Below are 56,892 nucleotides of genomic sequence, written 5' to 3' on the forward strand. Positions count from 1 at the left end.
AAGAGATTTCTATTATTTGCTTTAATATATTTGGTTTGATTGAACCAAAACTCACAATATGATCCAAACCCACGTCTCTGACACTATCCATTTCCACAATAGTTAATTTATAAAATGCTGATTTTCGCAAGTCTACGAAATCGCAATAAGTAATATAGAATGAGAAGAGTATCGTATTTACGGGGATTATATACTAAGTACCAAAATTATATTAACCTATTATTATTTAAACGGCGATCTAGGGAAATTATTTTAAGAAACTAAATTCGACAAATAAAGATAATAAAAAGAAATCGAACAAGGGCAATTATTGATTAAAAGAATCAAGGATTTAAAACTATTAAGGATTTGTCTTAATTCTATCCAATTTATTTTATTAGTTCGTTAATCAATTTTAATTGTCAAAGTAGAGGAAACAACCCTAAAATTATTAACACGTTCTCCAGATGTATTGTTAGTTATTTTAACCCGGTCTAATTATCCATCTTCTAATAGCACAATCAAATATGAATTAAATCATTAAGTTTTATGGTTGCTTATGAATTCATAACCTAAGGTCGTTAACTTATGAAAACGCCCCATGAGTCAAACCTTAAAGCTTCCGCATCAAGTTATTATTCTAATGTAATTTATTACATTTTTCGTATCAAAAGCCCTTATCCCGATAGTGATTAATGAAATAAATCAATCCAGGAGTATTAAGTTTAATAATAAATTATACTTTGAATAAAGAAAAACAAATCTAATATTATAAATTGGAAAAAAAATTAAGCTATATCAAATCCCTAGTATGAGAGTTTAGTTGATTTTTTTTTGGGCGTGCTAGAGTCTGAGTGTCCACTTGATTTTTCTTGAATCCAGTACGGGCGTGCTGAGGTGCACGGGCATGGCGTGGTAGAGCCTGAGTGTTTTGATTTATTTTGCTCTTTTCTATGCCAAAACCTTATAAATTTCCTTAAGATCAAATGAATTATGATTCAGGGAAGCTTTGAACAAAAACATAAAGAAAACTAAATAAAAACTAATTAAAATAATTAAGAGCACTGAAAATCCTAATAAAAACCATATTAAAAATACTAAAGAAATAACACCTATCACTTCCATTGATTTTTTTATTTTCATAATTTAGAGAAAACTGTGGTTAACCTACAACGATGTAGAGAGGAAAACAATTAATCTATCATAACTTGTATCCACTAACTTCTTAGCTAAGATTGGATTAAGAATGTTAAATATATCTTCTGTGAGGCAACTTTGTTTGCTGAAGATAAGTCTCTTAATTCTAATGTTTTTGAGAGCATACTACTAGATTATGATAGAGGCTTAATCACCAAACAAAGCCTGAATCTTTGATTTTCTTTTTTTAATTTATTTTTTTTGAAATTTGGCAAATACTTTTAATTTTGTTGATCAATGCCCTATATTTATTTTCTATATATATTTTTCATTGTCAATTCTAGCATCCGAATAAAGTCCAATTGGATGCGATCGGCAGCTTCGGGAATGAAAGAACTCAGTTAGCGTACCTTGGATATGCCAATTATTATACCATGGATATGCGAATTGCCTACAGACACAGTCCATATTTTTATTTTTCAAATTTGGTAGTGTTAAAGGGTACTCTAGAAATGATATTCTTGAATACGCATATAAAATTATTGAAAAATATCTATTGCTGTAGCTATGATGAAGATTAATCAGTTAACAATAATCAAGTTAACAATTGTAGTTTAATCAAATTAAACTACAATCAAGTGTTAGATGTTCTGCAAAATAAGGCAAACAGAGAAATTGAGGAACAATGTGTACACCAGCTTTTTTCTATACTTCGCTTACAAATGGGAAGTAACGAAAGAAAAGTGATTCGGCTAATAAGTAAATATGGAAAAGACAGATGCTTCCCCCCAAGACCAAAACCAATGCAAGTTAACTGTTCGGTGAAGTTAGTTCTTACTGTGCATCTCCATACTGCAGCCTGATTCTTGATTCCCACAGTTATCATGTTGAATTTGTTTTTCCATCTTGGAATACATGGCCATGCCTGGAGTTGAAAAGGCCAGCAAGTCCTCGTCCTTTGACAAGTTTTTCCAGGTCTTCGAGTTTGCGTTTAAGAAGTTCAACTTCCTTCGCTAATTCTTCATCTCTTTGTTTCATCTCCTGCAACAGCAGTACATTTTGCTTAAGAACAGACTAGAGCATTAAGTGTATATTTCCAAATATTAATTGCAAGCAAAACATCTGAATCCCTGACTAATGAGTGAAGATATTTGTTTTTAACAGCTGATAACATAACCAAAACACATATAGAAAGGGCAAGAGCACCGGTAGGTCATAAACTAAAATTCTCCACAGCTCAAACAGAAGCATAAACCAAAGTGATAAAGGTTTGACAAGCACTTATAATTCCTAGTTGATGGTACCCAAACCACTATTACACATTTGAAGTTAACATTTGATAAGATAATTTAGATAGACACAAGTAGAGTAAATTGCACCACTTTCTGATGGATCCATTCCATGTGAGGAAATGGCATATTCAATAAATAAATAGACAATGCATCAACTTGATTTTCCATGATTAGAAATTTTACATTTTAGAATTCCAGGCAACCCATGCCTGCAGCCTACACAGATTATATAATTTTTTGAGACCAAGTGGATAATGCTTGAATTAAATACCTTATCATCTTTATCATATTCCATCCATCTGTCAACTCCCTTCCTTCCTCAATTGCAATAAAGAAAAAATACAACGAAAAATGGATAATGGGCAGAAACAAAGCTTCTCTATTAGAAAGGTGTATAAAAATGTCAATCAAAATATAATGTCAGGGCAACACAATGGGTCAAGGGATGATATAAAGTTAAGAACACATACTTGTAATTCCCGTATTCGCATCTCCTCCTTTCTTGCTTCTGATCTGGAACTCCTTTGGACTTCAAAAGTGACAGCAGCTGCAGCAACCTGAAAGAAATGGGAATTTCATCAGTTTACCCAATTCATGCAAAACCAGTTTAGAATTATTCCTGCTTGGAAAAAACAATGTATGAAATTTATATACCAGAAAACAAAAACATTTAGATGTTGATACACATTCAAGAACAGCAATGCAAAATTGCAAATGTATGCCTAAAAATCCAATCTTTTTTATATAATTTTAGACCAGTAACAGGAACCGGAAGAGAGAAATACCGTAAAAACAAAGAGTTCCCCAATAAGATCAGCTGCAGCTTGGACAGCCTTCTCCTCATCCAAAGGACGTATTGCAACATTAGTTGCATGACCGTAAATCCGCCTTTGCACTGTTGTTGTGAATCGATGGTTTGCCTAATAAAGGAAAATAAACTGAAATCGACAAAGTTATAGATAAAGACAGAATATTTACAGATCAAGAATTGACATAATTGCACAAGAAGGGAAACGAATAGAAGAGAAGAGAACCTGTGCAATGCTGATTATGAACTGACGGAACCTGGGGTGCAGCCCTGCTTCCTTCTTGAGCCTATTGGCTATGGGTTTGCAAACCGTTTTGAGAGCAAGCGTTCCTAGCTTTACCACTGGTAAAATCATATTACTTCTTTATACGTTTTCGACCACTTCACTTGTTTGGTTGCAGCGCACATAAGCCGTTCGACGTTGTTACTCAAAGAAATAAAAGATGAACTAGGAGACAAGCAGAGAACCACCATACAATCGCGCCTTCTCGACACAGAAGGTTTTTTCAGACGGCGCGCTTTAACCACGTGTCATAATTATAATATGCTTTGTCAGCTGACTGCGCTCTGCCAAAAACGACATCGTTTTTTTTAGATGAAATCTCGTTATAGTAATGCGTGTCATGAAATCTGTGACATATAGCTAACCTGTCGTTCACCGACTGCGACAAGCCCTACAAGGACTCCACTTGACAAACTGCAAAACTTCTTCATTTAGGCTTCTTTTATTTTTAGAAATAACTTATTTGAAAAGTATTTTTAGATTTTGATATTTGAATTGTAGAAGAAAATCAGTTAATGACAAATATTTTAGTTATTTGAAGTAATATTAATGATATTATTAATTATTTATTAAATTGTTGAGAAAAACTGAAAAACTTTTTAGATATTAAATTAAAAAAGATACTGAAAATTTTTTATTATTTAAAATATCAATGCTATTATTAATTATTTAGTTAGTTAAAGAACTATTTTTTCTATAAATTTTTTTATCGTTGTATATTATATTTATTAAGTTGTATTTAATATATTATTAAAAATCTGTTTTCCGCTTTATCAAATTATCATCTTATTTGTAAAATTATTAAATTATAGAAATTGTAGCGCCATTAATTTATTTTAAATAAGTATACAATTCAATTAAATGTTTAGGCTTTAGTTAAAGTTTATAATTTAAACGATTTATCTTATCATAGATAATTCCATACAAATAAAATTTTTCAATTCAAATGGATGATACATAGATGGATGTATTATTTATTGTATAATTAAATTATTTAACAGTAAAATATACTTTAATTATTTATTAATATTAAAGTTCCAGAAAGCAAGAATGCTTTTCCCTTTAGCAAAAAGATATAGTAAAATTCTTTTACGTCAAAATAACAGGAGATATTCAAAGCCTCCTATGAGTTGTGATTCTTAATTTCAACAACCTAATATTTCGTGGACTACCTTTCAAACGAATACCTAGATGAGACAAAAACCTTTCCAAAAAAAGCTAGTGAAGGCCAAGAAGATAAATGAAAAAACAAAACTAACAATTAATTTATTTGATAATTAATAATAAATAATACAGCAAATGAGAGAGTATCTTATAAGACAGCATTAATAAATTAGTCAATGGAAAAAGAACGCATATAAATTTTTTTAATTAAACCAATATTCATGTGAATTGCATTCAGATCAAGACGGAATAAAAGAAGCCCTCCATTTTGCTTTCTTTATGCTTTCGTTTCTTCGAAAAGTTTTGAAACAGAAATAATCAATTTATTAATTAGTAGAATATTCAAAAATTTGGGAATGTTTAGTAATTAATTACTTGATTGCATTATGTACATGGAATCAGTTGGCAAGACATCAATACAAAATTATTCCAATTCAAACAACATATTCACCGTCGCTTAACCGAATTAAAAGAAAAAAATATTTTTAAAAAGCTACATGCACTTCATATACAACTAAATAATTGCTCACTAAAGAAAAGATTTTTTATTCACATGTAAGTGGAAGATTGAGGAAGGTAGAGAGAGATATAGATCATTAGCAATCCAATCCAGTGCCATGAACGTTTTTTATGTTGTTAATTTTATTATTTATATATAGTAAGAGTTAAATCTGATAGCTAAGTTTTAACTAGACTTTGTAATTTAAATAATTTGTTCGTATAGATAATAATTCCATATGGACAAAGTGATCTTATAAAAATATTAAAATCCAATCAAATCATAATTTGTTAGTATAGATAATAATTCTATATGGATAAAGAGACCTTAAAAAATATTAAAACCCAATCCAATTATAATAAAATGAAAAAGAAAAGTAAAAAATCTATAAAAAAATGATAAATAAGAATGTTGAATAGAGAGAACGTGTTAGCTTATTTTTTACTTCAAGATTATATATAGATTAGGAAGGTAGATTTTCTAAACAAATATATTTTTTTGGTTAAATATAACAAATATTTTTAATTGTAACATTAACTAAGTACTCTTACGTGCGTGGGTTCATGACATTGTCAACTACTTGCAAAGCATGATAAGACGATTAAGCGTTGTAACTTTCACAATAGCTGGAGACAAAAGGCACCATATGCCATGCCGATCCCCATAAGTTAAAGGTAAAGGAATCCATCAGTAGTAGCTTTGATTGGTCTTGTCATTTATATGAGAAGTAAAAAATATCGTGTAACACTCGCCGCCCAATCCTGAAAGATCCGACGGTGGATGTCACATTCAGTGCCGGAGGCACCGTCCTAACCTACATATAAATCATACAACCATATTATGAATTAGAAGTGACTTAGTATTCACAAGTTTAGCAAGTAATAATATTTTGTTTTGAAAATGATTTGGGAGAGTCCTACAGAAAAACTGCAAGAGTTTCTCCTAAAAATAGAGGTTACCAAACATATGAATACAAAACACTCCCAAATTCAAACTCCAAACCCCATCAAACTCCAATAACAACACAATAACACTTCTATAATTTCATAACTACATAATTACTCAATAACATTTTAATATTCATCACTTAAATACATTCATTATATATATATATCAAGTCCTTATTTTCTTAATCATACCAACTATCTTAAACGAGAATAAACTATATGATCTCAGGATATGTTCATATAATCTCATCATGCTTTATGAGAATTTACTTTATGCAAATCTTTGAATGTGATATTTAAACTAAATTAATATCACCTTACTATATTTATATTTGTAGACCTTTGTTATTGAATTTAAGTGTATGGTGAAGAAAAAATAAGGAGAAGAAGAATAGGGAGTTGGCGTTAACACGGAGAAGAAGAAGAAAAGAAAAAGTGTTGCTCAATAATTGAGAAGTTGACTTATAAAGCAACTAAAGGGTAGTTTAGTCTTTTCCCACAATTGGATGGCTAAGATTAAGTCAAAAGTAATCTCATCTAATGGCTACAAATAATCTCCAATTAAATTCCTTCAAAATATTATTTATCTTCATAAAATTCTCAAACTTAATCCTTAAAAATTCCGCAAATTTCCTTACTTAATATAACACCATAATTCACTATTCACTAATTATCTAAATTCTCCAAAAATATTCTTTACTTATTTTCTACTCATAAAAATCATGTATGCATAATCCAAAAATATTAAATAAAATATGACACATAGATAGTAATTTTTTCGGACCAAAATAATACTTATTCCCGAACTGATGGTACTATTCACAGAGCGGTGGTACTATTTACAGACCGGTAAAACTATTATTTTAGACACAGAAAAATCAAGGCGTTACATATCGAGTTATTAGTTGGATATTTTAATTGGATTTTACAAAATTGGGATCCATTAATTTGTGATTCCTGTCCACTTCTAGTGCAAATCCATCAAAAGTTTTTTTTTTTTTCAGAAAATGTTGTTTTACTATATTGTTTTTGGTTTTCATGGGTTTATTAGGAAAATTTGGAGTTCTATTGTTAGATTATATATATATATATATTAAACTATAGGTATCCGGACTCTATTATTAAGGACCGTCTAATTCGACTCGGGACTTAATCACAGTTAAAGCTCTTCGTGTTTCCATGTAGGTGAGTTTAATGGACATCGAAATCAAGAGCTCTTGATTTTTTTTATATTTTAGATGTGGTTGTTGATGGGTTTTGCTAGTTTTGATATTAGAAATTGTGTTGCCATTGGATGAAATTGTTGGCATTAAGATTGAATCTTGCTGTGTGTTCAGATGTTGGATTGTATTTTTTTTTTCTTCTTATTTTTATCGGAGGTGGGAAAATAAAGGAAATGAATTTCTGTTTATTGTTTGGTTGGGATTGAAAATTTGACAATTCTATATATCGGTGGTCCATATACTGCCAAATGGTTTTATTGAAAAAAATTTCTTGAATATATCCGGGTGTTCCCATACACTAAGTCAATTAAAAAAATATTATTATTTTTATCTTTTTTTCTTAATGTATGATTAAAAATACTATCATTTAAAGTATAACATTATTTGTAATTGATTTAGTGTATAAGTGAGTTCATAAACTGGATATAGGTAAGTGTTTTCCTTTATTGAATTAATTTATTATATGGATGAAGCCATACACCAGATAAATAAATATATATAATTATCGTATCATAAACCAAATCAATTTTTTATTAGTTTTTATCAAGGGCATCATCTCACATCCCGTTTAACGGTTAAATGAGAAACTAATCCCTTTTATTATTAAATTAGAGATTTTATTGGTAAATGATTATCATTAAATCAGAAATTCTATTCATGAAAAAATACATGGGAAAGAAGATTGATTTTTTTTTTTTTTTTTTTTTTTTGTAAAAAAGGTGTGAGGATATTTTCTACTTTCTTATATATTATTATTCTTATATTAACTTCAGAATATTTGTGGCAACTACCACGCATCAATGTGAATAATGTGAAAAAAATAAAATAAAATATATACTAATGCATGGGGGAAAAATAAAATAATTAGCGTTTGAAAAAAAATAATAATAAAGAAAGAAAGGAAGAAATCCCCCACCACTCTCTCTATATATACTTAAAAGTATTTGATTGATTGTTCATCATATTTGTACTTCTACCATATCCTAATACTATTAGCCTCAAGCCCATAAAAATGGCTCATTTGGCTGAAGAAATTCTAAACCTAGATTCTGATCAGCAGCTTGAAGCTCAAGCTCATATATGGAACCATATTTTCAACTTCATAAATTCCATGTCCTTAAAATGTGCAATTCAATTAGGAATACCAGACGCCATTAACAAGCATGGCAAGCTCATGACTCTTTCTGACCTAATCAATGCCCTATCTATACACCCAACCAAAGCGCATTGCATTCCTCGCCTGATGCGCATTTTAGTCCATTCTGGCTTTTTTGCTGTAGCAAAAATAGAAGAAAATGGCCGAGAAATAAAAGGGTATGTTCTTACTAATGCATCGAAGCTTCTTGTTAAAGAAAATCCATCGAGTGTGGCACCGTTCTTGCTAGCCATGCTTGATCCAGTTTCAACAGGACCATGGCATTATTTAAGCACTTGGTTCTTGAATGATGATCCACAGACATTTTATACATTTCATGGAAAGACATTTTGGGAGTATGCTGGTCAAGATCCTAAGCTCAACAATTTTTTTAATGAAGCTATGGCAAGTGATGCTAGGTTGGTTATGAGTATTATGATAAAAGAATGCAAAGGAGTGTTTGATGGATTGAAGTCATTGGTTGATGTTGGAGGTGGAACAGGAACTGTGGCTACAATTTTAGCTAATGCATTTCCTCACTTGGTTTGCTTTGTCTTCGATCTCCCCCATGTCGTTGCTGGTCTTCAAGATGGTGAGAACTTGAAATTCGTTGGTGGTAACATGTTCGAGGAGATTCCTCCTGCAGCTGATGCAATTTTACTGAAGGCATGTACTGAAATTTATGCTCTCTCTTTTTTCTATCTTTTCCTTATTTTACTTGGTATTAGATGAAAGGTAATCTTGCTTTTGAATGTCTAACCTCCTGCATGCTGCGCTGATATTCTGCTAACAATTTTTTAATTTTATTTTCGATCATAAGCAGTGGATTTTGCATGATTGGAGTGATGAAGAATGCATAAAGATATTGAAGAAATGTAAAGAAGCAATTAAGGGCAGAAAAGGAGGAAAGCTGATTATTATAGATATGGTGATGGAGACCCACAAACAGAATAATGACTCCATTGAAACTCAGCTTTTCTTTGACATGTTGATGATGGTGTTGGTTAGTGGTAAAGAAAGAAACAAGAAAGAATGGGCTAAACTCTTTTTTGATGCTGGTTTTGGTGACTATAAGATAACCCATGTGTTGGGTTTAAGGTCTGTAATTGAAGTTTATCTTTAATTAGTATTATGTATTACTACCATATATGTGAAATAGGTAGAGTAATATGTGGGTTTGTTTCAATTTGTGAAAAGTGAGAGTAGGGGTCGAATTCTATTTAGAGGCTTTACTATAAATGTTATTAACGAGTTGGTGAATATTACTCAATGAGGAGGTTGTCTCTTGCTGTATTTACTCAATGAATGTTTTAAAATAATTGTTTAATATTACTAATTACAGTTTGAAATAATTGTTTTGAAGAGACAGATGAAATAATTATTTATATTAAAAAATTATTTTATTTTTTAGGTAAGACTTTTGTAGCCATCACATTCACAATTTCAAATTTACAAATTACAAAATTTTATAAATGTCATTATTTGAACATCTAATTAAACACAAATGGATTGTTTTATTGAGCATAATATATAATAATTTAATTATGTAGACGAAAATTTCATTAGATTTTATTAGCAAAATCGTATTACAAGTGAATTTTTATGCTATTAGATAGTATTTTTCTAAGAACACTGCACACACGAATGAAAAGGATAAGATTAAAATCCTTTAAGATTTTGTTTAGAAAAGAGAGAGAAGAAAATAATAAAACGTATATCACATTAAATGATGTAATTTTTTCAATTTAATAATAAAAATTAAATTTAAATCGAAGTTTTTGAATTTTTTAAAAATTAATATTAGAAATCCTTTCATTAAAAGAGGAGTATATAAACCAACCACCAATTGGTCCAGTATAATGAAGCGTTGGATCCTATAAGCAATGTCTAAGACTCGAACTCTAGATGCCAGACGATTTAAAAAAAAAAAAAAGAGGAGTACATAATATTCAATTTGAGTAAATCAAAAACTTAAACGCGCTAAAGTGGAAAAAAAGAAGATGAAATTTGAGTAAATCAAAAACTTAAACGTGCTAAATTGGAAAAAAAAGAAGATGAAAACCATTGATATTTTTTTTACAAATTTGCCAATTCAGTAATAAAGAAAATAATAAAGGACATAACTTGAGTATTTTTATAGGAATAAGAAATGATTTTAGCAGAAGAAATCAATTTTTCGGAAAAAAAAAATTCATTTTCAAATAGGATAATAAAAAATTATTCCAAATTTTATTCTTTTCGGATACTTGCAACATTGATATTCACAGAAGAGTTTCAAAATACCAAACTTTAAAAAAGAAAAAAGTCGTACTAGCAACCTCTATTCATACAAGAAATTTATCCAAACTTAGTCTAAAATATCCAACCATAAGAAATTCACAATTCATTCGTACATTGAACTGCCAACAACAATGAAATAAAAAAAAAGTCCACGTGTGATGAGGCGCTGGATTTCATAAGTAATGTCTAAGATTCGAACTCTAAATACCAGACGATTTAAAACAAAAAAAAAAAAAAGGAGTACACGATATTAAATTCAAGTAAATCAAAAACTTAAACGTGCTAAAGTGGAAAAAAAGAAGATGAAAACCATTGATATTTTTTTTTTCAAATTTGCCAATTCAGTAATAAAGAAAATAATAAAAGACATAACTTGAGTATTTTTATAGGAATAAGAAATGATTTTAGCAGAAGAAATCAATTTTTCGGATAAAAATTAATTCATTTTCAAATAGGATAATAAAAAATTATTTCAAATTTTATTCTTTTCGGATACATTGATATCCACATAAGAGTTTGAAAATACCAAATTTTAAAAAAGGAAAAAGTCATACTAGCAACCTCTATTGAGCAATCCTTGTCAAATCTAGCAACATTTTCACCCAATATTTATCACAATCTTGAGCAAAAGTGAGCCTTGTTGAAACAAAAGTGAAATTACACACATATATTATTTACAAAAAAAAATAATAATAATAATTGAGGTTCTAACCCAGTTTAATTAGGTGTGTACTAGGGCCGCACAGGACCCATGCGTTGACAGGCTTTTTCGCAAGTATATGAAATCACAAACAAGTAATAAAGAATGAGTAAAATATCGTCCCACGAAAATTGTATACCAAGTACGAAAATTGTGTTACCTACTATTATTTAAATGATAAAAAGGAAAATAGATTGAAAAATAAAATAAAACAATGAGTAAGAAATCAAACAAAAATATTTGATGAAAATAAATCAATGATTAAAAACTATTAGGAATTTTGACTTCACTTAATTCTATCCAATTTATTTATTAGTTTGATAATCAATTTTAATTGTTCAAGTAAGTGAAACAATTCTAAAATTACTAACAAGCTCTCCTGATGTATTGTTAGCTATTTTTAACCCAGTCTAATTACATATCTTCTAATAACGCAACTAAACATGAATTAAATAATTAAGTTTTATGGTTTGTTTAAAAATTTATAATTTAAATTCGTTAACTTATAAAGTACCGCACGGCAGATTCAAATTAACAGAGCTAAGAATACGAGAGAAAAAGCTTTGTTGTGGTGTTTATCGTTTTTTGGGAGAGAAAAACATTTCAATTTCATGCAAATGCATTCAGTAAGCTGTTAACTGCTAAGGAAGGCAGGTCGATATATAGGCTTGTTTAGAAACTTTCCCGGAAAATGAACAACGGTGTCGTGAGTCAACATGGAAGGAAATGACCATCATACCCCCCTAATTTTTTTTCTTCAATTTTTTATAAACAAATAAATAAATAAATTTCATTAGTATTGTTAGGGTCCCGGCAATAAAATTACGATAATAACACAGCGGAAAAATATAAATATGACACAGATATTTACGTGATTCACCCTTTAACTGTTAGGGCTACGTCCACGGGACAAAAACCGAATAATTCTTCCACTATTAAAAATAGTAGGCTTACAAAGAGAGTAATACAAAAATAGTGGCACTCGAAAGTGTTTCCCAAATTATCCTCACTATTTTCTCTACCCGAGTTTTAGAACCCAATTCTAAAACTGAAACTCTCTCAAAAACTCTCTTCGCTCGGTTGTGTGTATTGAGATGGCTGAGCCATCTCCTATTTATAGGAGAGGGTAGACGCATTAACTACGCGTCCACCGAAATACAGGTCACCTACCAAAGAAATCTCCCATTTCCTTCTTTCCTTTTTCAACTACGTGTGGGTCCTACCACGTTTTCCATTCTTCTCTCTTTTTTTTTTATTTGTATTTGTTTCAAATGTGGGTCCCATTGAGTGGGCACCGCACAACAAATCTCCCCCTGCACACTCAAGTGGGGACGTTAGCCATACCGGCTATCTTCTGCAAGTGACAAGTTTCTCCGTAGGTAAAGCTTTAGTCATCAAATCAGCGCCATTATCATCAGTGTGAATCTTTTCAATCTGAAATAACTTCATCTCCAGCGCATCGTGTATCCAATTATACCTCACATCAATGTGCTTTGACCTTGAATGAAAGGTCGAATTCTTGTTGAGATGTATCGCGCTTTGACTATCACATAGCAGAATGTACGTCTCTTGTTCTACACCCAATTCTTGTAGGAATTTCTTCATCCACAAGAGTTCTTTGCTAGCTTCTGTAATGGCGATATATTCTGCCTCAGTGGATGAGAGTGCAACACATTTTTGCAATTTTGATTGCCAAGAAACTGCTGCTCCTGCAAAAGTCATCAGATATCCAGAAGTTGATTTGCGCGAATCAACATCACCACCCATATCTGAATCTGTGTAACCATCTAACACAGGTGTATTATCACCAAAACATAAGCACATTTTGTAAGTGCCCTTAAGATACCTGAGAATCCACTTTACTGCATGCTAGTGTTCTTTACCTAGATTTGAAAGAAATCGGCTAACAACACCAACAGCATGAGCAATATCCGGTCTTGTGCATACCATGGCGTACATCAAGCTGCCAACGGCGGATGCATAAGGAATCTTCTTCAGTTCTTCTTTTTCTTTCTCACTTGAAGGACATTGACTGAGACTTAATTTGAAATGACCTGCAAGTGGAGTACTAATTGGTTTCGCATTGCTCATGTTGAATCTGTTGAGAACTTTCTCGATATACTTTTCTTGAGACAGCCACAACTTTCTCTTTTTCCTGTCTCTGGAGATCTTCATTCCGAGTATCTGTTTTGCCGATCCCAAATCCTTCATGGTAAAGGATTTTCCAAGTTCCTTTTTCAAGCTCTCAATTTTCTTAGCATCTTGGCCCACAATAAGCATATCATCCACATATAACAAGAGAATAATAAAGTCGCCTTCTGTGAACTTTTTCACAAATACACAATGATCAGAAGTAGTTTTCTCATACCCGTGATTCACCATGAAAGAGTCAAACTTTTTGTACCATTGTTTGGGAGCTTGTTTGAGGCCATACAAGCTCTTCTGCAATTTACACACCAAGTGTTCTTTGCCTTTGACTCTGAATCCTTCTGGTTGCTCCATATAAATTTCCTCCTCTAAGTCACCATGGAGGAAAGCAGTCTTTACGTCAAGTTGCTCGATCTCCAAATTCAGGCTAGCTGCTAATCCGAGCACAACTCTGATAGAAGACATCTTGACTACGGGTGAGAAAATTTCTTCAAAGTCAACTCCTTTCTTCTGACCGAATCCCTTCACAACCAGTCTCGCCTTGTACCTTGGTTGTGAGTTGTTCTGTTCAGCCTTCAACCTGAACACCCATTTGTTCTTCAGTGCCTTCTTACCTTGAGGCAGTTTCACCAACTCATAAGTCTGGTTCTCATGCAAGGACTCCATCTCATCTTGCATGGCTTTCAACCACTCATTCTTTTTACAATCTTCCATTGCCTCCTGGTAGTTCTCTGGTTCTCCCCCTTGAGTCAATAAGTCATACTCATTAGGAGAATATCTCTGGGAAGGTATCCTGCCTCTCGCAGATCTTCTCAATTGAGGCAGTTCTTCTATTGGAGCTGGTTCAGCATCATTCTGAACAGGTTCATCATTTTGTGGTTCTACACGAGGTTCTGCATCAAGACTAACAGGAAACTCATTGATAGACTTTGGCTTTTCATTTTTCTCAAAGTCTTCAATGGTTTGGTCTTCCAGGAATACGACATCTCTGCTTCTGATGAGCTTCTTTTCAACTGGATCCCATAATCTGTACCCAAAATCATCATTTCCATAACCCAAGAAGATACACTATTTTGACTTCGAATCAAGCTTGGATCTTTCATCTTTTGGAACATGAACAAAAGCCCTGCAGCCAAATATTCTAAGATGATCGTAAGAAATATTTTTCCCTGACCACACCTTTTCTGGTACATCTCCGTTGAGGGAGGTTGAAGGTGAAAGGTTGATCAAGTAAACTGCAGTATTCATTGCTTCAGCCCAAAAGGTTTTCGGAAGTTTAGCATGAGAGAGCATGCATCGAACCCTTTCAACAATGGTCCTGTTCATTCTCTCTACAACTCCATTCTGTTGTGGAGTTTTGGGAACTGTCTTCTGAAGTCTGATGCCGTGTTCTGAGCAATACTTTTCAAACGGTCCTCTGTACTCACCACCATTATTAGCTCTAACACATTTTAACTTTCTTCCCGTTTGTCTTTCAACACTGACATGAAAGACTTTAAACATATCCAGCACTTGGTCTTTTGACTTTATTGGAAAAGCCCACACCTTTCTAGAATGATCATCAATAAAAGCTAACATAATATGAGCAACCACTCAAGGATTTGTCACCCATTGAGCAAACATCAGTGTGTACCAATTCTAGAATACCAGGTTTTCTAGATGGAGAATGAGATCTTTGAAAGGAAACTCTATGTTGTTTACCAGACAAGCAATCAGAGCACATTTTAATAGGCAAACCTTTCAAAGACAGCATTTTCTTCTTGGTGAGAGTCTCCATTCCTTTCTCACTCAAATGCCCAAGTCGTTTGTGCCATAACTCAGCAGATGAATTTTCAACTGCATTCACTACTCCTGTGCAAACTTTAGCCTGGGTCTAGTAGAGGGTGTTGAACTTTCTTCCTCGACTGAACACCAAATTACCTTTGGAAAGCTTCCACGTCCTGTTAACAAATAGATTTGCATAGCCCAATTCATCAAGACAATGAACTGAGATCAGATTGAAGTTTGCTGTAGGAGTGTATCTCACATCTTCTAACTAGAGATCATGACCAGCATTGATTTTGATGTATATTGTTCCAATGCCGCAATTTTTCACATATGTGCCATTCAAAGTCTTGACATGGCCGTAATCTCCGAGGGTAAGGGATGAGAAATATTCCTTCTTTGAAGAAATATGATAAGAACATGCAGAGTCAATAATCCAAAGAGATTGTTGACTAGTGGAACACTCACTGAGACCAGCATGAGAAATCAGCGCACTACCATCACCAAGTGCGTCAGCATCAATAGCTACTGAAGCTACCTCCGTATCGTCTTTTTCCTCATCATTTTCTTTGGCTCGTTCCTTCTTCCACTTTCTGCAGTGCCTTTGGATGTGACCGGGCTTGCCACAATGATAGCAAGTGACTCCTTTTCTTGACTTGGATCTTCTCCGTGAATGGTCACGTTTGTCTGGATTTTGGGGGTATCTTGTTCTGCTTCTCCCCCTCCTTTCTGTAACTGTAACGAGTGCGTCTGAGTTGCTACTCGTAGCATTCTCCTTACGTCTGGTTTCCTCATTCAGAATGCTTTCCTTAACTGTGGTTAAGGTCAGATTCCCCTCCGACAAATTACTGAGCGTAACAGTCAATGTCTCCCAACTGTCCGGCAAGGAACTCAATAAGAATAGTGCCTGCACCTGGTCGTCAAACACTATCTTTGACGTTGTCAGTTGGTTCACTATTTCTTGAAGTTTGCCCAAGTGATCTGAAGCACTTTCGCCGTCTCTGTACTTTAGATTTACAAGCTTTTTAATTAAAAAGCTTTGTTTTGGGCATTCTTCCGCTCATACATATCCTCCAACTTCTTCCAGATTGAATAGGCATCTTTCTCATGAGCGATATGATTTATGACGCTCATTTCAACAAACTGCCTGATGGTTGCGACTGCTTTTCTGTTAATTGACTTCCAATCGCTTTCATTTATTGAAGTTGGTCTGACCCCTTTCAACTCAATCGTTTCAAAGAGATCTTTGCAGCATAGAAGATCTTCCATTAATATCTTCCATACTGCATAGTTTGATGAGTTGAGTCTAACCATTGTGCCTGTTGTTTTGTCGTCCATTTTTGACTTGTGCAGATATTAACACCAACAGAACCGTATACGTGAATAGTAGTATACGTGAATAGTGACCGTATGACTGAATAGTAATAGTATACGTAAACAGTACCTGTATTCGTGAATAGTAATTGTATACGTGAATAGTGCTGGGCTTACTTGAAACGGACTCAGCAACAGTAACGCAATAGTACTGTTCACTATCAACTTTGAGTTACTATTTTACTATTCATCACTAAGTAGATTCTGCAACGTCTTTCCGAACGGACTGCACCAATGGACTCGGCGTAATTTTCTCGTCGTCGTGGTATATTTATTTTCAAAATATATCCACGGATCCGGTAAACCTTCAGCTCTGATATCACTTGTTAGGGTCCCGGCAATAAAATTACGATAATAACACAGCGGAAAAATATAAATATGACACAGATATTTACGTGGTTCACCCTTTAACTGTTAGGGCTACGTCCACGGGACAAAACTGAATAATTCTTCCACTATTAAAAATAGTAGGCTTACAAAGAGAGTAATAAAAAATAGTGGCACTCGAAAGTGTTTCCCAAATTATCCTCACTATTTCTCTACCCGAGTTTTAGAACCCAATTCTAAAACTGAAACTCTCTCAAAAACTCTCTTCGCTCGGTTGTGTGTGTTGAGATGGCTGAGCCATCTCCTATTTATAGGAGAGGGTAGACGCGTTAAGTACGCGTCCACTGAAATACAGGTCACCTACCCAAGAAATCTCCCATTTCTTTCTTTCCTTTTTCAACTACGAGTGGGTCCTACCATATTTTCCATTCTTCTTTTTTTTATTTGTTTCAAATGTGGGTCCCATTAAGTGGCACCGCACAACAAGTATAACATTTACCTTGCCATTACGATAAGCAAAAGTTCATATTTTTAACGTTACTTTTTGCATTTGTTTTTTCTTCTTAGCTTGGGCCTACTTATTTGATCTTATCTCCTCTTTCTTTCTTCCAATTTATAGCTTTGTATATAGTTTTGTTTTTATTTAGAAGTTAAGTATTCAAGAGTTGTGCAAAGTTTCAAGGAAGCCATCCAAGTAATTTATCACTAGTTCTTATTTCTAAACTGTTAATTTTGTTTATTTCTTTCATTATTCTTATTGATTATGGAATATTTATCAAGTATTATTGAGTTTTATTTAAGTACTATGTGTAACTAAATTCTTATACTAGGAGTTTGATGTAGCTTAGTCTCTTTTCCAATTTATGCAATTAGATTTATTTTTCCTTATTCAAGTTATGATTTATTAATGAACCTAGTGCTTCTAGGTAGAATTTTCCCCTAGAAAGATTTATTTCAATTATCACTATCGGAAGAAGGATCTTTGATATGAAAAGGTTAATAAAACACATGAGAATAATAACTTGATGCGGAAGCTATATAGTTTGACTCATGGGGGGTTTTTATGATTTATCAAACTTAAATTGTAAATTCATAAACAACTACATAACTTAATGATTTAATTCACAGTTAATTGCGCTATTGGAAGATAGGTAATTAATGGAATTAAAATAGCTAGCAATACATCGGAAGAGCTTGTTAGTGAATTCAGAGTTGTTTCCCCTACTTGAATAATTAAATTGACTAATGAACTAATGAAATAAATTGGATGGAATTAAGTGAAATCAAAACCCCTAGTAGTTTCTATTCCTTGATTTCTTTAATCAATTTTTGTTTACTTAACTCTTGTTTATTTTACATTTATAAAACAATTCTTTCAATTATCGTTTAAATAATAACAAGATAACATAATTTTGGTACTTGGATTACAATCCTCGTGGGAACGATATCTTACTCATCATATATTACTTGTAGCGATTCGTACACTTGCGAAATAAGCTGTCAAGTTTTTGACTCCGTTGCCGGGGATTGGCAATACCAATATCAATACGAATTATCTTGTTATTAATTTAGACATTTTGTTTTATTCGTAATTGAAATATTTGTTTATATTATATGTATTTTTTTTTCTTTGTTTTTGTTGATTTTCTTTTTCATCATTTTTTTTGCAAGTATTTGAGATGTATTATCAACAAATAGTTGCAAATTTAATCAACAACACTTGGAGCCATTTTATGCAGCTTGGGCAAGATTTAATGAATTATTGGAAAAATGTCCTTATCATAATTTTATAAATAAATATCTCACTTACATATTCTATTGTGGATTAAATGAAGAAACTAGAAATTGGGTAGCTAATGGTATTCACCTTATAGAAAGCAGCTATGAAAATATACTTTACATGTTAAATGATATGGCAGATTTTGACTACCGTTGGCATTGGGATCAATCATTGCAGGGCTGGAATCACCAATATCCTCAAAATTTGAATATGAAGAAGAAAAACAAAAGAATTTAGAGGATTTGATTGCTGCCCTTACTAAATCTCACATTAATTTATGAATGAAACTCGTGAGACCTTTAAAATCCAACAAACAGCAATAGAAAATTTGGAGGTACAAGCAGCAGAATTGATAACCATGGCAATTAATGGATATCGAGATGAGGAGTGCAATTCTGAGGAAACTTCATGGGAAATTGCATATTTAGAAGAAGTAAAGCCTACATGTGAAAAATGCAACTCCTTTGAAGACGAATTAAATCTCAATTTCTTGTTTTCAGATATGATTATTAATGACCATAAAAAATGTGAGGTACAACTGGAGGGGACATTGGATGAGAGTTTAAATGAAAATAAGCAGAAAGCAATATTGGTGGATGAAGAAATAATTGAGACTATTGATTTGAGCTCATCAATGGTCTTTATATATACACCACCAGAAGATCCTTTCTTTCCAATAATACCACATTTAATAAATTGTGTTCTCCATGATCTAATACAGGTTTTTCCCCAAGTTCATCCTTCAAAGCAAGATGTTGTTGGTATGACGAGCATAAATTTTCTCAAACTAGCCAATCTTGAGGGTATTTTCAACCAAGACCCATGTGTGATACTACATGATACATACTATGGGCGAATGCCGTTATTTGATAAACTTCTCAAAAGTCGAGTTTAAAGACTTTAAACAAAACAGTAATGGAAGGCAACCCATCATTTTCTTTCTCTTCCTTTGCAAATTTTTATTTTATTTTATTTATTTTTACTTATATTTTTCATTTTGTTCTCCCATCTTTAAACCATTATTTTCTTTTATTTTGGTGTTTTATACTCATATTGCAGGTCAAAAAAAAAATTTGAAAAACTGATTGAAACTGCAAGAGTCAGGCTCTAGCACCCCCAGGCCGTGCTATCTAGCACCCCCGTGCTGTCTCCACAGAAAAGTACACTCATAGTCAGACTCTAGCACCCCAGGCCGTGCTATCTAGCACCCTCGTGCTACACAGCACCCCGTGCTACCTAGCACCCCCGTGCTACCTAGCACTCCCAATCAGCACGGTCAGCTTTACTTTACTTTTAATTATTATTATTTATTTTTTACTCTACCTACTTTTTCTTTCTTCCTTTTTTGTTTGTTTTACTCTAATTTTTTTTTACTTTCTTTCTTTTTATGGTCCTACTCTACCCACTTTTGCATTTTTTTTCTTCCTTTCTTTTTGACTTATCGTTCACATTTTTTTTCTTTCTTCTTCTTTAATCATTTGCTTTTAATGATTCAATTTTTTTTTTCTTTTCTTTCTTTAGAAAAAAAAGTAAAAAAAAATGACTTACGTTCATTTGTTTTTATTATTTGCTTTTAATTAGGATTTTTCTTTATTTTTATTTCAATTTTTTTTTCTTCTCAACAATTAGGTCTATATTATTGTTATTATTATTATTATTGTGTTATGTTATTCTTTCCCATTTTCAGCATTTAGCCATTAAAACCATACTCTTTGTTTCCTTGTCATTTGTTGTATTTGTCAATGTAATGGTGGTAAGATGTTTTCTACTTTATTTTATTTTCTTACCTTGCATTGATTATTTATGATAAGTTTGAGGAATTGATCTTATTTTTGCACACATTGGGGACAATGTGCTAGATTAAGTTGGGGAAGGAAAATTTTAGTTAAAATTTTAATTTTTTTTATTTTGTTTGTTTATTTCATTAGTTTAATATGGTTGGAATAATATGAGCAAGTTTAAAAAATTATCATAATTCATTAACTTGCAATGAATTTTGTTGTTCTTCGAAGCTAATTATTTTTTTCAGCTTAAATTTTAATTTTTGACTTAACACGATTCTTTGATTTAACTATTTGTTTCTAAGATTATAAACACTAATTTTTTGTGAAATCTATGATATATAGATGTGTTTAATCAAATTTATTTAACATTGGCGTTCCTAGAATAAATTAAAATTCTGTTCGAGATAAAAATTTTAAATGCTTACATTTATAAAGAGATGATTTAGGCATTCTTTGTTAAAACTTCATATTTAGCCTAGACCACCTAAGTTAAAGTATGACCCTTGCAACCAATTTGAAGCCTATATCAAAAATTTATTATTCACCCATATTTAAACCTAGCCATTAAACCAAAGTAATTTTCTACCTTAAGTGCAATAATGTGTAATTGAAGGATTTAATTTTTATTAAAACATAGCAATAAAGGGAGAAAATTTCATTAATACTAGCAAATGAGGAAAGAAGATTGATCTCTATTAATGAAAAAAATACATGGGAAAGAAGATTGATTTTTTTTTGTAAAAAAGGTATGAGGATATTTTCTACTTTCTAATATATTATTATTCTTATATTAACTTCAGAATATTTGTGGCAACTACCATGCATCAATGTGAATAATGTGAAAAAATAAAATAAATATATGCTAATGCATGGGGGAAAAATAAAATAATTAGCGTTTGAAAAAAAATAATAATAAAGAAAGAAAGGAAGAAATCCCCCACCACTCTCTCTATATATACTTAAAAGTATTTGATTGATTGTTCATCATATTTGTACTTCTACCATATCCTAATACTATTAGCCTCAGCCCATAAAAATGGCTCATTTGGCTGAAGAAATTCTAAACCTAGATTCTGATCAGCAGCTTGAAGCTCAAGCTCATATATGGAACCATATTTTCAACTTCATAAATTCCATGTCCTTAAAATGTGCAATTCAATTAGGAATACCAGACGCCATTAACAAGCATGGCAAGCTCATGACTCTTTCTGACCTAATCAATGCCCTATCTATACACCCAACCAAAGCGCATTGCATTCCTCGCCTGATGCGCATTTTAGTCCATTCTGGCTTTTTTGCTGTAGCAAAAATAGAAGAAAATGGCCGAGAAATAGAAGGGTATGTTCTTACTAATGCATCGAAGCTTCTTGTTAAAGAAAATCCATTGAGTGTGACACCGTTCTTGCTAGCCATGCTTGATCCTGCTTTAACAGGACCATGGCATTATTTAAGCACTTGGTTCTTGAAAGATGATAGAACCCCATTTCATATATTTCACGGAAACGAATTATGGGAATCTGCTGGTCAACATCCTAAGCTCAACAATTTTTTTAATGAAGCTATGGCAGTGATGCTAGGTTGGTTATGAGTATTATGATAAAAGAATGCAAAGAAGTGTTGATGGGTTGAAGTCATTGGTTGATGTTGGAGGTGGAACAGGAACTGTGGCTAAAACTTTAGCTAATGCATTTCCTCATTTGGATTGCTTTGTCTTCGATCTCCCTCATGTCGTTGCTGGTCTTCAAGATGGTGAGAACTTGAAATTCGTTTGGTGGTAACATGTTCGAGGAGATTCCTCCTGCAGCTGATGCAATTTTACTGAAGGCATGTACTGAAATTTATGCTCTCTCTTTTTTCTATCTTTTCTTTATTTTACTTGGTATTAGATGAAAGGTTGTCTTGCTTTTGAATGTCTAACCTTCTGCATGCTGCGCTGATATTCTGCTAACAATTTTTTAATTTTATTTTCGATCATAAATAGTGGATTTTGCATGATTGGAGTGATGAAGAATGCATAAAGATATTGAAGAAATGTAAAGAAGCAATTAAAGGCAGAAAAGGAGGAAAGCTGATTATTATAGATATGGTGATGGAGACCCACAAACAGAATAATGACTGCATTGAAACTCAGCTTTTCTTTGACATGTTGATGATGGTGTTGGTTAGTGGTAAAGAAAGAAACAAAAAGAATGGGCTAAACTCTTTTTTGATGCTGGTTTTAGTGACTATAAGATAACCCCTGTGTTGGGTTCAAGGTGTGTAATTGAAGTTTATCTTTAATTAATATTATATATCATTACCGTATATGTGAAATAGGTTGTCTCGTGCTGTATTTACTCTTAATTAAGCATTATTTTGACAATATCGTAAACTTATAGTTACATTTCCAAAATTTCTTTTTTCTCATACCTTTCTATATAAAGCTTAGCATATGAAAATACTATTTTCTTTTTCCAATGACATTGCAATTTATTGTATTTTATTTTATTTTAGGAAAGGTGCTTTTAAGAAAAAGATTTTGACATTATTGTTTAATACTAAGTGGATTAAATTAATAATTTCTATCGATTTTACCTTCTACCAATTACAGATTCAAATAATTGTTCTCAATAGACAGATGAAATAATTATTTATAAGAAATGATTTTAGCAGAAGGAATCAATTTTTCGGATAAAAATTAATTCATTTTCAAATAGGATAATAAAAAATTATTCCAAATTTTATTATTTTCGGATCCTTGCTACATTGATATCCACAGAAGAGTTTCAAAATACCAAATTTTAGAAGAGGAAAAAGTCGCACTGACAACCTCTATTGATACAAGAAATTTATCCAAACTTAATCTAAACTATCCAACCACAGGAAATTCACAATTTATTCATACATTGAACTGCCAACAAAAATGAAATAAAAAAAAAAAAAAGTTCACGTGGAAACTCCCTAGTAACAATGAAAAAAAAAAAAAAAAGATTAATAAATTAACAAAATCAAAAACGCATAACCTTATTAAATCTATCAACTGTTATATGCCTGGAAGATTAATACGTGATTTATTCCAAACGATGTAGATTTCGTTCTAAAAAGAAAAACACAATGTTTTATTGAAGAAAAATAATGCTTGTCCTTATCATATCTAGCAAAATCTTGAGAAACATGAGTACTATTCAAACAATATACACATGTTAACATATAAAATTAATTAATTCAGACACAACCCAACCCCATTAACAATAATTCTGCTAGTATTAATTACTCTCCAGGGCAATATATATATAGAGAGAGGGAGAGGTTAGAAGGTGTGTGCATCAACTTATCATATAGTTAGTACTAATTAAGTACTGTTGATGGTTTTGGTTACTAGAGAAAACATAGATGAGCTACTCAAAGCTCAGTCTCATACATGGACACATTCTCTGCAATTCATAAAGTCCATGTCTCTAAAATGTGCAGTTGAACTAGGCATACCTGATGCTATTAGCAACCACCACGGCCAACCCATGCCTCTTTCTGACCTAGTTTCTGCTTTACAGGTTGAGCCTGCTAAAACTCACCATCTTCACCATCTAATGCGAATTCTTGTTTATTCTGGTTTCTTTTCTTTAAAGAAGATGGCTATTTACTTACTCCATCCTCTTGTCTTCTTCTAAAAGACACTCCTTTAAATTCAAGACCTTTTATATCTCTTGTTGATGATCCTATTCTAACAGAACCGTGTAATTGCATGAGCACATGGCTTAAAGATGATTATGATCAAACACCGTTTGTAACTGCATTTGGAGAGTCGCTATGGGAACATGCAGGGCATGAAATTAGGGTTAATAACTTGTTTAATGAAGCAATGGCTAGTGATAGCTTTTTAATTAGTGAGGCGGTGATAGTCAGTGTAAGGAGGCATTTGAAGGGTTGGATTCTTTGGTTGATGTTGCAGGTGGAACTGGAAATATGGCCAAGGCTATCGCTAATACTTTCCAAATTTGAAGTGTACTGTTTTGGATCTTCCCATGTTGTTGCTGGTTTACAAGGCATTAAGAATTTGAATTTTCTTGCTGGGGACATGTTTGAGGCTGTTCCTCCTGCTGATGCAGTTTTGCTCAAGGTATACCAATTAGTTTACTCTTATTTATTTATTTATTTATTTTTTATTAACTAGAGGTATCCTAATCTACTGGATGAAGACTTAAATCATGCTCGCATCTAGTCAACCCACGAAAAGGTAAGTGCTCAAACTGAATATTTACGACATCCATGAAAATCAAACCTTCAATCCTACTTAAAAAGAGAAAAATATTAAACTACACACACACAAACATAAGTTTCAATATTTTACTTTATCACTTGGAATGTGAAAATTTGATTTAGCTAACACAATTGATTTGATAACAGGGGATTCTCTGCTTCAACACAATTAAGACAAGGGGATAATATAAAGTTATAAACACAAACTTGTAATTCCCATATTCGCATCTCCTCCTTTCTTGCTTCTGATCTGGAACTTCTCTGGACTTCAAAAGTGACCTGAAAAAAACAAATGGAATTTCATAAGTTTACCCAATTCATGAACAAATTACAATTATTTCCTGGTTGGAAGAAACAGCAAACCCAAACATTCATATGTTAATACAAATTCAAGAAAAACAATGCAAAAATTGCAAATGCATGTCTAAAAATTGAATCTTTTTGTATACAGACAATTATTGATGGAGTTCGATCCACTCCAACTTAACTTCTTTTGAAGCTGAAGTAAACTTTTGTAGAATCTTGAGTTTAAATTTATTTGCGGTAATTGTTTAGTAAGTTTAAATGAACCGAGACGTTTTAGAACTTGGCTGGAAAAAAGTTCAAAAAAGCCTGCAAGTAAGTTTTGCCCATAAGCAATACAAGATTATCGAACTTGATCAAGCTTTGTATATATACGTACGATATTTATTTTAGACTTATTTGAGCCTTAAGTCCATCTTAAATTTAAAATTTTTTGAGTTGAATTCAAGCTTTAAGTTGAATTTAAGCTCAATTAGAATTTTCAGATTCGTCAATTTCAAGTTGAATTTCGAACCTCACACGATCAAGCTCAACTCGATTCATTTATACCCTTAACTACAATGCTCAATGAAAACGACTTTCAGCTTGTTAGACGTGCTCATAAATTGGTATGTCTTTCATAATTCTAATAACCGTCTTCCATTCCATTTCCTTCAATAAGGGCCTGCAAAGTAAGTTTTGCTCATATGCAATTTAAGATTAGCATTTTTTTTTTTTTTTTTTTTGGGGGTAATACAATGAGAAATCAGAACTTCAGAGTGCGCCTACAATAGGCAACACTTCTTAAATCATGATCAAGCCAATTACATAAAGCAGGAGGACATAAATCCAAGATATGGGTTCTATCTTGTGACAGAGAAGCATTAGCAGCCAACCAGTCAGCACAACAGTTGACTTCTCGAAAAACGTGGGGAAATTTGGCAAACCCACTCTCCTTCCAACAATCGATGAACACTAGCCACCACGGCCTGGCAACTCCCTGGCACCTCCCCTTCTTTCTAACCATCTTAACCACAGTAAGGTAATCACATTCAACCTGCAATTTAAGATTAACAAAAAATTTTGGTTGTATACTCACAGGCAATGAGATCAGTGCCCAGTCCGTAAAGGGTCTTAATCCCAAGTGAAGGTCATGAATTGCTTCATGTGCCAATGTTTTTTAAAAGGCAATGTTTTGCACTATTTTGAAGAATTGTTTGTTTTATTTTGCCGATGTTTCTAAAAGTAATTAGGCAAAAAAGGAAAAACAATCGAGCTATTGTGATAACGCTTATCAATTGGGGGTTAACTGGGATATGGGACTCCTTAGAAAATCTCCCTCACCAAATACTATAAGCCATAATAATTTATTATCATAAAAAAAATCTCCACACTCTCATCTCTCTATATAGGCATGTTTGATCATATTTGTATCTCTATCATATCAAAATACTATAAGCCATAATAATAACAAAACCCTTAAAATAGTTTGTAATGTATATTTGTGATGCTACTCACTGTCGTCTAACTAATAATTTTTTTAGTACGATTAATTAGGAGCAATACAACCCACTAAAGATAAATAATGCAAATTAAAATTAAATTAATTGTTATAAAATCAAGGATTTAATTTGGTGAGAATAAAATTAATTATTTAAGAGAATAAAAATATTGACAATTGAACTTATATATCAATCTACTTATATACAAAGCTAATCTAATAAACGTATTTGTTTGTATGGTACTGCTCAATGTGTTACCCCTAATATGACGTGGATATAATTGTATTTTCGTTAAAAAAATAGTAACAAAAATATATTTTTAAATGACAATTACTTATTCACCAAGTTAATTTAATAAATATATTTATTTATATGGTATTTGCCTACCTAATATGACGTTGATATAACTGCTTTTTCGTTAACAAATAGTAACAAAATAATTTTTTTAAAATGACAATTAATTATTCATGAGCAAGCCTCGTAAATATTTTCCAAATACAACAACGCATGAAATAATATTTAAAAAAAGAATAAATTAGAAAATTTCAAAAACAATATCAAAAAGAGTAAATCACAATTATTTTTTTTATTGTTTTTGTTTTAGTATCAAGAGGTATTAATCCTGTCCCATGGTTTGTGTCTTATGCTTACGGGGATGGATTCAATTACTGTTTTTATTCAATATAAATATAAAAAAATAAAAAAAATAAAATCTCCTAGATTAGTGGAGTGCAAGAAGATAGGACTTTGATTTTTGAGTGGACGCAGAGGGAAAGAAACAGCGACAGAAAAAAGAAAAACAGAAAATTCCTAATAAAAGGAAAAATAAATATAATATTATTCGATTAGAAGAGTTGCACACCGTTCAATACACCAGACGTCATGAGTCCACTCGATAAATATAATAAATAAATATAATTGTCATATCTCATCATATTTATATCTCTACGAACCATATCCTAATACATTAACAAACCCATAAAAATGGCTGAAGAAATTCTAAACCTAGATTCTGATCAGCAACTTGAAGCTCAAGCTCATATATGGAACCATATTTTCAACTTCAGAAATTCCATGTCCTTAAAATGTGCAATTCAATTAGGAATACCAGACGCCATTAACAAGCATGGCAAGCTCATGACTCTTTCTGACCTAATCAATGCCCTATCTATACACCCAACCAAAGCGCATTGCATTCCTCGCCTGATGCGCATTTTAGTCCATTCTGGCTTTTTACTGTAGCAAAAATAGAAGAAAATGGCTGAGAAATAGAAGGGTATGTTCTTACTAATGCATCGAAGCTTCTTGTTAAAGAAAATCCATCGAGTGTGACACCGTTCTAGCTAGCCATGCTTGATCCTGTTTGAACAGGACCATGGCATTATTTAAGCACTTGGCTCTTGAATGGTGACCAAACACCATTTCATACATCGCATGGAAAGGCATTGTGGGAATATGCTGAAGATAATCCTAATCTGAACAATCTTTTTAACAAAGCTATGGCAAGTGATGCCAGGTTGGTTATGAGTATTATGATAAAAGAATGCAAAGAAGTTTTTGATGGGTTGAAGTCATTGACTGATGTTGGAGGTGGAACAGGAACTATGGGTAAAGGCTTAGCTGATGCTTTCCCTCACTTGGATTGCGTCGTTTTTGATCTCCCACATGTCGTTGCTGGTCTTCAAGATGGTGATAACTTGAAATTTGTTGGTGGCAGCATGTTTGAGGAGATTCCTCCGGCTGATGCCATTTTACTAAAGGCATGTTCATTTCTATCTTTTTTCTGCCTTTAGTAAAATGACATCAGTCGGAGGAATCTCCTCAATCATGCTGCCACCAACAAATTTCAAGTTATCACCATCTTGAAGACCAGCAACGACATGTGGGAGATCAAAAACGACGCAATCCAAGTGAGGGGAGGAAGGTTTTCAACTCACTCAAGAAGAAAAGAAAAATCACACACAGAAAACTTGTTACCCAAGATGCTCTAGACAGTTACAACTAAAACGTCTCTCTCTTGATTTTTCCGTAACCAACCTGTAACCTCCCACTGTTGTTGTTATAAGTATGAAGAAGATAAACAGTATGTGTTTTGTCATTGCTTCATTATCCATGCGACACCGTTTTTCCTTTTTATAATCTTTTCTTTCTTGTATAATGAAACGACCTCGTTGGTTAATACTAGCCGTTATTCACAGCGGCTTGCTTCCTCTGTTACTGCCTTCTTCAAACCACCATCATCTTCAATCCTCTGTTAGGGTTAAAAGCATCAGATCTGATAATGGTGCAGAATTCTGATGAAAGATTATTATGCAGCAGAGGGAATTTTACATCAAACTGTTTGTCCAGAAACCCTAGAGCAAAATGCAGTTGTAGAAGAAAGCATCAGCATATACTCAATGTCACAAGAAGTCTTTTGTTTCAAGCTAACTTGCCAAAGATTTTTTGGAATTTTGCTGTACTACATGCCACTTATCTCATTAATAGAATTCCAACTCCCCTATTGCAGGAATGCTCTCCATATGAAAAGCTTTATCATAGCCTGCCAGATCTTTCAATCTTAAAGGTTTTGGAAGCTTGTGTTATGCAAATACTTTACAAGCTGGGAGAACTAAGTTAGAGCCTAGAGCTCAAAAGTGTGTGTTTTTAGGCTACAAAGAGGGTACCAAAGGGTATTTAATGCTGAATTTGCATACTAGAGGATTATTGGTTTCAAGAATGTTATATTCTACGAAACTATTTTTCCTTATTCTGCAACTCAGTTTCAACCATTATTGCCTCAACTTAATGACACATATGCAGATGCAGACTATGTTCCTATATCACCTGCAGCAGATGCAGTCAATGCAACAGGTGTAGTTGATACTCTTATGCAGAATGATGGCTCAAGACGATCCACAAGGACAAGGAGAGCCCCTCAATATTTGCAGGATTACCATTGTAATTTGGCATATCATAATCACACTACGCCTATTGCTTCTACACAACACTCTAGTTCCCAAGTGCTTACCTATTCTCGTTGTCTCCTTCCTACAAACATTTTATTTTAAATGTTTCTTGTCTTCAAGAACCAAAAACATATAAACAAGCCGTTAAACATCTTGTATGGAGGGAGGCTATGGATAAGGAGCTTGAAGCCTTGGCTTTAAATAATACCTGGACTGTGGTTCCTCTTCCACCAAACAGGGTCCCTATTGGCTGTAAATGGGTGTATAAAACAAAATTGAAGTCAGATGGTTCTATAGAAAGGCACAAGGCTAGACTAGTTGCCAAGGGTTTACACACAGGTTGAGGGCCAGGACTTCTTTGATACTTTTTCTCCTGTAGCTAAAGTTACAACTATCAGACTTCTCTTAGCTTTAGCTACAATGAAAGGGTGGTTTTTGGAGCAGCTTGATGTAAACAATGCTTTTCTTCATGGGATTTACATGAAGAAATTTATATGGAGGCTCCTTTGGGGTTACAGGTTCCTGATGGTTCAGTTTGTAAGCTGCAGAAGAGTTTATATGGCTTGAAGCAAGCCAGTAGACAATGGTTTCATAAGTTAACGACTTTTCTTGTTGCTATTGGCTATCAACAATCTCAATCAGATCACTCTCTATTCACTAAATCAAAAGGGGAACAATTTACTGCCTTATTGATATATGTAGATGATATTGTTCTAGCAGGGAATGATTCTTCTGAGATTAGCTTAGTCAAAGCTTCTTTGGATGCCAAATTCAAGATAAAAGATCTTGGTAAGCTAAGGTACTTTCTTGGATTGGAAATTGCTAGGTCAAAGGCAGGATTTCACATATGTCAGAGAAAGTATGCACTAGAGCTCCTAACTGAGTATGGAGTTTTAGGTGCTAAGTCTTCCTCCTCTCCTATGGATTATAATGCCAAATTCAGCAAAGATGATGGTGATTTGTTGACTGATATAACAAGTTACAGAAAACTAGTGGGGCAGCTATTATACCTCACTACCACAAGGCCAGATATTACTTATGCTGTCAATACCTTGAGCCAATTTCTCTCTGCACCAAGAACAACTCATTATCAGGCATTGCTCAAGATTCTTAGATATGTTAAATCTAGTCCTGGTAATGGTTTATTCTATAAAGCTAGTTCGGCACCAAAGCTAACTGCCTTTAGTGACTCTAATTGGGACGGGTGCCCTGACACAAGGCGCTCTATAACAGGTTATGCAATTTACCTGGGAGATTCTTTGATCAGCTGGAAATCAAGAAGCAAGTGATTGTGTCCAGATCTTCTTCAGAAGCTGAATATTGAGCTCTTGCTATCACAACATGTAAGCTTCAATGGTTGAGCTATCTGCTGTCCGATCTTGGTCATAATTATCTGCACCCATCAGTCTCTTTTGTGATAATCAATCAGCAATTTATCTCACAGCTAATCCTGCCTTTCATGAGCGATCGAAGCATATAGAGATAGATTGCCATTTTATTCGAGAAAAGGTTAATTCTGGCCTTGTTCATCTTATGCCTATTTCTACAGAGCTTGCAGCTTGCTGACTTGTATACCAAAATCTCTTCTCCTTCACGCTTTAAGTTTCTCATGTCCAAACTGGGCATGTCTGACATCCATGGCCCAGCTTGCCGGGGGGGGGGGGGGGGTGGGGTAACAGAGGATTGAAGATGATGGTGGTTTGAAGAAGGCAGTAACAGAGGAAGCAAGCCGTTGTGAATAATGGCTAGTATTAAGCAACGACGTCGTTTCATTATACAAGAAAGAAAAAGATTATAAAAAGGAAAAACGGTGTCGCATGGATAATGAAGGCAATGACAAAACACATACTGTTTATCTTCTTCATACTTATAACAACAACAGTGGGAGGTTACAGGTTGGTTACAGAAAAATCAAGAGAGAGACGTTTTAGTTGTAACTGTATAGAGCATCTTGGGTAACAAGTTTTCTGTGTGTGATTTTCTTTTCTTCTTGAGTGAGTTGAAAACCTTCCTCTGTTTTTCCTCTCTTGTATCTGAAATCTGTAATCTTCTGCACTTGTATCTGTTATCTTCTTCTTCAATGAGATGAATTCAATCAAATTTTATAGGGAAAGCATCAGCTAAGCCTTTAGCCATAGTTCCTGTTCACCCTCCAACATCAGTCAATGACTTCAACCCATCAAAACTTCTTTGCATTCTTTTATCATAATACTCAATACCAACCTGGCATCACTTGCCATAGCTTTGTTAAAAAGATTGTTCAGATTAGGCTGATGCCATTTTTTTTTTTTTTTTGTTCCTCTTTTTGTATCTGTTAACAATTTTTGGTTCTTATGGTTGGTTATAAGCAGTGGATTTTGCACGATTGGAGCGATGAAGAATGCATAAAGATATTGAAGAAAATGTAAAGAAGCAATTAAGGGCAGAAAAGGAGGAAAGCTGATTATTGTAGATATGGTGATGGGAACCCAAAAACAGAATAATGACTCAATTGAAACACAACTTTTCTTTGATATGCTGATGATGGTGTTGCACAATGGTAAAGAAAGAAACAAGGAAGAATGGGCTAAACTCTTTTCTGATGCTGGTTTTAGTGATTATAAGATAACCCATAAGTTGGGTTTAAGATCTGTAATTGAAGTTTATCCTTAATTAATATATGATTAAGTAAAAAGCTCCACTATTGGTGAGAGATGGACAGGCTGAAGTTTGAGCAAGGTTAATAGCTATAGGTTATAATTAAGTTTGATGGAGGAGATTAATTCTCTTCTATGTTCTTTTGGTTTGGTTATTTGTGATTGTAAAATCTCTAGCACAAGAGATTTCTATTATTTGCTTTAATAAATATTTGGTTTGATCGAGCCTGTAACGCCCCATTTTTTTCTGTGTCTGAAATAGTAAGTTACCGGTCTGTGAATAGTATCATCGGTCCGAGAATAAATATTATTTTTGTCCGGAAAAATTACTATGTATGTTTAATATTTTCTTAATATTTTTGGAGTATGTATACATTATTTTATGGGTAGAAAGTAAGTAATGAATATTTTTTGGAGAACTTAGAGCAATTAGTGAATAGTGACTTATGTTGTTCTCTTACTTCCGCCCTTCGCGCCCTTCTTTTTCTGGCGTCCCTTTGCGCTGGTGTTCATCTTCCATTAACGGCCCCTTAGCGGCCTTCTTTTCCAGGCTTCCCTTATCCCGCTTTTTCTGCGGCTCCCTCCTCCTTGTGCCGGCCTTTCATTGTGGCAGCCATATTTGATAGCCATGCAGATTGCATTACCTTGCTCCATCCTAGCCATCCCATTTGGTGAAAGGACCAATTAAAATTACCCTTAAGTCAACTCCATGTCTTTGAGCACACATGTTTTCTTCCTCTTCCTATCCATACTAATACGTGAAACCTTCTTTCTTTCTTTTCCCCCCTCCTCATTTTACACTTGCAGCCTCTCTTTCTCTGCTCTTTGTTTTCTTCACTTATCTCACTACATCCACCAATTTGACACCACTCAACTTGATCTAATTAATCATCTTTGAATTAAAGCTTGAGAAATGATATTTGGTGAATAATTTCAAGTAATTTGGAGGACAAAGGGTGGATAACTCCTACCAAAGATAAGGGAAAACTAAGGTATCAAGAGTCTTATTTAAGCTTGTTAGAGCTATGTTTAGGTAATGTTTCATAAATCCTATTACCTTGTTTAAATTTTTGATTTTGTGAAGTTTATACTATTTTGTGAAAATTGGAAATTTTATATGAAATAATTTGATTATTGAATTTTGGTGGTATACATGTGTTCTTGGGAGATTTCTAAGCATGCTTATATGTTGAATTGATGAGGAAAACATTTTCTTCTTCATCCTCCAAGAGTGGCAGAACCTATTGATGAATAAGGCCTTAAGTTTTCTTGTTATTCTTTGAGGATTTGTGATCTTAAGATGATATTTGATGAGTATTGAGTATGTGGTAGAAATCTCTACCTTGTATATGATTTAAGTAAGCTGAAATTAGGACAAAGTGTTATTGGGTGTGATTAAGGACTGTTTTTCGATCCTTTTGATTTTCCATTGGTGTCTGAGTCCTTCATGAAAGTTTTAGGTCTACTTCTTAGCTTTCCAACCCATCCTCTTGTGTCCAATTGGATATTATAGCTCAACTTATGGCTAAAACCCTAAACTAACTCTGTTATGACGGGCCACATGCATTACTGAATTGAGTGCCCATTTTGACCACTATATGGTAATATTATGTTCTGAGTTCTTCATAACAGTTGTTTCCCTGTGTCTTGATACTTCTCTGGTTTTGGATTGGTTTGATTTGAGTGTTTGGATAAGTAGGAATTTGATAAACATTGAAATTAGTTCGGCTGAATCAGGTCTAGACTGTTGGTCCTGTGTTCCTAGCTTTTGTTTGCCATCTTAAAGATTGATCTGGGCTGTGGTCCCTTCATAACATTTGTAGTATTTTGTCTTAGCTTTCTAATGAATCAAACATCACTCAATTTGGAGACACAGAACTTAAGTTATGTCTTAAAAACCCAGCAAAAGGTCAAGATTATATTAATGCTGGAAATTTTCTATGTCTTAAATCATAGGTTTATTTGGATAAAAGTATGTATAAATCATGTGTGATGAAGTTCTCTTGATTATTTGTGTGGTTTAGCATTTACTTGACATAAGTTTAACAAGTGTTGTAGTGGATATGTTGAAATGGATATAAATTGAAAAAGTGTGGAATTGGTTTAGATAATGCATGATGAGGTTGAAATTGATACTTTTGTACATAAGAGTTGTGGTTAGCATGCTTGATTGGAGAAGGAAATTCCTCCCCTTGGTACCACCTTAGTGTAGTAAAGCTTACTTAATTATTTTATATATATGATATAAATATGATTATTTGATAACTTTTATATATTTAGAGTTTTAACAAAGAAATGGGTATTTAAGGTGTATGTGCTTTGAATTTTGAATAAGAAAGTTTTAAAAGAAAAGGAATTTATGATAAATTTCCTATATTGAGTAATTATGTTTAAGTATATGAGTTACTTAAGTTCTAAAGTAAGCTTACATGTATGATTTCACATGATAAGGAAATTGTCTATGTTAAGTAATTATGTTTAAGTATGATTCTAAAGTAAAGCTTGCATTATGAATTTAAGAAGACTAAAGAATAAGACAAGTTTTCTGATAAGTGTATGAAAAGAATTAAACAAGGATTTTGGGCTCTAATATACTTAGTGTGAATTTGATGCGTGATTTGATTTTATTCTATCTGATGAGCATGCTCGGCATTTGATGCCATTCTGATAAGAAGCTATGATCGTATGCTAGACACGTGGTGTCTTCTGTTCTGTTAGGGCGGACGCGCTTTATATTTGAATCTGTTGGCGACCTAAGGCCATTCTGAATCTGTTCTGAAAACTTTATGCTTCTCTTTCTCCTAAGTGTATGCGAGCCCTATGGAAAATATCTGTAATACAATTAAACGAATGAGATCATATTATTTTAGTAAACATTACTTTGGAAATTACTGATTATGTTATCAAATGAATTTTCAAAGCATGATATTTCGATACATAGTATTAAATAAAGAGTATATGTATTGGTATAATGTTTAAGTATGAATTTATGATTTGAAAGAATTAAATTATTTATGTTAATAATTATAAGTTTATTTTAAGGAACCAAGTATTTATGATGATAAAATGTCTTAAGTAAAGGATTTATGGTATAAAGAATTAAATTCTTTATGTTATTAATTACTAGTATATGTGCTATTTGTTTTGCTATAAATGGAAATGTATGTTGAATTTTAATGCATTTATGATTGTAAATAATTTTAATGAAATTTGTTTTAAAGTAAGTTGCTATCGCAACTTGGTAAGTATGTGAATTATGAGCACCACTGAGTTTTATACTCAGCGCGTCGATTTTTATCACGCGTAGGTTGAAGATTTGTTGCTACTTGAAGATTAGAAGAATAGTATCAAAGCAGAAGTGACTAATTTGGGAGTAGTCGATTGAGATTTATATATGAAGAATTATGGCATGTATAATTGTTACATTTCCAGATATTATGTTTTTGAAATATAATTGAGTATGTAATTATAAGTATTTTGATGTATATATTTGGAGAGAAGAATAAGATTTATTAAATGATTGAATGAAATATTTGAAGTCAGTTGATATGATTAGTTCATTAAGACTTGATAGATATAATGAATGCAATTAATTGATGGATCTAAAATACTATTGAGGATTTATTCAATTATGAAATATAAAAGTGTTGTTATATTATAAGATTATTTGGAGATGTTGAAAGTTTAGAGTTTAATTGGGAGTATTTTGTATTCACATGTTTGGCGAGCTCAGTTTTTAAAGGGATATTCTTACAATATTTCTGTAGGAATTTTCCCAATGTATATAAAAAAAAAAATGCAAGGAAAATGAAATGAAATCACTATTATAAAAAAAAAAAAAATTTACTCGCTAACTTGTGAATACTCAGTTACTTCTAATTCATATTTTAGTTTTATGATTTATATGTTAAGTTAAGACGGTGTCTCCGCACCGAATGTGGCATCCGCCGTCGGGTCTCTCGGGACTGGGTGGCGGGTGTTACAGAGCCAAAACTCACAATATGATCCAAAAAAACCCACTCTTGACACTATCCATTTCCACAATAGTTAATTTACAAAATGCTCCTGACAGTGATTTTCGCAAGTGTACGAAATTGCAATAAGTAATATAGAATGAAAGAGTATTGTATCCAGAGGGATTGTATACCAAGTTCTAAAATTATATTAACCTATTATTATTTAAACGGCGATCTAGAAAAATTATTTTAAGAAACTAAATTCGACAAATAAAGATAATAAAAAGAATCAAACAAGGGCAATTATTGATTAAAGAATCAAGGATTTAAAACTATTAAGGATTTGTCTTAATTCTATCCAATTTATTTTATTAGTTCGTTAATCAATTTTAATTGTCAAAGTAGAGGAAACAACCCTAAATTATTAACACGTTTCCAGATGTATTGTTAGTTATTTTAACCCGGTCTAATTATCCATCTTCCAATAGCACAATCAATATGAATTAAATCATTAAGTTTTATGGTTGCTTATGAATTCATAACCTAAGGTCGTTAACTTATGAAAACGCCCCATGATCAAACCTTAAAGCTTCCGCATCAAGTTATTATTCTCGTGTAATTTATTACATTTTTCGTATCAAAAGCCCTTATCCCGATAGTGATTAATGAAATAAATCAATCCAGAGTATTAAGTTTAATAATAAATTATACTTTGAATAAAGAAAAACAAATCTAATATTATAAATTGGAAAAGAAATTAAGCTATATCAAATCCCTATTATGAGAGTTTAGTTGATTTTTCTTGGGCGTGCTAGAGTCTGAGTGTCCACTTGATTTTTCTTGAATCCAGTACGGGCGTGCTGAGGTGCACGGGCATGGCGTGGTAGAGCCTGAGTGTTTTGATTTATTTTGCTCTTTTCTATGCCAAAACCTTATAAATTTCCTTAAGATCAAATGAATTATGATTCAGGGAAGCTTTGAACAAAAACATAAAGAAAACTAAATAAAACTAATTAAAATAATTAAGAGCACTGAAAATCCTAATAAAAACCATATTAAAAATACTAAAGAAATAACACCTATCACTTCCATTGATTTTTTTATTTTCATAATTTAGAGAAAACTGTGGTTAACCTACAACGATGTAGAGAGGAAAACAATTAATCTATCATAACTTGTATCCACTAACTTCTTAGCTAAGATTGGATTAAGAATGTTAAATATCTTCTGTGAGGCAACTTTGTTTGCTGAAGATAAGTCTCTTAATTCTAATGTTTTTGAGAGCATACTACTAGATTATGATAGAGGCTTAATCACCAAACAAAGCCTGAATCTTTGATTTTCTTTTTTTAATTTATTTTTTTTGAAATTTGGCAAATACTTTTAATTTTGTTGATCATGCCCTATATTTATTTTCTATATATATTTTTCATTGTCAATTCTAGCATCCGAATAAGTCCAATTGGATGCGATCGGCAGCTTCGGAATGAAAGAACTCAGTTAGCGTACCTTGGATATGCCAATTATTATACCATGGATATGCGAATTGCCTACAGACACAGTCCATATTTTTATTTTTCAAATTTGGTAGTGTTAAAGGGTACTCTAGAAATGATATTCTTGAATACGCATATAAAATTATTGAAAAATATCTATTGCTGTAGCTATGATGAAGATTAATCAGTTAACAAAATCAAGTTAACAATTGTAGTTTAATCAAATTAAACTACAATCAAGTGTTAGTTTCTGCAAAATAAGGCAAACAGAGAAATTGAGGAACAATGTGTACACCAGCTTTTTTCTATACTTCGCTTACAAATGGGAAGTAACGAAAGAAAAGTGATTCGGCTAATAAGTAAATATGGAAAAGACAGATGCTTCCCCCCAAGACCAAAACCAATGCAAGTTAACTGTTCGGTGAAGTTAGTTCTTACTGTGCATCTCCATACTGCAGCCTGATTCTTGATTCCCACAGTTATCATGTTGAATTTGTTTTTCCATCTTGGAATACATGTAAGAATTAATCTCAAATAATTCAATAATAACCTAGATCGTGCAAACCACTAGATTCAACAAAATAGATTGAATAAGAAAAGGTTGCGTACCTGACATCGTTGTTCGTCGATCTTGATGTATAGAATTAGGTTTGCAGCCTTCCAGAGAATTGAAGAATCGATTTAGCGGAAGCAATACGAAAGGAACGTAAAACTGAATCGTATTCAACTCCTCTGGGGACCACGACCTTTATATACCTGTAGGGTTAGTACAATTCCTATTTCGGTCCTTTAACGAAATAGGAATTATATAATGGTCTCTACACTTAATATCTATAATTAGTTGATACCTCAATAGTCAATTATTCACAATCAAGACCACATTTGAAATTGACTTTACAATTGGACTGCTGTACATATTTAATTTTACATATTAAGCCCACAATAGAAAATTAAATCCAACAATCTCCCACTTGGGCGAACATATGTTAAATAAAATACATACACCAAAATGAGCTCAACAAACGCAGTCATACAAGGTATCCAAAAACAATCTCGTCCATTAGTTATATTGATAAAGAGCTGAAGAAACATTCGCCATAGATCTCATGACTAAGTTCATCATCAACTACATTACCAATACCCCTAAATGACATAGATTCATTATAGAAGTGTAGCATGAAAACTACATGTAATGTGATCATCATGTCTGTTTCCAACTGGTCACCAACAAAAGTGAGATCAAGCAAAACAATAATAATAATACAGAGTGTAACCATCAACCAAAATGAGTACTCAACAAAATTTCATAATAAAACATATCCAAAAAAATAGAGCATTCAAAAACATAATGTATATAAAGAGCAAACTCCCACTAAAACTAGACAGTCTCAAACAAAACGATACCCATATGAGCGGTGTGCTCATGGAAAACTTTCGGTATCACTGCCTTTGTAAGCGGATCCGCAATCATAGAGTTTGTTCCAATATGCTCTAAGGATATCTGTCCACTCTGTACCCTCTCCTTCACAGCCAAGAACTTAATCTCAATGTGTTTTGATCGAGAAGAGCTCCTGTTGTTGTTGGAGAATAAAACGGCTGACCTGCTGTCACAATACAACTTCAGTGGTCTTTCTATTCCACCTACTACACGCAGCCCAGTGACAAGGTTTCTCAGCCAAATAGCTTGATTGGATGCCTCATAAGATGCTACAAATTCAGCTTCCATGGTGGAGGTTGCCACTAGAGTTTGTTTCACACTCTTCCAAGAAATAGCACCGCCAGCCAATAGAAAAACGTAGCCAGATGTGGATTTTCTACTATCTTGGCATCCAGCGAAATCAGAATCAGTATACCCAATGATCTCAAGCTGATCTGATCTCCTATATGTGAGCATATGTCCCTTAGTCCTCTGAAGATATCTCATGACTCTTTTGGCTGCTTTCCAATGATCCATTCCTGGATTGCTGAGATATCTACCTAACATGCCAACTATAAAAGAAATGTCTGGACGAGTACAAACTTGAACATACATAAGACTTCCTACAGCTGACGCATAAGGAACCTTTTGCATTTCCTGAATTTCAAGTTCACTCTTTGGACATTGTTGATTACTAAATTTATCACCTTTTGCAATAGGGGTATCCAATGGTCTAGAATTCTGCATACCAAATCTCTTGAGCACTTTATCAATATAGCTCTTTTGTGATAATCCAAGAATACCTCGAGAACGGTCTCGATGTATCTGAATCCCTAAAACAAAAGAAGCTTCACCTAAATCTTTCATCTCAAAATGCTTTGAAAGAAAAACTTTGGTTTCATGCAACACTTTACAATTAGTAGCAAGAAGTATGTCATCCACATATAAGACCAAAAATAAACCTACTCCCACTGAACTTATGGTACACACAATTTTCAACATTTGCCTCAAAGCCAAACGAGACAATTACTTGGTTGAATTAAAGTACCATTGACGAGAAGCTTGCTTGAGTCCATAAATGGATTTCTTTAATTTGCATACCAGATGTTTTGGATCTCCAATTAAAACTTTCTGGTTGCACCATATATATTGTTTCATCAATGTCGCCATTGAGAAACGCAGTCTTAACATCCATTTGATGAAGCTCAAGATCAATGATTGCAACTAAGGCCATATTGTCCTAAAAGATCCTTCGAAGAAACTGGGAGAGAAGGTTTCTTATAGTCAATTCCCTTCCTTTTGAGTAAAGCCTTTTGCTACAAGACGTGCTTTATATCTCTCCACATTACCTTGAGAATCCCTTTTGGTTTTAAATATCCATTTGCAACCAATGGGTTTCTTTCCTTCAGGTAAATTGAACAAGATCCCAAACTTGATTGTCTTGCATAGACTTATACTCTTCGTTCATTGCCTCAATCCACTTATGAGAGTCAGAACTCTGCATGGCATGATAGAAACTAACTGGATCATCATCTATCATGTCTACAGTATCCTCATGTTCCTGAAGAAACACCTATATATCATCTGGAATAGCAATCTCTTCTCTCCCTAGTAGATCTCCTCAAAGGCATTTGAACAGACTCTAATTCTTGAGGTTGTTGAATTTGTTCTTGAGGAAGAATAGCATTGTCTTGAATTGGATCTTGAATAGTGACAGGAGCAACTGGAGTCTGTACGCTATCAGAAACAACAAAGGAATGAGAACCGAATCATCCTTACTTGGTTCCTCTTCAAAGACAATGTTTCTTTCTTTATTTCTCCCTCCAAATCAACATCCTCAAAAAATGTTGCAATTCTCGTTTCAAAAAAAGTTCTGGAAGTAGGATTATAAAACTTGTAATCCCGTAGACCGCTCAGAATATCCAACAAAGTAGCTGCTGATAGTTTTGGAGTCCAGTTTTGTTTCATTCGGCTTGTAAGGCCTTGCTTCAGCTGGACATCCCCAAACATGGAAGATGCTTTAGACTAGGCTTACGTCCAGTCCAAGTTCATAAGGTGTTTTAGCAACTGCTTTAGATGGAATCCTATTGAGAAGATAAGCTGCTGTCTTTAACGCTTCACCCCACAGAGACTCTGGTAAAGTAGAATGACTAATCATACTCCTTACCATATCCATAAGAGTCCTATTACGTCTCTCAGATACACCATTCATGCTTGGGAGTACCAGGCATTGTATATTGAGGGATAATTCCACATTCCTGTAGGAAAAGCGCAAAAGGTCCTGGACGTTGTTCGCCTGAACCGTCATATTTACCATAATATTCACCACCACGGTCAGATCGAACAGATTTAATCTTCTTTCCTAGTTGATTTTCAACTTCGGCTTTATAAGATTTAAACACGTCCAAAGACTCAGATTTTTCATGAATGAGATATAAGTAACCATAACGAGAATAGTCATCAATGAATGATATAAAATATCTTTGGCCATTTCTAGTTGCAATATGGAATGGACCGCAAATATCTGTATGAATCAGTTCTAAAACATTGGATGACCGAATGGCACCTAGTCTCTTTTGTTTAGTCTGTTTTCCTTTAATACACTCAATACAAGAATCCAAACCTGTGTAATCAAGTGTATCTAAGATACCATCAGAAACAAGACGCTCAATTCTCGATTTGGATAAATGACCCAAACGTCTATGCCAAAGTACAGCTGAGTTATCAATATTCAACTTTCTTTTGGTACCTCTTGTAGTAACATGCAGGGATTCATGATAACTAGTATCAATGTCTAACATATATAGATTATCACATTCATTCAAGCAACCAGTACCCAAAACTTTTGAATTCATAGATAAGTGAATATACTGTCTCCAAAAGAACAATGAAAACCAGATTTGTCCAAAAGGAAACAGAAATCAAATTCCTTCTAAAAGAGGGAATAACAAAAGTATCTATAAGATCCAAAAAATAGCCAGTACTTAAACATAATCTAAAATGTCCAATTGCCTCTACTTCAACCAGATCGCCATTTCCTACATAGACGTATCTTTCACCGTCAGTTGGCTTTCTGTAGTTGAGGCAGCCCAGCAATGAACACTTATATGAGCGGTAGCACCAGAATCCATCCAATAAGTGTTTTTAGGAGCTGAAGTTAAATTAACTTCACAACAGACTAAAACAAGGTACTTACCCCTCTTTGCAAGCCAAATAGCAAATTTAGGACAGTCCTTTCTCAAGTGATCCGTCTTTCCACAAAAGAAGCATTTTGGCACATAAGGCTTCTTTTGTACTGGATCTACAGCAGTAGCAGCAGCAGGTTTCTCAATAGCCTTTTCAACAGTCTTTGCAAAAGGCCTCTTTCTTTTCTTGTTCTTGCCCTTCCCAGCTGAAGAAACAAATGAGCACTCTCTCTTTGTTAGAATTCATCTTTTCCTCCTCATCAACACAATGAGAAATGAGCTCTTTAAGAGTCCATTTATTCGGCTGACAATTATAGGAAGTCCTAATTTGTCCATACTGAGAAGGAAGAGAATTCATAACCATATGGACTAAAAGGTCATCTGGTAAAGCCATACCCAGCGCCTTCAGTCTCTTTGCAATCTGAGACATGCTAAGAATATGCTCCCGAACACCACCATTGCCAGCAAACTTCATGGAGGTTAATTTTCCTAAAAGTGTTCCCACTTCGGCTTTGTCATTCTTGACATAAGCCCTCTCCAGCTCGGCAAGATAGTTTTGAGCATTGTTCTTTTCAGCTGAGACAGAGTCTCGAACATGTTCTCGGACTCCTTTCTGCATGATCATTAGACCTAAGCGATTAGAACGCTCCCACTTCTCATACTGAACCCTTTGAACATCAGTGCTCGTATCAGTAAGAGGAGCAGGTTCGTCCATCCTGAATGCAAGATCCAAATCCATACAGCCCAGAAAGATCATAATATCTGATTTCCAAGACTCAAAATTTGATCCCTCAAGTTTAGGACACAATCAGGATAAATGAATGTTAGCTGAATCAGAGAAAATAAACAAATAGATAAGTATAAGCTTACAATCCACAATGAACAATTCACATAAGTAGAGATTAAAAAATGGCAATAAGATACAGACACAACATTAATATTCTCATCTTTGGATGTAAAACATTAACTTGTAATTAGTATCTCAATGCAGCAATCAAATATTGATAACATAGTCCTGACAAATAATAAATCTTCCTTTGGGCCGATATAATCTGTCATGGAAAATAATCAAACAATTATCACATATTTATTGCAAACATGTATTCAAACTCAGCCAGATAGCAACTTCCTTTGGGCCGATTAACTATCCGCAACGAATTCTAATACACTGTCTAATATTCTAAAATAAATCAATTCAAGCAATAGAGGTCACTTTGGTGACTTATTGATCAAATCAATTTATTTTAACAAATATCAACACAATAGGGACTTAATCACTCCAAAATTTAATCTCAAGTCGACAAATTAAATCATTTAATTGTATTAAACAAAACAATTGCAATTAAATGAATTGATTGTCTAAATATTTAATAATCTAAAATTATTTAGTCCAAAAAAAATTATAATCTAGTCTTTAAGTCACTAAATTTGAGACTAAATTATAAAATAGGACTAAATATATTTGAATAAATAAAGTTCAGGGTCTAATCGAAAGAAAACAGAAATTAAAGCCTAATCTGGGTTAAGAAAATTAGGGCCTAATCTGAAATTACAGAAAATTTAGGGCCTAATCTGAAATTACAGAAAATTTAGGGACCTAATCTGAAGTTACAGAAAATTTAGGGACCTAATCTGAAGTTACAGAAAATTAAAGGACCTAATCTGAAGTTACAGAAAATTAAGGGACCAATATGAAATTACAGAAAATTAAGGGACTAATACAAAAAAACATAAAATTAGGAATCTAATATGAAATTTTCCAGGGACCTAACTGTTATTTTCCATCCCTAACCTAAAAACAAAACGATAAGGGACGGAAAATAACAGGTTCCAGCCCCTTTCCGCCGCCAACAATGGAGGTTTTTTTTTTTTTTTTTTTTTTTTTTTTTTTTTTTTTTTTTTTTTTTTTTTTTTTTTTTTTTTTTAACAAGATCCAGCCAGCAAAGAAAAAAAAATACCAAACGAACAATTAATCGTTAATGGCGTTAGTTCAAAACCTCTTACCTGTTCTTGGGAATCCGAAGAACAGTGAGAACAAAAATATATATATACATTTTTTTTATTAAACAAAACCCTCAATCTATAAACAGTAGGGTAAACAAATAAATAAATAAAAAACGAAAAACCAATCTAAATCTAGCAATTATGCACAAGGCTCTGATACCACTTTAAGAATTAATCTCAAATAATTCAATAATAACCTAGATCGTGCAAACCACTAGATTCAACAAAATAGATTGAATAAGAAAAGGTTGCGTACCTGACATCGTTGTTCGTCGATCTTGATGTATAAAATTAGGTTTGCAGCCTTCCAGAGAATTGAAGAATCGATTTAGCGGAAGCAATACGAAAGGAACGTAAAACTGAATCGTATTCAACTCCTCTGGGGACCACGACCTTTATATACCTGTAGGGTTAGTACAATTCCTATTTCGGTCCTTTAACGAAATAGGAATTATATAATGGTCTCTACACTTAATATCTATAATTAGTTGATACCTCAATAGTCAATTATTCACAATCAAGACCACATTTGAAATTGACTTTACAATTGGACTGCTGTACATATTTAATTTTACATATTAAGCCCACAATAGAAAATTAAATCCAACAATACATGGCCATGCCTGGAGTTGAAAAGGCCAGCAAGTCCTCGTCCTTTGACAAGTTTTTCCAGGTCTTCGAGTTTGCGTTTAAGAAGTTCAACTTCCTTCGCTAATTCTTCATCTCTTTGTTTCATCTCCTGCAACAGCAGTACATTTTGCTTAAGAACAGACTAGAGCATTAAGTGTATATTTCCAAATATTAATTGCAAGCAAAACATCTGAATCCCTGACTAATGAGTGAAGATATTTGTTTTTAACAGCTGATAACATAACCAAAACACATATAGAAAGGGCAAGAGCACCGGTAGGTCATAAACTAAAATTCTCCACAGCTCAAACAGAAGCATAAACCAAAGTGATAAAGGTTTGACAAGCACTTATAATTCCTAGTTGATGGTACCCAAACCACTATTACACATTTGAAGTTAACATTTGATAAGATAATTTAGATAGACACAAGTAGAGTAAATTGCACCACTTTCTGATGGATCCATTCCATGTGAGGAAATGGCATATTCAATAAATAAATAGACAATGCATCAACTTGATTTTCCATGATTAGAAATTTTACATTTTAGAATTCCAGGCAACCCATGCCTGCAGCCTACACAGATTATATTTTTGAGACCAAGTGGATAATGCTTGAATTAAATACCTTATCATCTTTATCATATTCCATCCATCTGTCAACTCCCTTCCTTCCTCAATTGCAATAAAGAAAAATACAACGAAAAATGGATAATGGGCAGAAACAAAGCTTCTCTATTAGAAAGGTGTATAAAATGTCAATCAAAATATAATGTCAGGGCAACACAATGGGTCAAGGGATGATATAAAGTTAAGAACACATACTTGTAATTCCCGTATTCGCATCTCCTCCTTTCTTGCTTCTGATCTGGAACTCCTTTGGACTTCAAAAGTGACAGCAGCTGCAGCAACCTGAAAGAAATGGGAATTTCATCAGTTTACCCAATTCATGCAAAACCAGTTTAGAATTATTCCTGCTTGGAAAAAACAATGTATGAAATTTATATACCAGAAAACAAAAACATTTAGATGTTGATACACATTCAAGAACAGCAATGCAAAATTGCAAATGTATGCCTAAAAATCCAATCTTTTTTATATAATTTTAGACCAGTAACAGGAACCGGAAGAGAGAAATACCGTAAAAACAAAGAGTTCCCCAATAAGATCAGCTGCAGCTTGGACAGCCTTCTCCTCATCCAAAGGACGTATTGCAACATTAGTTGCATGACCGTAAATCCGCCTTTGCACTGTTGTTGTGAATCGATGGTTTGCCTAATAAAGGAAAATAAACTGAAATCGACAAAGTTATAGATAAAGACAGAATATTTACAGATCAAGAATTGACATAATTGCACAAGAAGGGAAACGAATAGAAGAGAAGAGAACCTGTGCAATGCTGATTATGAACTGACGGAACCTGGGGTGCAGCCCTGCTTCCTTCTTGAGCCTATTGGCTATGGGTTTGCAAACCGTTTTGAGAGCAAGCGTTCCTAGCTTTACCACTGGTAAAATCATATTACTTCTTTATACGTTTTCGACCACTTCACTTGTTTGGTTGCAGCGCACATAAGCCGTTCGACGTTGTTACTCAAAGAAATAAAAGATGAACTAGGAGACAAGCAGAGAACCACCATACAATCGCGCCTTCTCGACACAGAAGGTTTTTTTCAGACGGCGCGCTTTAACCACGTGTCATAATTATAATATGCTTTGTCAGCTGACTGCGCTCTGCCAAAAACGACATCGTTTTTTTTAGATGAAATCTCGTTATAGTAATGCGTGTCATGAAATCTGTGACATATAGCTAACCTGTCGTTCACCGACTGCGACAAGCCCTACAAGGACTCCACTTGACAAACTGCAAAACTTCTTCATTTAGGCTTCTTTTATTTTTAGAACTTATTTGAAAAGTATTTTTAGATTTTGATATTTGAATTGTAGAAGAAAATCAGTTAATGACAAATATTTAGTTATTTGAAGTAATATTAATGATATTATTAATATTTATTAAATTGTTGAGAAAAACTGAAAAACTTTTAGATATTAAATTAAAAAAGATACTGAAAATTTTTTATTATTTAAAATATCAATGCTATTATTAATTATTTAGTTAGTTAAAGAACTATTTTTTCTATAAATTTTTTTATCGTTGTATTATATTTATTAAGTTGTATTTAATATATTATTAAAAATCTGTTTTCCGCTTTATCAATTATCATCTTATTTGTAAAATTATTAATTATAGAAATTGTAGCGCCATTAATTTATTTTAAATAAGTATACAATTCAATTAAATGTTTAGGCTTTAGTTAAAGTTTATAATTTAAACGATTTATCTTATCATAGATAATTCCATACAAATAAAATTTTCAATTCAAATGGATGATACATAGATGGATGTATTATTTATTGTATAATTAAATTATTTAACAGTAAAATATACTTTAATTATTTATTAATATTAAAGTTCCAGAAAGCAAGAATGCTTTTCCCTTTAGCAAAAAGATATAGTAAAATTCTTTTACGTCAAAATAACAGGAGATATTCAAAGCCTCCTATGAGTTGTGATTCTTAATTTCAACAACCTAATATTTCGTGGACTACCTTTCAAACGAATACCTAGATGAGACAAAAACCTTTCCAAAAAAAGCTAGTGAAGGCCAAGAAGATAAATGAAAAAACAAAACTAACAATTAATTTATTTGATAATTAATAATAAATAATACAGCAAATGAGAGAGTATCTTATAAGACAGCATTAATAAATTAGTCAATGGAAAAAACGCATATAAATTTTTTTAATTAAACCAATATTCATGTGAATTGCATTCAGATCAAGACGGAATAAAAGAAGCCCTCCATTTTGCTTTCTTTATGCTTTCGTTTCTTCGAAAAGTTTTGAAACAGAAATAATCAATTTATTAATTAGTAGAATATTCAAAAATTTGGGAATGTTTAGTAATTAATTACTTGATTGCATTATGTACATGGAATCAGTTGGCAAGACATCAATACAAAATTATTCCAATTCAAACAACATATTCACCGTCGCTTAACCGAATTAAAAGAAAAAAATATTTTTAAAAAGCTACATGCACTTCATATACAACTAAATAATTGCTCACTAAAGAAAAGATTTTTTATTCACATGTAAGTGGAAGATTGAGGAAGGTAGAGAGAGATATAGATCATTAGCAATCCAATCCAGTGCCATGAACGTTTTTATGTTGTTAATTTTTTATTTATATATAGTAAGAGTTAAATCTGATAGCTAAGTTTTAACTAGACTTTGTAATTTAAATAATTTGTTCCTATAGATAATAATTCCATATGGACAAAGTGATCTTATAAAAATATTAAAATCCAATCAAATCATAATTTGTTAGTATAGATAATAATTCTATATGGATAAAGAGACCTTAAAAATATTAAAACCCATCCAATTATAATAAAATGAAAAAGAAAAGTAAAAAATCTATAAAAAAATGATAAATAAGAATGTTGAATAGAGAGAACGTGTTAGCTTATTTTTTACTTCAAGATTAATATAGATTAGGAAGGTAGATTTTCTAAACAAATATATTTTTTTGGTTAAATATAACAAATTTTTAATTGTAACATTAACTAAGTACTCTTACGTGCGTGGGTTCATGACATTGTCAACTACTTGCAAAGCATGATAAGACGATTAAGCGTTGTAACTTTCACAATAGCTGGAGACAAAAGGCACCATATGCCATGCCGATCCCCATAAGTTAAAGGTAAAGGAATCCATCAGTAGTAGCTTTGATTGGTCTTGTCATTTATATGAGAAGTAAAATATCGTGTAACACTCGCCGCCCAATCCTGAAAGATCCGACGGTGGATGTCACATTCAGTGCCGGAGGCACCGTCCTAACCTACATATAAATCATACAACCATATTATGAATTAGAAGTGACTTAGTATTCACAAGTTTAGCAAGTTAATATTTTGTTTTGAAAATGATTTGGGAGAGTCCTACAGAAAAACTGCAAGAGTTTCTCCTAAAAATAGAGGTTACCAAACATATGAATACAAAACACTCCCAAATTCAAACTCCAAACCCCATCAAACTCCAATCAACACAATAACACTTCTATAATTTCATAACTACATAATTACTCAATAACATTTTAATATTCATCACTTAAATACATTCATTATATATATATCAAGTCCTTATTTTCTAATCATACCAACTATCTTAAACGAATAAACTATATGATCTCAGGATATGTTCATATAATCTCATCATGCTTTATGAGAATTTACTTTATGCAAATCTTTGAATGTGATATTTAAACTAAATTAATATCACCTTACTATATTTATATTTGTAGACCTTTGTTATTGAATTTAAGTGTATGGTGAAGAAAAAATAAGGAGAAGAAGAATGGGAGTTGGCGTTAACACGGAGAAGAAGAAGAAAAGAAAAAGTGTTGCTCAATAATTGAGAAGTTGACTTATAAAGCAACTAAAGGGTAGTTTAGTCTTTTCCCACAATTGGATGGCTAAGATTAAGTCAAAAGTAATCTCATCTAATGGCTACAAATAATCTCCAATTAAATTCCTTCAAAATATTATTTATCTTCATAAAATTCTCAAACTTAATCCTTAAAAATTCCGCAAATTTCCTTACTTAATATAACACCATAATTCACTATTCACTAATTATCTAAATTCTCCAAAAATATTCTTTACTTATTTTCTACTCATAAAAATCATGTATGCATAATCCAAAAATATTAAATAAAATATGACACATAGATAGTAATTTTTTCGGACCAAAATAATACTTATTCCCGAACTGATGGTACTATTCACAGAGCGGTGGTACTATTTACAGACCGGTAAAACTATTATTTTAGACACAGAAAAATCAAGGCGTTACATATCGAGTTATTAGTTGGATATTTTTTGGATTTTACAAAATTGGGATCCATTAATTTGTGATTCCTGTCCACTTCTAGTGCAAATCCATCAAAAGTTTTTTTTTTTTTCAGAAAATGTTGTTTTACTATATTGTTTTTGGTTTTCATGGGTTTATTAGGAAAATTTGGAGTTCTATTGTTAGATTATATATATATATATTAAACTATAGGTATCCGGACTCTATTATTAAGGACCGTCTAATTCGACTCGGGACTTAATCACAGTTAAAGCTCTTCGTGTTTCCATGTAGGTGAGTTTAATGGACATCGAAATCAAGAGCTCTTGATTTTTTTATATTTTAGATGTGGTTGTTGATGGGTTTTGCTAGTTTTGATATTAGAAATTGTGTTGCCATTGGATGAAATTGTTGGCATTAAGATTGAATCTTGCTGTGTGTTCAGATGTTGGATTGTATTTTTTTTTCTTCTTATTTTTATCGGAGGTGGGAAAATAAAGGAAATGAATTTCTGTTTATTGTTTGGTTGGGATTGAAAATTTGACAATTCTATATATCGGTGGTCCATATACTGCCAAATGGTTTTATTGAAAAAAATTTCTTGAATATATCCGGGTGTTCCCATACACTAAGTCAATTAAAAAAATATTATTATTTTTCTTTTTTTTCTTAATGTATGATTAAAAATACTATCATTTAAAGTATAACATTATTTGTAATTGATTTAGTGTATAAGTGAGTTCATAAACTGGATATAGGTAAGTGTTTTCCTTTATTGAATTAATTTATTATATGGATGAAGCCATACACCAGATAAATAAATATATATAATTATCGTATCATAAACCAAATCAATTTTTTTATTAGTTTTTATCAAGGGCATCATCTCACATCCCGTTTAACGGTTAAATGAGAAACTAATCCCTTTTATTATTAAATTAGAGATTTTATTGGTAAATGATTATCATTAAATCAGAAATTCTATTCATGAAAAAATACATGGGAAAGAAGATTGATTTTTTTTTTTTTTTTTTTTTTTTGTAAAAAAGGTGTGAGGATATTTTCTACTTTCTTATATATTATTATTCTTATATTAACTTCAGAATATTTGTGGCAACTACCACGCATCAATGTGAATAATGTGAAAAAAATAAAATAAAATATACTAATGCATGGGGGAAAAATAAAATAATTAGCGTTTGAAAAAAAATAATAATAAAGAAAGAAAGGAAGAAATCCCCCACCACTCTCTCTATATATACTTAAAAGTATTTGATTGATTGTTCATCATATTTGTACTTCTACCATATCCTAATACTATTAGCCTCAAGCCCATAAAAATGGCTCATTTGGCTGAAGAAATTCTAAACCTAGATTCTGATCAGCAGCTTGAAGCTCAAGCTCATATATGGAACCATATTTTCAACTTCATAAATTCCATGTCCTTAAAATGTGCAATTCAATTAGGAATACCAGACGCCATTAACAAGCATGGCAAGCTCATGACTCTTTCTGACCTAATCAATGCCCTATCTATACACCCAACCAAAGCGCATTGCATTCCTCGCCTGATGCGCATTTTAGTCCATTCTGGCTTTTTTGCTGTAGCAAAAATAGAAGAAAATGGCCGAGAAATAAAAGGGTATGTTCTTACTAATGCATCGAAGCTTCTTGTTAAAGAAAATCCATCGAGTGTGGCACCGTTCTTGCTAGCCATGCTTGATCCAGTTTCAACAGGACCATGGCATTATTTAAGCACTTGGTTCTTGAATGATGATCCACAGACATTTTATACATTTCATGGAAAGACATTTTGGGAGTATGCTGGTCAAGATCCTAAGCTCAACAATTTTTTTAATGAAGCTATGGCAAGTGATGCTAGGTTGGTTATGAGTATTATGATAAAAGAATGCAAAGGAGTGTTTGATGGATTGAAGTCATTGGTTGATGTTGGAGGTGGAACAGGAACTGTGGCTACAATTTTAGCTAATGCATTTCCTCACTTGGTTTGCTTTGTCTTCGATCTCCCCCATGTCGTTGCTGGTCTTCAAGATGGTGAGAACTTGAAATTCGTTGGTGGTAACATGTTCGAGGAGATTCCTCCTGCAGCTGATGCAATTTTACTGAAGGCATGTACTGAAATTTATGCTCTCTCTTTTTTCTATCTTTTCCTTATTTTACTTGGTATTAGATGAAAGGTAATCTTGCTTTTGAATGTCTAACCTCCTGCATGCTGCGCTGATATTCTGCTAACAATTTTTTAATTTTATTTTCGATCATAAGCAGTGGATTTTGCATGATTGGAGTGATGAAGAATGCATAAAGATATTGAAGAAATGTAAAGAAGCAATTAAGGGCAGAAAAGGAGGAAAGCTGATTATTATAGATATGGTGATGGAGACCCACAAACAGAATAATGACTCCATTGAAACTCAGCTTTTCTTTGACATGTTGATGATGGTGTTGGTTAGTGGTAAAGAAAGAAACAAGAAAGAATGGGCTAAACTCTTTTTGATGCTGGTTTGGTGACTATAAGATAACCCATGTGTTGGGTTTAAGGTCTGTAATTGAAGTTTATCTTTAATTAGTATTATGTATTACTACCATATATGTGAAATAGGTAGAGTAATATGTGGGTTTGTTTCAATTTGTGAAAAGTGAGAGTAGGGGTCGAATTCTATTTAGAGGCTTTACTATAAATGTTATTAACGAGTTGGTGAATATTACTCAATGAGGAGGTTGTCTCTTGCTGTATTTACTCAATGAATGTTTTAAAATAATTGTTTAATATACTAATTACAGTTTGAAATAATTGTTTTGAAGAGACAGATGAAATAATTATTTATATTAAAAAATTATTTTATTTTTTAGGTAAGACTTTTGTAGCCATCACATTCACAATTTCAAATTTACAAATTACAAAATTTTATAAATGTCATTATTTGAACATCTAATTAAACACAAATGGATTGTTTTATTGAGCATAATATATAATAATTTAATTATGTAGACGAAAATTTCATTAGATTTTATTAGCAAAATCGTATTACAAGTGAATTTTTATGCTATTAGATAGTATTTTTCTAAGAACACTGCACACACGAATGAAAAGGATAAGATTAAAATCCTTTAAGATTTTGTTTAGAAAAGAGAGAGAAGAAATAATAAAACGTATATCACATTAAATGATGTAATTTTTTCAATTTAATAATAAAAATTAAATTTAAATCGAAGTTTTTGAATTTTTTAAAAATTAATATTAGAAATCCTTTCATTAAAAGAGGAGTATATAAACCAACCACCAATTGGTCCAGTATAATGAAGCGTTGGATCCTATAAGCAATGTCTAAGACTCGAACTCTAGATGCCAGACGATTTAAAAAAAAAAAAAAGAGGAGTACATAATATTCAATTTGAGTAAATCAAAAACTTAAACGCGCTAAAGTGGAAAAAAAGAAGATGAAATTTGAGTAAATCAAAAACTTAAACGTGCTAAATTGGAAAAAAAAGAAGATGAAAACCATTGATATTTTTTTTACAAATTTGCCAATTCAGTAATAAAGAAAATAATAAAGGACATAACTTGAGTATTTTTATAGGAATAAGAAATGATTTTAGCAGAAGAAATCAATTTTTCGGAAAAAAAAAATTCATTTTCAAATAGGATAATAAAAAATTATTCCAAATTTTATTCTTTTCGGATACTTGCAACATTGATATTCACAGAAGAGTTTCAAAATACCAAACTTTAAAAAAGAAAAAAGTCGCACTAGCAACTCTATTCATACAAGAAATTTATCCAAACTTAGTCTAAAATATCCAACCATAAGAAATTCACAATTCATTCGTACATTGAACTGCCAACAACAATGAAATAAAAAAAAAGTCCACGTGTGATGAGGCGCTGGATTTCATAAGTAATGTCTAAGATTCGAACTCTAAATACCAGACGATTTAAAAAAAAAAAAAAAAAAAAGGACACGATATTAAATTCAAGTAAATCAAAAACTTAAACGTGCTAAAGTGGAAAAAAAGAAGATGAAAACCATTGATATTTTTTTTTTCAAATTTGCCAATTCAGTAATAAAGAAAATATAAAAGACATAACTTGAGTATTTTTATAGGAATAAGAAATGATTTTAGCAGAAGAAATCAATTTTTCGGATAAAAATTAATTCATTTTCAAATAGGATAATAAAAAATTATTTCAAATTTTATTCTTTTCGGATACATTGATATCCACATAAGAGTTTGAAAATACCAAATTTTAAAAAAGGAAAAAGTCATACTAGCAACCTCTATTGAGCAATCCTTGTCAAATCTAGCAACATTTTCACCCAATATTTATCACAATCTTGAGCAAAAGTGAGCCTTGTTGAAACAAAAGTGAAATTACACACATATATTATTTACAAAAAAAAATAATAATAATAATTGAGGTTCTAACCCAGTTTAATTAGGTGTGTACTAGGGCCGCACAGGACCCATGCGTTGACAGGCTTTTTCGCAAGTATATGAAATCACAAACAAGTAATAAAGAATGAGTAAAATATCGTCCCACGAAAATTGTATACCAAGTACGAAAATTGTGTTACCTACTATTATTTAAATGATAAAAAGGAAAATAGATTGAAAAATAAAATAAAACAATGAGTAAGAAATCAAACAAAATATTTGATGAAAATAAATCAATGATTAAAAACTATTAGGAATTTTGACTTCACTTAATTCTATCCAATTTATTTTATTAGTTTGATAATCAATTTTAATTGTTCAAGTAAGTGAAACAATTCTAAAATTACTAACAAGCTCTCCTGATGTATTGTTAGCTATTTTTAACCCAGTCTAATTACATATCTTCTAATAACGCAACTAAACATGAATTAAATAATTAAGTTTTATGGTTTGTTTAAAAATTTATAATTTAAATTCGTTAACTTATAAAGTACCGCACGGCAGATTCAAATTAACAGAGCTAAGAATACGAGAGAAAAAGCTTTGTTGTGGTGTTTATCGTTTTTTGGGAGAGAAAAACATTTCAATTTCATGCAAATGCATTCAGTAAGCTGTTAACTGCTAAGGAAGGCAGGTCGATATATAGGCTTGTTTAGAAACTTTCCCGGAAAATGAACAACGGTGTCGTGAGTCAACATGGAAGGAAATGACCATCATACCCCCTAATTTTTTTCTTCAATTTTTTTATAAACAAATAAATAAATAAATTTCATTAGTATTGTTAGGGTCCCGGCAATAAAATTACGATAATAACACAGCGGAAAAATATAAATATGACACAGATATTTACGTGATTCACCCTTTAACTGTTAGGGCTACGTCCACGGGACAAAAACCGAATAATTCTTCCACTATTAAAAATAGTAGGCTTACAAAGAGAGTAATACAAAAATAGTGGCACTCGAAAGTGTTTCCCAAATTATCCTCACTATTTTCTCTACCCGAGTTTTAGAACCCAATTCTAAACTGAAACTCTCTCAAAAACTCTCTTCGCTCGGTTGTGTGTATTGAGATGGCTGAGCCATCTCCTATTTATAGGAGAGGGTAGACGCATTAACTACGCGTCCACCGAAATACAGGTCACCTACCAAAGAAATCTCCCATTTCCTTCTTTCCTTTTTCAACTACGTGTGGGTCCTACCACGTTTTCCATTCTTCTCTCTTTTTTTTTTATTTGTATTTGTTTCAAATGTGGGTCCCATTGAGTGGGCACCGCACAACAAATCTCCCCCTGCACACTCAAGTGGGGACGTTAGCCATACCGGCTATCTTTCTGCAAGTGACAAGTTTCTCCGTAGGTAAAGCTTTAGTCATCAAATCAGCGCCATTATCATCAGTGTGAATCTTTTCAATCTGAAATAACTTCATCTCCAGCGCATCGTGTATCCAATTATACCTCACATCAATGTGCTTTGACCTTGAATGAAAGGTCGAATTCTTGTTGAGATGTATCGCGCTTTGACTATCACATAGCAGAATGTACGTCTCTTGTTCTACACCCAATTCTTGTAGGAATTTCTTCATCCACAAGAGTTCTTTGCTAGCTTCTGTAATGGCGATATATTCTGCCTCAGTGGATGAGAGTGCAACACATTTTTGCAATTTTGATTGCCAAGAAACTGCTGCTCCTGCAAAAGTCATCAGATATCCAGAAGTTGATTTGCGCGAATCAACATCACCACCCATATCTGAATCTGTGTAACCATCTAACACAGGTGTATTATCACCAAAACATAAGCACATTTTGTAAGTGCCCTTAAGATACCTGAGAATCCACTTTACTGCATGCTAGTGTTCTTTACCTAGATTTGAAAGAAATCGGCTAACAACACCAACAGCATGAGCAATATCCGGTCTTGTGCATACCATGGCGTACATCAAGCTGCCAACGGCGGATGCATAAGGAATCTTCTTCAGTTCTTCTTTTTCTTTCTCACTTGAAGGACATTGACTGAGACTTAATTTGAAATGACCTGCAAGTGGGTACTAATTGGTTTCGCATTGCTCATGTTGAATCTGTTGAGAACTTTCTCGATATACTTTTCTTGAGACAGCCACAACTTTCTCTTTTTCCTGTCTCTGGAGATCTTCATTCCGAGTATCTGTTTTGCCGATCCCAAATCCTTCATGGTAAAGGATTTTCCAAGTTCCTTTTTCAAGCTCTCAATTTTCTTAGCATCTTGGCCCACAATAAGCATATCATCCACATATAACAAGAGAATAATAAAGTCGCCTTCTGTGAACTTTTTCACAAATACACAATGATCAGAAGTAGTTTTCTCATACCCGTGATTCACCATGAAAGAGTCAAACTTTTGTACCATTGTTTGGGAGCTTGTTTGAGGCCATACAAGCTCTTCTGCAATTTACACACCAAGTGTTCTTTGCCTTTGACTCTGAATCCTTCTGGTTGCTCCATATAAATTTCCTCCTCTAAGTCACCATGGAGGAAAGCAGTCTTTACGTCAAGTTGCTCGATCTCCAAATTCAGGCTAGCTGCTAATCCGAGCACAACTCTGATAGAAGACATCTTGACTACGGGTGAGAAAAT

General features: G+C 32.8%; 3 protein-coding genes and 4 pseudogenes across 5 annotated transcripts; 5 read left to right on the top strand and 2 right to left on the bottom strand.

Moving 5' to 3' along the window:
* Window positions 1-1,697: 1,697 nt before the first annotated feature.
* Window positions 1,698-3,743, bottom strand: LOC149491831 (OPA3-like protein). 2 transcript variants are annotated; one of them, XM_089717009.1, is made up of 5 exons: window positions 3,443-3,743; window positions 3,194-3,328; window positions 2,879-2,965; window positions 2,680-2,718; window positions 1,698-2,157 (listed from the first exon to the last, which is right to left on the bottom strand). In XM_089717009.1, the coding sequence occupies exons 1-5, from the start codon at window positions 3,569-3,571 to the stop codon at window positions 1,999-2,001; spliced, it is 549 nt and encodes a 182-aa protein (XP_089573135.1). In that variant the 5' UTR covers window positions 3,572-3,743; the 3' UTR covers window positions 1,698-1,998. The 2 variants fall into 2 exon arrangements, with proteins under 2 accessions (XP_089573135.1, XP_089573136.1); XM_089717010.1 differs by lacking the exon at window positions 2,680-2,718 and having other exon boundaries at window positions 3,443-3,739.
* Window positions 3,744-8,247: 4,504 nt separating this feature from the next.
* LOC149491832 (putative O-methyltransferase 3) lies at window positions 8,248-9,799 on the top strand. Its single transcript, XM_089717011.1, has 2 exons — window positions 8,248-9,133; window positions 9,291-9,799. The coding sequence occupies exons 1-2, from the start codon at window positions 8,345-8,347 to the stop codon at window positions 9,588-9,590; spliced, it is 1,089 nt and encodes a 362-aa protein (XP_089573137.1). The 5' UTR covers window positions 8,248-8,344; the 3' UTR covers window positions 9,591-9,799.
* An 11,860-nt stretch (window positions 9,800-21,659) lies between these two features.
* LOC149491833 (putative O-methyltransferase 3) lies at window positions 21,660-22,986 on the top strand (annotated as a pseudogene).
* A 982-nt stretch (window positions 22,987-23,968) lies between these two features.
* Window positions 23,969-25,347, top strand: LOC149491834 (trans-resveratrol di-O-methyltransferase pseudogene; annotated as a pseudogene).
* A 2,369-nt stretch (window positions 25,348-27,716) lies between these two features.
* LOC149491835 (putative O-methyltransferase 3) lies at window positions 27,717-32,344 on the top strand (annotated as a pseudogene).
* Window positions 32,345-44,793: 12,449 nt separating this feature from the next.
* Window positions 44,794-46,579, bottom strand: LOC149491836 (OPA3-like protein). 2 transcript variants are annotated; one of them, XM_089717013.1, is made up of 5 exons: window positions 46,305-46,579; window positions 46,056-46,190; window positions 45,741-45,827; window positions 45,544-45,586; window positions 44,794-45,025 (listed from the first exon to the last, which is right to left on the bottom strand). In XM_089717013.1, exons 1-4 carry the CDS (start codon window positions 46,431-46,433, stop codon window positions 45,575-45,577), a joined length of 363 nt encoding a protein of 120 aa, XP_089573139.1. In that variant the 5' UTR covers window positions 46,434-46,579; the 3' UTR covers window positions 44,794-45,025; window positions 45,544-45,574. The 2 variants fall into 2 exon arrangements, with proteins under 2 accessions (XP_089573139.1, XP_089573138.1); XM_089717012.1 differs by lacking the exon at window positions 45,544-45,586.
* A 4,482-nt stretch (window positions 46,580-51,061) lies between these two features.
* Window positions 51,062-52,565, top strand: LOC149491837 (putative O-methyltransferase 3; annotated as a pseudogene).
* Window positions 52,566-56,892: the final 4,327 nt, after the last annotated feature.

The sequence above is a fragment of the Jatropha curcas genome, unplaced genomic scaffold (assembly GCF_041381405.1).
Source record: "Jatropha curcas cultivar XTBG-Jc1 unplaced genomic scaffold, XTBG_Jcur_1.0 HiC_scaffold_455_pilon, whole genome shotgun sequence".
NCBI classification, from domain to species: domain Eukaryota; kingdom Viridiplantae; phylum Streptophyta; class Magnoliopsida; order Malpighiales; family Euphorbiaceae; genus Jatropha; species Jatropha curcas.

Coding starts and splice junctions, on each gene's coding strand:
- LOC149491831 (XM_089717009.1), bottom strand. CDS start 3,571: ATGATTTTACCAGTGGTAAAGCTAGGAACGCTTGCTCTCAAAACGGTT. Junction 2,966..3,193: donor GGGAACTCTTTGTTTTTACG/GTATTTCTCTCT, acceptor CATTTCTTTCAG/GTTGCTGCAGCTGCTGTCAC. Junction 2,158..2,679: donor AATATGATAAAGATGATAAG/GTATTTAATTCA, acceptor CTGCTGTTGCAG/GAGATGAAACAAAGAGATGA.
- LOC149491832 (XM_089717011.1), top strand. CDS start 8,345: ATGGCTCATTTGGCTGAAGAAATTCTAAACCTAGATTCTGATCAGCAG. Junction 9,134..9,290: donor CTGATGCAATTTTACTGAAG/GCATGTACTGAA, acceptor GATCATAAGCAG/TGGATTTTGCATGATTGGAG.
- LOC149491836 (XM_089717012.1), bottom strand. CDS start 46,433: ATGATTTTACCAGTGGTAAAGCTAGGAACGCTTGCTCTCAAAACGGTT. Junction 46,191..46,304: donor TCATAATCAGCATTGCACAG/GTTCTCTTCTCT, acceptor TTCCTTTATTAG/GCAAACCATCGATTCACAAC. Junction 45,828..46,055: donor GGGAACTCTTTGTTTTTACG/GTATTTCTCTCT, acceptor CATTTCTTTCAG/GTTGCTGCAGCTGCTGTCAC.